This window comes from Rhinoraja longicauda, chromosome 13, assembly GCF_053455715.1.
Source record: "Rhinoraja longicauda isolate Sanriku21f chromosome 13, sRhiLon1.1, whole genome shotgun sequence".
NCBI lineage: Eukaryota > Metazoa > Chordata > Chondrichthyes > Rajiformes > Arhynchobatidae > Rhinoraja > Rhinoraja longicauda.
In genome coordinates this window covers 13,563,011-13,618,200 of record NC_135965.1, presented here as the reverse complement: position 1 = coordinate 13,618,200, position 55,190 = coordinate 13,563,011, and the positions used below count along the sequence as shown (strand labels likewise).

Genomic DNA, 55,190 nt, shown 5'->3' with positions numbered 1-55,190 from the left:
CCATTCATTAATAAAAGAAAGGTTTAATATTTATTGAAGCATTTAACTCCAATTTGCAGTATTTATAAAAGTAGCATACAGATTTCAGTCATTGGCTATACCTAAAGGCAAATACTTAATTTGTGCAAAGCAGTTGTGGATTTATTTTGTGGTACAATATGAAGCATATCGAACATAGATTCTTTATTTTCAAATATCATGTAATTTACATGATTGAAATTTTGTATTTATGTTATTTTCATCAGATATTAGGTCAGTGACTTGCCAATGAATTGAAATCCAGAAATTGTAAATGGGGCCTTGGGAATACTCAAAGGAATAAGCAGAGGCTGTGAATGCATTGTAGCATTAAGAGATAAGGACAAGTGCGGCTAGACTACAATCAGTAAAAATAGCAGGAACATATTGAATATTGAGTAACAGGCAATCACTGGAGTAATCAAAAGTGCAGTTCCATGATAAAGACATTATGATTAAAATTTCCTGAATATTTAGATGATTGGTAGAGGAGTGATATTGTTCATTAGTTCTTGGGTTACCACACGAGTAGATGCTAACTAGATGGAGAGAACCATAAAGCAGGGCTTTAGTAATCATATTAATACTGTCATATTAGTGGTAAGTTGGTGATGGGAAATAGGAACATGCTGAAATGGATATGGATTATGTTGTTTGTTTAGGATGGCAGATTAATTGGATGCTTCCATCAGTCTGTTCCAATAATTCTCGGTTTGTTAGGGAGGATCAAATGACCCTGTGCTAGGAAGGATCAAATCCTGTAGAAATGTTGGACATATTATGAACTAAGTGCATTGAACAGAGTGCGAACTTGATACTAAATAGCTGTCAACATCATAAACAGCTAGCTACTTCCTATATTTCTGGCACTAAGGAAGTACCCAAAAGGGGCAATGGATGTGATATAAAGCTTTGATGTATAAATAAATAGCAACGAATGTGGGATTCAAGATATATCAAAGGATATACAAAGCATCAGTTAATTGCTTCACACATCCGTGCACTGCTTATTTAGCTGAAGACTAACCCAAGAAGGCCAAGGATAAAAGTTGTGTTAGGATGAACTTAATAGTTCCTGATGCAGTTTACCAGGAAGTCAAGTTCCTGCATGCAACTAAAACATTTTTGACAGCTTCAATGGTGTATTTTTAAAACCGCTGTAAGCGTACCTCTTCTGAACATATCCAGAATTTGAAGTGGTAGAAATTATAAGATGTAATCAAACCCTGTCAGGTTTTGTTCTTTGCACTTTTGCTCTTCTTTCAAAATATCATAAGAACAATTCTTATTGGAATGACACTGGTTGAGATTTTAATATGACCATTGTAATGGGGTTGAGAGGGAAAATAGATCAGCTATGATTGAATGACAGAGTAGATTTGATGTGCTCAATGGTCTAATTCTGTTCCTATGACTTATGGTCATGTGGTCTGAGCCCTTGTCACAAATATTATGATAAACTAGACCAAGTGGACCCATTGGGCCCAAACCTCTACTGCATTGGTGCAGTCCCCCTCCTCCCCCTCCCTTCCCCCCCTCCACCCCTCCCCCTCCCCTTCCCTCCCCCCTCCCCTCCCTCCTTCCCCTTCCCCCCACTGCATCCCCCTCAACCCCGTTATCTTCCCCCCCTCCCTCCCCCCACCCTCCACCCCTCCCTCCCTAGGAGATAGATTTAAACTTTAAAATGTGAATAACTTAAAAAATATAACACCGATTTCAATGAAACTCCTTCCATTAGCACCAAAGGGACGATGGTGAGTAAGGTGGGCCTAAAATTGTTGCGCTATCGTGTACCGTTTTGGCTGTAGTTCAGGAACAAACAAACAAACAAACGAGAGTTTTAGTATATAGATGTGAGAATCTAAAATATATCAGCCTACAAATCCAATATTATTTACCAGGTTCAAAATGTATAGATATTATTTTATTCTAGTTAAATTATTACTGTTTTGAGAACATCCAATTTTAACATCTGAGCATTTCTAGCATTTAAATCATTAGAAACATAAAAATCATCATATAAAAATGAAACACTCTTCCCTCCAATAACCAAGTCACACCCAGATAGAAAAGCACATCTATGTATTGTCAAACATTTAGAAAATGCAGTGTCCATCCCTGTAAATGTACTGTACTCTCTTAATGTCAGAGATGTTTGCCACTTAATGTAAATGACAGAAAATTGCCTTACATCTTTCAAAGTACAGTGATTACATGAATTACTTTAAAATTACGGTGTACTCTAGTAATAACAATGCTAAAACAATGGTATCCAGTGGAAATATTTAAACAGTTGTAGATGTGGCTGTGGTACAACCATGGTGTGAACCTATCTTTACAGCAGACCGTGTTATAGACACACATATAAATCTATTTAATGTATAAACATCCATCATTATGCAGAAAAAACAGAAAGTAAAGCATTCTTAATAACTAAAATCACTGGTTTCCTTTGCTTTTTGTCTTACCATTTCATCAAAAAGAATGAATACATAAACAATCTGAGTTGATATTTGTGTTGGTTTATTTATTGTCATGGTGTGTAAGATACTGTGAAAAAATGAGTGCTGGAATTGTCAATGACTTTGTGTCTGTTACTTAAATCTTATTTATTGATAAATGCAATTTATCATTTCTAGATACCCACCTTGTCACAGTTGACCAGGTGCTCAGTCATCGAAATTCTGAATTTATGTCTAAAAGACTCAAGTTTGAGCTCTGATTTTGATATGTCCTGTATTCCAAGATGCACGAGTAAATCCCTTTCACCATATCCATCAGAGGGGAGGGAGTAAGCTTATTCTAGGGAATTAAGATCATTCCTCCACAACTCACCCCTGGGAAGAGTGAGAACCAAACCAAATTCAAAACCTAAAAACAAAAATCAAATTGTATTATTTTGAGTAATATTTCAAATACATAAACTGTTATAGACACAAAATGCTGGAGTAACTTAGTGGGACAGACAGCATCTCTGGGGGGGAATGGGTGATGTTTCGGGTCGAGACCCTTCTTCAGACTGAAAGTCAAGGGAAAGCTCGTTCCCCTTTACCGTGACTTCCAGTCTGAAGAACGGTGCAACCCAAAACGACACCCATTCCTCTCCAGAAATGCTGCCTGTCCCGCTGAGTTACTCCAACATTTTGTGGCTATCTTTGGTTTAAACCAGTATCTGCAGTTCCTTCCTACACATAAACTGTTCTTTTGGTTTTATTTATCAGTCACTGAAACTGGCAGCATGCATGCCCAGTGGAATAGTGTGCATGGCCGCCTCTGGTAAGTGCTACTTTTCATTAACTCTCAGCATTTTGACAGGTTGCTGCAATGGTACTTCAGAGAAAAAATAGCGTTGATTTGATTTTGCCTGGATAAAAATAAATGTGTAGTTTTTTATATGTTTCCATTTCTCCATAAAATTATGCTGGATGTTTAGTTACCACTAGACCAAGTGGACCCGTTGGGCCAAACCTCTGCATTGTTGCAGCACCCTCTCCTCCCCCCCCCTCTTCCCCTCCCCTCCTCCACCCCCTCCCCCTCCCTCCCTCATCCCCCTCCCTCCCCCTCCCCTTTCACGCCTCCCCTCTCTCTCTCTCCACCCCCCTCCCATTCACCTCCTCCTTCCCCTCCCCCTTCCCCTTCCCCTCCCCCCCTTCCCCTCCCCCCCCACTCCAACACCCTCAACCCCACTTATCCTCCCTCCTTCCCCCCTCCCTCCCTCCCTCCCTCCCTCCCTCCCTCCCTCCCTCCCTCCCTCCCTCCCTCCCTAGGAGATAGATTTAAACTTTAAAACGTGAATAACTTAAAAATATAACACCGATTTCAATGAAACTTCTTCCATTAGCACCAAAGGGACGACGGTGAGTAAGGTGGGCCTAAAATTGTCACGCTTTGGCTGTTGTTCAGGAACAAACAAACTATCAAACGAGAGTTTTAGTATATAGATGCAAGTCCTTTTCCATTGAAGATGCCCGTTGTGACCCAATGTCGGCTTACATATGCCCCTGGTGTGAGAGAGAAGCAAATTCTGATTTCTACTTACTGGCAATCTGCAAAGGGTGCAGTCCGAGCAAAATAATGATAGGATTGATGGAATATCCCCTTTTCACATAATTATGCAAACACTTGATTTCGTCTCTTCGGTGTCATTTTCCAACACTCCTGCCTTTGATGGCTTCCTGGTGGGACCATTGAGTTCATTGTAAAGGCCACATTCAATCATTTCTTCCTGCCAGGGGATGGTGACAGCACCTGTGACAAATTTCCTGTACAACTGCTTATCCTTGTCAGTAATGTCAATACTTTGGACCTTCGAGAAATCAGCAATGTCACCAAGATCCTTGCAGTACACAGTGCTGGGGTCTGGCACAAAAGGAGGCTCGATAAGTCCAGCTACTAATCGTTGGAAGTTGATGGATTTGAATAAAGGGTGTTTTCTAGGGACATCCTTTTCTTCCCTAAAGTGAGGAAAGAATGGGACTTGAGTGTATGATATAAAATTAACCCAAGTTTTTAGCCGGTGTTTTTCAGTGTAACCTCATTTTGTCAGTTTCAGGAAGGAATTAAGAAGTAATTTAATCGTAATTTAATCGTATGCTTTTAATCGTAATTGTAATCATAATTTTATTAGCCAAGTATGTTTTGCAACATACAATGAATTTGATTTGACATACCAAAAATAGCAACAAGACACACAACTACATAAAATTTAACATGAACATCCACCACAGCTGCTCCACCACATTCCCCACTATGATGGTAGGCAATAAATTCTTATCTTCTTTTCTCCTTTTCTCCCGCGGTCGGGGCAGTCGAACCATCTGCAGTTGGTGCGATCGAAGCTCCTGCAGCCGGCGATCGAAGCTCCCGCATCGGGGTGATCGAAGCTCCTGTGGCTTGGAGCTCCCGAAGTCGGTCGCTAACCAGGGACCGCGAGCTCCACAATGTTAAATCGGCAGGCTCCCGCGGTCGGAGCTCCCGAAGTCAATCCCTGACAAAGGGATCGCAAGCTCCAAGATGTTAAGTCCGCAGGCTCCCGTGGTTGGAGCTCCCGAGGTCGATCCCCAGCAAGAAGCCGCCAGCTCCACGACGTTAGGCCGCAGCGCGGACGGAGATACGACATGGAAAAAAGTTGCATCTCCGTTAGGGAAAGAGATTAAAAAAGTTTCCCCCACTCCCCACATAATACAAAACTAAAGGTACACTAAAACATACATTTAACAATAGACTAAAAACAACAAAGAAGGAAAAGGACGAGACAGATCGTTGGCAAGGCTACCATCGTTAGGCGCCACCTTTTATCAAGAAGCATTCACTTCCGTTATCACTGCAAAGGAAGAGATTGCCGATTTGACTGAGTAATAAAAATGTTATGGCAAGGAATGATTTTTTAAATCACCAAATCAATCATTTAGTCCAAAATAGCAAATTAAACGATGTGCAGTACAAAACACGTGCACAATGAAGCACAGCTAGTGTGCTGTCAGCATAACCAGTGTAGGAGACAAATTAATTACTTTAAATATTAGACAAATGTTCTATGAAACATACATGGACACCCATTGTCACTGTTTTTAATTATGTAACAGTCCCTGTGGAAGAAAACAATTATGCATTTCATTTTGCAATTCAATTTATCTACCTTATCTGAAGGTGATTGTACCAGACTTGTAAGAGCAAGGGTATTCACAAAGGGCCATATAACTACATATAATCGAAGCGCAGTCTTTATATTTTGGATAATTCAATATACTATAAATTAGGCACAATGACAGGCTGAGAAGAAGCATAATAACATTTTCAAAAATGAATAGCTTGCTCTGAACACAAAATAACTAAGTGGGTGAGGCAGCATATGTGGAGGACATGGACAGGGGACGTTTTGGGACAGGACCCTTCTTCGGATTGATTGCAGTAGGGGCAACAAAGCTGGAAAAGAGGTGGGGACGGGAGAAATCTTGGCAAGTGATAGGTGGATACAACTGTGGGGGGCTTTCTGATTGGCAGAGTGGTGGATCAAGGCGAGGGAGAAAAAGGAGAGAAAAAAAAGTGACAAAAGGAGACTAAGGAGTCAAAATGGAGAGAAGGAGACAAAGAAGTGTGAGAAACTGGGGTGGCAGTGTGGTGAAGCGGTAGAGTTGCTGCCTTTCAGCACCAGAGACCCAGGTTCAATCCTGACCACGGGTGCCGTCTCTACGGAGTTTGTACATTCTCCCTGTGACTGCGTGGACTTTCTCCAGGCGCTCCAGTTTCCTCCCACACTCCAAAGATGTACAGGTTTATAGGTTAATTGGCTCCAGTCTAATTGTAAAAAATGTCCCTAGTGTGTAGGACAGGGTTAGTGTAAGGGGTGGTTACTGGTTGGTACGGACTCAGTGGGCCGATGGGCCTGTTTCCGCTCTGTATTTCTAAAGTCCATAGTCTGAAATCATAAGGAGAGAAGAGGAGAGATCGTATAGTCAGATGCAAGGATGCAGGTGGAAGGGGAAGACAGGGTGGGGGGAAGGGGGCGAGATGGTGGAAGAAATGGGTGCCTACCGGGTGAGGGAGTGGTCATAGGAAAGAGAGGAGAGGGGGGTGTCAAGGATAAAAAAGAAAAAGGTTGGGGCGGGGTGATGTGACCTAAAATTGGTGAATTCAATGTTATATTGAATAATTTATTCACAAAATGCTGGAGTAACTCAGCAGGTCAGGCAGCATCTTGGGAGAGAAGGAATGGGTGACGTTTCGGGTCGAGACCCTTCTTCAGACTGAATAATTTATATTGAATAATATTTGTTATGCTATTTCAGAAAGTTAAGAGTCTATCACATTGTTATGGATCTGGAGTAATATGTAAAGTTAACTTGCATAAGGACATTGCATTTCCTTCTTTGAAGGACATTCGTGGAAATCATGTAGAAAAAAGGAATTACTGGTTTACAAAAACAAATGCAAAATGCTGGAGTAACTCAGCGGGTCAGGCAGCATCTCTGGAGAAAATGTATAGGTTATGAAGAAGGTCCAGACCCGAAAAGTCATCCAACCATGTTCTCCAAGATGGTGCCTGACCCACTGAGTTCCTCCAGAACTTTGTGTCCTTTTTTGGTGGAAATCATGTTGTTTTACAACAAAACACTAGTATCATGCTTACAATTACTGGTATCAGAATTAAATTTCAGATTATGGAATTAACTGAAATTAAATTTCCCAAGTACTTATTTGAACTGCTATCATCAATTTGGGTTTCTGGATGAGTAATCCACAATTTATACACTATCTGTCTGTTGCTGACCTAAGCACCAAATTTGAAGATGAGAAAGGCACAACCTGCAAAATCCTCTTCATAAACATCTGGAGATATCATAAGATCACATGATAGGAACAGAATTAGCCATTTGGCCCATCAAGTCTACTGTGCCATTCAATCGTGGCTGATCTATCTTTCCCCCTAACCCCATTTTCCTGCCTTCTCCCCATAATCTCTGACTCTTACTAATAATAATAATAATAATAATACATTTAATTTATATAGCGCTTTTCAAGAAACTCAAAGACGCTTTACAGAGCAAACAAGACATAAAAACAAACAAACAAACAGAAGATTTATCCAGACGGAGAAGCGGCGAACAAACAGCGCCAGCGTCCTCTCACGTCAGGGTCCGGCGTAAATGATTGACAATAAACAATAAACAGTAAATGGTTGACAGTAAACAATAAAGAACACAAGACACACAATTATAATTTAACACAGACAACCATCACAGTGATTGCTCCAGGCACACCCTCACTGTGATGGAAGGCAAAGAAAAGTCTTATCTCCTCCTCATTCTTCTCCCGCGGTCAGGCAGTCAAACTGCTGCCTCGAGGCGATCGAGGCTCCCGACTTTTGAAACCCCCGCCGGGCGATGGAAGGTCCCAGGGCCGAGCCGAGCAGGCCGATGAAGGTCCTAAGCCCCCACCGGGCGATGGAAAGTGCCGCGGCCGAGCCACGCAGGGCGATGAAGGTCCTGCGAGCGGGTCGATCGAGCCTCGCGATTCGGGGCGGTCAAAGCTGCTACGGCTGGAGCTCCCGAAAGCCGGTCGCCAGCCAGGGACCTGCGAGCTCCCGATGTTGCGGTCTACAGGGCCCGCGGCCGAAGCCTCCGAGATGGTAAGTCTAGGCCCTGCGACCGGAGTCTTCAAGGTCGATCCCAGCTGGAGGCCGCCGACTCCACAGTGTTAGGCTGTAGCGCGAACGGAGATACGACACGGTGAAGGTTGCATCTCCGTTGAGGAGGAGATTTAGGAAAAAGGTTTCCCCCACCACCCCCCACATATACACAGCGAAAAATAGGTCAATACATACATTTAAACGGTAACAATAGACAAAGACAGAAAAAAGACAGAGAGACTGCCGGTGAGCCGCAGCCGCAAGGCGCAGCCACGCCCCCTTCAAGAATCTATCTATCTCTGCCTTAAATATATCCACTGACGGCCTCCACAGCCATATGCCTATATTTTCATCACAATCCCTGGGCATATCCGTTTACCATTGAGAAATCAGATCTACCGAGGGTGGCAATCCACTGGCGAGGCCCCATGGCGTCAGGTCCAACGTATAGGAAAACTAAGTTGATTAAGTAACGATCAACAGAGAGTCGTGATGACACTTTGTTTTACCTACTGGAGGAAAGTGATAGCAGCATTCCTCATGAATCGCTGTTAGAATCATTACTTTAGTTTATATCAATAATTTAGGCCAGGGGGTGCAAACCCCAAATTCTAAATTGATGGAAGACATATAACTTTGCAGTATTGTGAACTGCCAACAGCATTATGCTAGAGTGCAGGGGGATCGGAACAGGCTTATGGAATGGTGAAATGCACAGCAGGTGGAATTTAATGCAGAGAAATATGAGATGACACAATTTGATGGGAAGAATGAGCAAAGGCAATATCGACTAAAGCATACAGTTCCAAAAGTGGTGCAGGAGCAGAGGGACCTGGAGGGATGCGTGCACAATGATCTCCCGAGATGCTGCCTGACCCGCTGAGTTACTCCAGCATTTTGTGTCTACCTTTGATTTAAACCAGCATCTGCAGTTTTTATTCCTATTAAAAATGGAATGGCTGGTTGAGAAAGTGGTCAATGAAACACACACAGAACTTTGGCCTTTTTCAATGAATGTGTCGAGTGGAAAACCAAGGAAGTTATGCTAAATCTTTATTAAACAACCTTTTCAGCGTCATCCGGTGTATTGGGTCAATTCTGTTCACCACATTATTGGAAGGATCTGAAGGCTTCTGAGAGGCCAGAAGTGATTTGTGAGAATGGTCTCTGTGAAGAGGGGATTCAGTTGGTGGAATCTGAAAAAGAGTCCCAACCCAAAATGTCACCTGTCCATTCCATCTACAGATGCTGCCTGACCCACTGAATTCCTCCAGCACTTTGTTTTTTTTTTTGCTTAATGAATCTGAGACTGTTTTCCTTGGCAAAGAAAAGGCTGAGAGGATATTTGATAGACGTGTACAAAATTATAAAGGGGTCTAGACATAGTTGCTAGCAGGAGTTTATTCTCTTGGGTGGAGCGGTGTTCACATATATAAAGTAAAGTGGAAGAGAATTAAAGATGACATGAGGAACAACCTTTTTCTCCCATGGTTAGAATCTAGAATGCTTTGGCGGTGGAGGTGATGAAGCTATTGTGGCCTTAAAGAGATGAGTCGATAAAAATACAGTGGAGAGAAATCTGTAAGGCCAGGGAGAGTTGCTCTGGTAGAGAACTGGTGCGGATAAGATGGGATGAATGACTTCCTTCTGTGCTGCCACATTTCTATGCTTCTCAGGATGGTGATGGACAATTAAACCAACCAAAAGAATAGAATCCATTCGCTTTTCTCTCCTCAATGACGCCAGTGTCGTGGATGTATTGGAAAGGGTAAATGAGGAGTTTAAAAGAATCCCCAGCGTGAATTGGGTGGATTCACTATTCAAGAAAAAGCAGACAATACTGTCGAGGCCTTGAGCTGCCACCAACATTTCAGCCGTGGTACTGAACATATATAATGTTCGAGACTAGCTGTATCTCTGGTTAAAAAAAGACACAAGTGCTGGAGTGACTCAGGCTGCATCTCTGGAGAATATTTCTGCAGAGCTTTATATCACTGAACCTTTTTGTTTATAATATTGTTTACAGAGTACTATGTTTACGTATTCTGTTGTGCTGCCGCAAGTAAGAATTCCATTGTTCTGTCTGGGACATATGATAATAAAGCACTTGACTCTTGACTGAAGAAGTTTGACATCATCCAGCAGCTTACTTGTCTGGCAACCCTTCCAGCACCTTAAATATATATATTTTTTAATTTTTTAATTTTTTAAATATCAAAAAATACTTTATTCAAGTAATAAATATCGCTTACAAAACATCTTCTTTTTTAACAAACCCATCCGATATTTCCGGAGGTTACACATTCGATACAGGCATTCACTTCCAAATTTACAGACATTTACTTACATTCACAGACATTAACCCAGTATCCCTTATGTGGAGGGGCGTCTCCACCACACCCTGCCCCCCATGTCCAGCAGCGGAAGGACCCTAGACTGTGGTCCTCCCCCACAGAGCCTTGGCGTTGGCTGCACTGAGCTTCAGTGCGTCCCCCAGCACGTATTATATGCTTTCTTTCTGCCACCCGCTTGCTATGGCTACAGTGCGTACCACCTACAAAATACACTGCTGTTATCCACTGACACCACATTAACACCACACTGTTATTCTCTGACACCACATCCCTTAATCCATGATCTGCACCAGCAAGCAGGATGAGGGTAGATGGGAACACCAGTGCCAACATGTTTCTCTCAAGTCACATCCTATCCTGGCTTGGAATTATATCATTGTTCTTTCATCATCACAGTGTAAATCATAGAATTCCCTTCTCAACAGCACTGTACGAATACCTTTACCAGCAGAATGACAGCACCACAGCAGCAGTTCAAGAAGGCAGCTCCCCACCTCGACCGTCTCTGGAGCAGTTGATGAAGGCCATAAGTTCATAAGTGGTAAGAGTAGCAGTAAGCTATTCGGCCCATCAAGTCCACTCCGCCATTCAATCATGGTTGATCTATCGCTCCCTCCTAACCCCATTCTCCTCATTTCTCCTCATCTCCTTCCTAAAAGAACGTCCTTTAATTCTGAGGCTATGACCTCTAGATAAATATTGGCAATTTCAGTATCAGATACATTCCCTGAAATGGATAAATATATAAAAATAGTTTAAATTAATATGGAACAGGATCAATAGGTTGAATAGTCTTATATTTCATTGGGCCTTAGCACTCATTCCATCGTAGCTGTGGCAGATGGAGAGTGTTTAGTGAGATCCAGATGCAGGTCTTTGAATGTGCAATCAATCGGCACCCATTTTTCAATATCAGGCAGGGATAACAAAGGATAATCGTATGAAAAAACAGGTGATGATGCCACATATAATTAAAAGTAATTTGTTTATAAAAATGAGAAGTGGATTGATCCCCAACCCCTAGAGACCGAGTTAAATTCCTTAATTTATAGTATCCACTTCAAAAAGAAATATTTTGAAATGATTGGATTTAAGTATTCTTTCAGATGTTAAAAAGACAGCTTCTCTGAAACACCATGTATCAGGTTATACCATCATATCATATCATCTATCATACTAATAATATTGTTGCAGTTCAACACAATGGAAAGTAAAATGTCTCGTAGAACCTGACAATGTGTTTCAAGATCCTTACCTGCAGCCCAAGCGTTCTTCTGAGTTTCTCGCCAAAAGCAGTCGACAGATATCCTTTGACACTTCTGAGAAATTATTTCTCTTCGTCTTCCAGTGTTCTCCTTTTCACTTCATCTGTAGTGACCTTCTCCTTATAACCCTTGAAAGGATTTTGTCCTGCAATCATCTCATAAACACTGCATCCTGGAGCAAACCAGTCCACAGAGAATGTGTACTTGTCCTCTTTTAAAATCTCTGGAGCCATATAACCATTAGTTCCAGCCTCAAGTAGTAAAATAAAACAAAAGACATTTTAATTACATCAATAATTGCAAAAACATCTTTGCACTTAACTTATTAAAATGTATTTGTGGTATAGTCTCAACTGAATCGCATCTCAACCAATAACTGGGTAATCTATGTGCATTGGAAGGGCATCAGTCATATACAGATATATTTTTGAGTTATGGTGTAATTATTGTCAGGCTGTGATTACAATGCAATAAAAATAAAAAGGTACGGAATGTGTCATTTAATGGATTAAGGCTGAAGGAGTTTGAAAATGTGAGATAATTCATAATAGGAGTGCAATTTTCACACCAGAACAATAAACATGAGTCATTGGTATAAGTAGCTGAAACATAAATCAGCCTACATTTTTTAAAAATGCTGTTATTACCTGGTAAAACAAAATGGACTAGCTGCAATATTCAAACGCAATTATGTTGCAAAGTTAATTTCACTTTTGAACAAATTATTATAGTCTGCAGAATTTTCACTTTTGCTACTATTGGTTTTCCATTGTGTGATTTTATTCAGCTTCCATTTATTCCCTTTCTCTAACTTGACTGTCATTTTCTCCATTGATCCTTTTCCTATGGCTGTTTATTCGGCAAGGGATAGGTCTACGGTCTTTCCCAAATGACCGTTCCTTCTATAAAGCATCCGATCTATGACCCTGTTACAATATCTGTACTGTTATAGCCTTGTTGGTTATTATGGTTCCTGAGACAGACATTCATCCCCTGCTTGTATTGAATGTGTTCTCATTTTGGAAGTTGACAAGTATTATCCCACAAATACTACTGGATCACATGTCTGCAGGCAAGTGACGCAAGCCAAATTTCTTCTCCCAGGTTTTCAGTTAGAACATTTTGATGATCTCTTAAAATTTTACCCAATGGCCTACAAATGAAGTATTAATGCCTATCTGGTTATTAAAATGGAACAGTTTTTCATCTAAAATTTATTTGTCCATTGTTCAGTATGTGTGTATGTGAAAGAAATAATGCTTCTACTCATACAGGTGAAGAAGTTTTAATGGAATTAAGAGAATTCTGTGTGGAACTGATAGATGAAACGGATTTATTCAAAATAATTAAGTGAATTGCGGTAATTTCTATTGAGATTAAAGTAAAGCAATGGTTCCAGCTATCAACAGCGGCCAATCAAATATGTATGTTCTCTCATTAATATTTAGCTTTATTGAGAAAGTCAGTCAAGATTAAACATTTCTGGTCTGTATTAAAATAGCATTCAATAGAATGGTGACTTAGTAATTTTCAAACTGTGAAATTGGTTGATAGTTTGAAAGACAATATTAATTGTATATATATGGTAATGGAAGGGCGGTTGGAGGAAATTAGTTTACATTGAAAATTAGAAACTGTTGCGTTTGTACAATTGGTAATCTTGATTTTATAGTCTTCGGCTTTCTAATGTTTATATAACAAGCCCACAGATGTTTTGTGGAGCAGCTTACAGTGAAAGAAGAGTCATTTCAATGTAGAGGGGACCAGGAACATGTGTGAGTAGAGCCAGCAATAGTCACCCTGCATTCAATCAGGTTGAAGAATCCTTATTGAGTCATGCAGAGGCTATACTGGAATATTAGCTGCAATGGTTATGACTAAAGTACAGAAAGAAAAATAACATTGAAAAGAAAAATGACAGAGAGAGAGAGAGAGAGAGAGAGAGAGAGAGAGAGAGAGAGAGAGAGAGAGAGAGAGAGAGAGAGAGAGAGAGAGAAAAGATTCATTTAGAAAACGTTAAATAAGTTGTTTTTTAAATTGCCAGCAATAATTACAATTTGAAAGACTGATCTTTATTATAAATTAAGCATTCATAGCCAAAGACAACTGATAAAAATTAGCTTATAGGACTGGAGAAGCCTTAGCTTTTTCTGGTGTATTTATTCAGAAAGGGATACATTGGAACTTTATGCCTTTGTGTTTTAATGCCAATGCATGTATGAGATTTAAACTCAGGAAGCTGTTTGCTAATTTATACCTTTTAGTTTGCATCAATAGTATGACAAGTTGCTGCCCAACTTGCCACTTTTCCTGCTGCACAATCTTAGCCTCTGGGCATTTTCCACAGGACTACATGAAGATCAATAATATGTTGAGTGAATTCCTCTTTATCTGCTGACATAACAACATAATAGAATATTTATTAGTATGCTTGTATCTGGATTTTACCTGATGCCATTATGAGGTTTAGAGATTTCTAAAACACAATAATTTTATAGTTGCATGATGTCAACATTGCATGTCCATACTTACTTTACTGTTAGTGGCTTTGCCATCCTTAATTCTAACTGCAGGCTCCAAATCTGAGAGTCTGCTGTTTCCATTGTCATCTAGTAATACATTTTCAGGCTTCATGTCACGGTACACAATATTCTGAGAATGCTGAGAAACGTGATTTTAAAAAAAAATGATTTAATTCACACAAATCAGGATTCATTATTTTCAGTAAAACTTAACATATCAGTAACGAAATTGAAATAACCCATGGTTTGGTTTTTAGAAACTTACACGCGGAAGTATTAATATAGTTATAAAGAAATGATGTGGAAAATAGTTATTTCCCAGTGTTATTTCAGTGGTTGCTAAATCCTTTGGGTCAATTTCTATGGAAGTTGCCAATTAAGATTGATAGTAATATCAGCATTCGTAAGAGAAGTATCAATTTGAACAAATTTATTTTACTGCAGTTAACTCATGGAATAAATATAAGGAATATGAATGAGACTAGCAGTATTATGAAAATATTTTAAATTACTCTTTGAAGAGAAGAAAATGTAATTCTGCTGTGGATGGCAACCATCATGGGCCTTCAAGTGTACAGACTGTGTCGAGGGTCTTTATTTCTGTGAGTTTTAAATAACGTTTATGAAATGCCTAGTTCCTTCAGTACTCTTTAAATGGATTTCTCATCATGATGGAATTCTATTCCATGCAATATAAGACCTACGTGTGTCTCATTTGAACCTGTCCATGTAACCTTACAAAATAAATACCCTTCCCACAGCTAACAAAATTGCAAGGTATGAGAGCACCAACACTATTTACTGGAGAAACTGTTCTTACAGCAAAGGGACCCAAACCAACCTTAGAAAAAGAACTATAATTAAAATCCACTATAGATTTAACATCAACTATTAATTAAGAAAAACAGAAAAAGTTGAAATATAAAAGAAGTAAAACCAGTTTTTAGCCATTTATAGTTCCATATTACTGGCATCACTCCGCTCTTTGTCCAAAATTCGCTGCTACTTTTTCAATTGAATAAATTAATTTATTATTCCATTACAATGACTGCCTTTACATCAGTGAGACCAAGTGTAGACTAGGCAACTGGTCGAATATTTGTGCTCTTTTCACCAAGGAGTGGATTTCCTGGTTGCTAACTCCATTTCCCACTCCCGTACTAACTTTTCTGTCCTGGGCCTCCTCCATTGGCAGAGTGAGGCCACATGCAAACTGGAGGAACAGCACCTTATAATCCGCATGGGTTTCTTACAACCAATAGTATGAACATTGAATTTTCCAACTTCAAGTCATACCCCTCCATTCCCCCTCTTTCTTTCCTTCCCTCCCCCATCCTGCTGTGCTTCCAATTCTCCCACCATCTCTCACCCCACCCTGTCACCCTGCTCCTTTCCCTTCCTTCGTGCACGTACTTCCCATGCCCGAGTCCCCTATTTTCCTTTTCCTCCCTATTTTCCCTTTTCCCCCTCTTTACCCTCTCCTTGTCCCTGTCCATCCATATCCCTCTCTCCGGCTTCACATTCCACTTCTCTCCTTATATGACACCCTTTTGTCTCCTTTTCACCTCTAACCTTTGTCACTTATTCCACCATACAGGCGCTGCCTCGCCTGTATCCACCTATCACTCGCCAGGCTTTGTTCCAACCCACCTCTTTTTTTCCAATTTTCTCCACCCAACTCAACTCAGTCTCAAGAAGGGTCCTGAACTGAAACATCGCCTGTCCATTTCCTCCAGCCCAACCCGCTGAGTTCTTCCAGCACTTTGTGTTTTGCTCAAGATTAAAGTATGTGCAGTTTCTTGTGTCTTCATTCGTTATTGGTTTACTCCTCATAAGCAAATGATTTTTGAACACGTGTAATAGTTTTCCGTGGTTTGCAATATTTAAAAATTATTAGACTTATTTCTCAATACATTGAAAGCGCACCCTCTCAACTTCCCTTGTGAAATGTACTCCCACTTTCTCTGTCTAATGCTTTGCAGAGTCCTATGGCTGTGGCGGGCACTCTGCCCATTGGTGTACAGCCAGCGTGGGGCTTGAATGACTGTTTGGGCATAGCCAAAAGTATCCCGTGATTACACACACTACAATTTGCTCTCCTTTATTCTGAGGAACTACCTTTTCTCTTACTGGCATTTCCTCTTGACATCATGACCAAAATTCTCAAGTGTGGAATTATTGGCACTGAACCATTCATTCTATTCATGTTGAAGTTACAATGTCTGACTTTTTTTTTCCGTATTCCTACAATCAAAGAATATTAAGTCACAAATTGAAAAAAAAAAAAATCTGCAATCCATTTTAAACGGTTGGCACAGTTAGTAGAGCTACTGCCTCAAGTGTTGGAAACCAGGGTTCAATTAGAAACTTGGGCATTATCTGTGTGGAGTTTGCTCAATCTTGGGTGCTCAGACTTCCTCCGAAAGATGTGCGGGTTGGTAGGTTAAATGGACACTGTAAATTGCTTCCAATGTGAAGGGGAGTGCTAGAATCTGGGGGGAGTTGATGTGAACATGATGGGAATAAAAATGGGATTAATGTGAATGGATGGTCGATGTGAACTTGGTGGGTTAAAGGTCCTTTTTCTATGCTCTATCTATGATTCTCTGAAAATCTCCTTCCTCTAATGCTCAAAGCAACTGACCAGAGAGTCCCATAGTTCGGAAAATTGCTCAATTATATGTCAGATATCAACCGTTTGCTCTTCACGTTCATTTTTCACATAATATACAAATTTCAGTAAAATTTATTCAAACTTGTTTTTCATTTTAGTAACAAGTTGGGCATTGAAACTTAAGCCTTGCTTGTAGCTTAGCAGGAAATTGCTGTCTCTATTTTATACTTCCCAATGACAGGAACCCATAGTGGCTCTTCGCTCTTTATTCCAATGAAACAGTTTGTTTGTGTGTATGTCTGTGTGCACATGTGTGTATGTCCATGTGTTTGTCGTACAATCTTGGAACTTGTAACAGGTGAATTTGAAGGGTCGGTGGATAATGACTTTGGGCAATGGAAAACCATCCTCACACCTCTTTCGTACCAAGTCGAAGCAGTTGCGGTCCATAAGATTGCTGGAACCTACTCTGTTCCAGATCTAAGATCATTGGTGGATCTGTGTTTCAGGTTTACCTTCCTGCTCTGTCCTAACATCATTGATGCCCAGAAATCTATCAAATGCAATCTTGAATATACTCAATGATGCACCATTCTTAATTTACTATAGTACAGAATTCTAAACAATCATGCTCATCTCTGTAAACAAAATTCCCCTTGCATGTCCCAAGGCCAAAGCCAACTCCTGATATCAAGACTCTTTCCTAGTTATAAACTCTGTGACCGGTTAAAACACTTCTCTGCATCTTCCTTGCCAGCCCTTTTCTTAAATGTACATGTATCCTTAAGTTTACCTCTCATTCATCCGAATTCCAGTAAAGATTAGTCAATCTTGCTGCAATATTTTCTTAATCTTATGCTCTAACTAACTGGACCGCAGGCATCATAATCCTTCGGGACAGTAAACCCAACTGTATATTTTAAGCAACCAAGCAGTAAATTTGTTGTGGCGATACTATTATTAATGCATAGATTTAAAAAACTGCAGAGGTTGAAAATCTGAAATAAGAGAAATAAGAGCAGGTTTGAAAATCTGAAATAAGAGCAGGATAGAAGATAGATGAGGTCTTCTATCTACGTCATTGAAGACCTTTGGACTATCTTTAATTGGACTTTACTGGACTTTATCTTGCACTAAATGTTATTCTCTTTATCATGTATCTGTATACTGTGGACTGCTCGATTGTAATCGTAGATACTCTTTCCGCTGACTGGTTAACATACAACTAAAAGCTTTTCACTATACCTCAGTACAACAAACTAAACTATACTAAATTAAGGTCAGGCATATCCGTGGAAAGAGCAACAGAGTTGATATTCCATTTTAAAGAAGCTTTATTGGAATTGGGATGGAAAGAAAACAAATGAGATTTAAGTTGCAGAGAAGGTGAGGAAGGGATGGATAGTACGAAGGGAATATATCTGACGTGGTGAGGTTGGGGCTGTCATGGGATAAGTTGCAGATAAAGGGCTAATGAGGATGAATAGAAAAAGAGGAAATAAACAAAAGCTATAAAATGTCAGCAGTAGTAAATCAAGAACACTATGTAACGTATAATTTGTAAAGAGTAGAAAACGTTTTTTAAATGATGTAAAACGAATAAATATTGATGAATGATCTTAGTGTGCTGATGCAAGATAGTGCAGTGATCATGCAAATATTGCTCATAGTTAGGAAGACAAATAGATTGTTGGTCTTTACTTCAAGAATGAAGGTGGACAGAATCTCTTGCCGAGAATAGGGGAACCGAGGGCCAGAGGACATAGGTTCAAGGTGAAGGGGAAAAGATTTAATAGGAATCGGAGAGACACCTTTTTCACACCAAGGGTGGTGGGTATATGGAACAAGCTGCCAGAGGAGATCGTTGAGGCTGGGACTATCCCAATGTTTCAGAAACAATTAGGTACATGGAGACGACAAGTTTGGAGGGATATGAACTAAGCACAGGCAGGTAGGACTACTGTAGCTGGGACATGTTGGCCTGTGGGCCAATGTGGGCATGTTGGGCTGAAGGGCCTGTTTCCTCACTGCATCATTCTATGACTATGACTCTAAAATGAAGCCCTACTATGATTGTACAGGCCTTCAGTTTACTGAATGCAATTGTGGTCTCACACCCAATGAGAAATATTTTCATCCTGGATTCAATGGTTTAAACTAAAATCCATTTAAAATGGAAATGGGTACATATTTTAAAATGACACAAAGGATAAGACAGCTCTCTCTGAATTGCTTCATGGTCTCTCATCCAGAATAGGATGAGAAGACATTTTCCTCAGCTTCATATCAAAGCTGATGTCTTTGGTCCTGATGATATTTTGTTTTCTAAGCAATCAATCTACTGTTCTCCCTGGCATCTGTCTGAGACGAAACAAGACTTCTACTCACCATGGTCTAATATTTAACCTGTGAACTGAGCTTTGGGCCACATATCTATGTCAACACCAAGACTGCACACAGCTATCTGTAATATTGCTCTATTTCAACCTGACTCAACTCATCTGCTGTTGAAACCCTCATTGGCACCTCTTTTATTCACTAGAACATGGCCATTTCATTGAACTCCTGCCCACACTCTGATAGATCTGCTGGTCATGTCCTAACTTGCACCGAGTCTGCTTTATTGCCTTCTAGTTAAGCAGCACCTTGATTTTAAATTCTCTTGTTTACAAATCTCTCTGTGCAATTGAGCCTCCCTCTCTCTAATATTTTTTCTGCTTTTATAATGTTCATCCACTTCTGGCCTCCTGATCATTCTTGAACTGAATTTCTCCACCTGTGATGGCCTTGTTTATTAATTACTTAAAATTACATTTACATTCTCCTCACTGAGAGCCTGTAAATATTCTGCTTCCCCTCCACCCATCTTCCACCATTAACCTTAGTGTAACCCCAAAATGTAGATCAACATCTTTCACAGATTGCCATCGTTACCCAATTGCACCCATTATGTGAATGTCCTCTTATGATCTTCCTTTTATTGTGAAAACAGATGTTCACATTCATAGATAACTGAGAGTTTCCTATTTTGATGTGACATCTTCATATTGTTAATTAGCTTTCATAAGACATTACAGTTTTTCTAAATGTGTTGGTCTAAATTTACCAACATAGATTGAAAAATTCATTCATTAAATAATAGTCATTTATTTTTGAATTGGGTGTTTATTAAACAAAGGATAAACATTTTCTTAAAGAACATGCACCATATATTACCAGCCTTATGATTTATTTTAATTGATGGTCCAACCAAGACATACTTAGTTTCATCTCATAATAACTGCGTTACTGCCCTCCTTAGTATGTCTAATCTTTGCGTGAAAATTGCTGTCAGTTCAAGAAAAACAATACCATAAGATGCTTATTTATTAGGAAAATAAAACATGCCCAAACTCACAAAGCCTTAATTGTGCACCGGAACTAGCTGCCAACCCTTAGAGAATGTTTTGCTCTGAGGAGTTTATATAAAGGAACTGTCAGAAACAGAGTGCAAGGTGCTTGAGACGAAATTAGATTATGTTGAAAGGATAATCCTGTAAAACCTTAGATCCATACCACTGTGTAAGGCATTTTTAATTTGAAGTTACAACTGAAAATTATTTTGCAAATAATATCCTGTATATGATGTGTAGGAAAATAATTGCAGATGCTGGTTTAAATCGAAGGTAGACGCAAAATGCTGGAGTAACTCAGCGGGTCAGGCAGCATCTCAGGAGAGAAGGAATGGGGAAACCCTTCGGTCTCGACCCGAAACATCACCCATTCCTTCTCTCCTGAGATGCTGCCTGACCCGCTGAGTTACACCAGCATTTTGTGTCCACCTCCTGTCTATGATTGTCAAGGAACATCAAATTAGTATGAGACATGGTTCTGTCAGGAGAACTTCTCACTACCATGGTGTTGCATTCATTTGCAATTAATCAAGCTGATGGAATTTAAGGGTTGCAAATTAGGTTATTACCATTGAAATGCAACCCGTGAGCATGTACAGAAGATGAGCTGTCACTGAATTAAAGGAGTGTGCTTTTTGCAAATTTCAGATGGTTGTGTGTAATTTCTCAGGCTTGGTGGTGACAACTAGTCCCACAGATGGTGCTGCTGGTTTTTTAATCAAGCTGATTCATCCTACCCTCTCTCTAGAGACAACATTCTAGGAACACTGTAGTGCTGCAAAATTGAAAATGTCATTTTACAGTTGTGATGTCAAATTGAAGCTCCACTTTTAGTTTTAGATTTAGAGATACAGCACGGAAACAGGCCCTCCTGCCCACCGCGTGTACGCCAACCAGTGACCACCAGTACACTAGTTCTATCCTACACACGAATGACAACTTATAGAAGCCAATTAACCTACAAACCTGTATGTCTCTGGGATGTGGGAGGAAACCGGAGCACCCGGCCTCTGCCTCTGCTAAATCCTCCAAATCCAGTAACAAAATGTGAATAAAGATCAGTGTAATTAGATATATGAGCAGGATTAGGCCATTTGGCCCATTGAATCTGCTCCGTCATTCGATCATGTCTAATCTATTTTTCTTTCAGTTCCATTTTCCTGCCTTCTCCCCGTAACCTTTGATGCCCTTACTAATTAAGAACTTATCAATCTCCGCTTGAAAACACCCAATAACTTGCCTCCACCACCATCTGTGGCAATGAGTACACAGATTCACCACCCTCTGGCTAAAAATTCCTCATCACCTCCATTCTGAAGGTACGTCCTTTTATTCGGAGGCTGTGCTAGACTCTCACAACTGCATCAACTGTATCTAAGCCTTTCATTATTCAGTAGGTTTCAATGAGATCTCCCCTCATCCTTTGAAACTCTGGCGAGTACAGGCCCAGAGCCATCAAAAGCTCCTCGTATGTTAGCCCAATCATTCTTGGGATCATTTTTGTAAATCTCCGCTGGCCCCTTCTATATCAACGTCCCTGGGCTCAGATTCGCAGACTCTGCCAAACATGGACAAGGGTGCTGATAGGAGGGTGTGGGTGGTATCGGAGGTGGTCTACGCCTTCCACTGTTGTTGCTTGTTTTCTGCGTACTCTTTATGGAGAGGTTTTCAGTGCTTGGATGCTGTTTCTCCATTTTGGTGATATACAAGTGCTTCACATGAGTTGGAGAGGGTGTTACATACTTTTTTACTGAGGGACTTGGAGGATATCATTGATGTGCTTCCTTTGTCTTTAATCATTTTGTTCTCTTCCTCTGGCCTTTTGAAGTGGAAGCAGAGTTTGTAACCTTGATTTTATTTGATCCCAAACCAAGCTCACATATTTTCTTCCACAGCACTCCCTACTTCAACATCCACAGCAATGTTCGTCTTCACCCCCCTTCAAGTACTGCTGGAACTCAACTAAACCTTACTTGTCTCTGTATTTCCCTGTGCTATGTATTTATATCTTTACATTCAATATCCCATCTACCCATCACTCTTATGCTCACTGACCTGCCTTGCCTTCTGATCTGGCAACTATTTCAAATGTTCTCTCTGGCTTCTCTAACGTTTTACATTTTCCCCAAGTTCTTTCCAAAACTGTCATCTTCGACAACCCCAACGTTGTTCTTGTGTTGATGACTGAGTGCTGCCCAGATTTTGAAATTCTGTCTCAAATCTTTCCGCTATTCCACCTCTCTCTCTTTAAGAAGTTCTTTAAAACTTGCATTTTTATTTACCACTGCCATTATCTCCTGATGCAGCAAACCTTACTTCACGGCTCTCAGGCAAAGTTCTTTGGGATTATTTTTAGTTGGTTAAATTTGCTCTACAATATCAGATTGTTGTGATCTTTAAGAGGAGTCTTTATGAGAACTCATATTTCTGAGCAGCATTACCACAGTTCATGCATATTTAGAGCACTGAACAAATAAATCTGCAGATGGAATCATCTGGACTTACTAGTTATTACATTACATTATGCTATACAATCATCCAATAAGATTAATGTCTCGGACAACAGCACATATAAAGACTTAGTTTAGTGATACAGTATGGAAATAGGGCCTTCAGCCCACCGAATCCACGTCGACCAACAATCACCTGTACATTAGTTCTATCCCTCATACTAAGGACAATTTACAGAAGCCAATTAACCTCCAAACCAGCACATCTTTGGAATGTGGGAGGAGACCAGAGCAGCCGGAGAAAACCCACGCGTTCCCAGAGAGAACATACAAACTCCGTACAGACAGCACCCATAGTCAGGATTAAACCCGGGTGTCTGGTGCTGTAAGACAGCAACTCTATCGCCACGCCACTTCACTTCATTAAATCTATTGAAATTAGAAGATAAAATATTTTTCTTTGTCAGCTGCTCAGATGTTTACCTGACCACCTGGACTTACCGGGGATGATAAGTCTTTGATGAGAGTGCTGAATGATAACCAGAGTAGTTAAAGTGATCAGAAGCACAATAGATATAAATGTTTACATTTCAAATTGACACAGTAGAAAGAATAATTATGATAATAAAGTTAATGAATATGAGTGGAAGAATAGAAATGCGTGTATGTTGTACAGATTACGTGAAACAAGCTGCCCACGGTAGGATGATATTATAATGTTTCGGAATTGCTGTTCTGTCTAAAATAACATAACATTTCACAATTGTAATCATTGTTGTAATGTGATCCTTTGGAACTTTACACATAAGGTTGCTCATCTGGAACCTACTTCTTAAATGTTCATTCTTTATATTTAGCCCATGAGAGGTTTCAAACTAAATAAAATATTTTAGTTTGAAGAGATGATGCAAAAAATGAATCTGGAAAATAACTTGTAAGAAAGTACAAAGGCAACAGTAAAGAAACATGCATAGAACTGTCAAAATCTAGAATGGGCAATAAGTAATTTTCCATTTCTGTGCCTCTGCATGGGAAATGTCTGCCTTAGAGTAGAGAAAAAAAGGCAATGAAATCTGAAGTTAAGACAATCATATCATCATATCATATCATCATATCATTTAATTTAATCTAATTTAATGCAAGTATGAAAATAATGATGAAAAACAAATGACATTAAAAGGTTCTCTGAAATCTGAAGGCCACCCAAGTGTATGAAAATCAAAGCAGATGAAAAATATCAAAAGCATTACTTTATCTCAGAATTTTTTTTAGGTCTTTAGGTTTTAAAATTGTATCTCTTGATTAGGAAAATGCAAAATCACATTTTATTTAAAAATTGGATAGAAACTACAAAACCATAATTAATTGGTTTAAAATCCAGTTGAGGATAGATTATTGAAATCTGTTATTAGGTGGGTTCTTTTAACATTTTTAACACTGCTATTGTTGTACTATTAATAGGTAAAGATACCATTACAGGTCAACGGAGGTTAAGTATGGATCAACCATGGCGCAATTGAATAATGGATCAGACTCAAGGGGTGAATGGTAGGTCTTATCTCAGGTGCCCAATATGCAAAGGTCATGTCAATTGTTCACCTTCCACAAATAGAAGTTTAATTATCCACAGCAATATATCGGCCCACCCAGAGCTGACGTAGCTCAGATTTTCATCTCGTAAGTAGGGTATGTTTTCCTCAATTTGGATTATGTTACACGTCATTAAAGACCACATTTTGCAGGTAAGTATTTGGACATTTTTTGCATTAGTACCACTAAGAATGGTTGGAATCGCCAACCAAGGTCATGGTGCAGGCATGGAATTCCATCTTGCTGTTGTTTATCAGCGGCTTTCCCCTGAACATTTGCCAACGCTGTACTTGTTGTAGAGAGAAGTAGCAGCAATCTCTTTGCGCTTTCACTGGAGAATCTCTACTGAACTTGTCCCAGGTTAGATCTTGTGCAGGACCAGCAATTCCATTTATTTGAGTGGAGAGGAATTTTTACCTTCAAAACTGTATTTGTAATAATTTAAAAGAGGTTTTAAGCTCTTTCTATTATTCACAAACTTAAAAACAATTTGCTAAAGCCAAACATTCAAAAACTTTTGAGATGTTTGAAAGGCGCCTAAATTGGAATATATGCTGAGCCATCTATCAGCTTCTTTCATCCGTTTCATAAGCAGGACTAGTTTGGCATCTCCTTTCCCCTTTTCCAGTCACATGAAGATGCACTGCTACTATGCAAGGCCTCATCGTCGAAAGAGGGTCATGCACTCAGCAATTGATGCAGGAAGGTGTACACCAGGTAAGTTAAAACTTTATGTGTAGGAAGAAACTGCAGATGCTGTTTTAAACCGAAGATAGACATAAAAAGCTTATCATGTATTTATACACTGTAAATGGATCGATTGTAATCATGTATCTAAAAACTGGAGCGACTAGGCTTGTATACACTGGAATTTAGAAGGATGAGAGGGGATCTTATCGAAACGTATAAGATTATTAAGGGGTTGGACACTGTAATGTATTCATGCATATTCATGTGCCATGTTAATGAGTGGGTGTTCCTTTAGCCGAGAACGCTGGGTAAATAAAGGCTGGCGCTGTAGCGACCATAGAGAATGGTCCAGGTAGTCGAACCCTCGGATTGGCCAGCGAGGTCACGTGGGAACGCGACCATGGGGATTGGTCCAGGAAACGACATCGCTGATTGGCCAGCGATGTCAGGTGCGCGTTTGGCGCCCGTTTTAGCCAGTTCGGCGAAGTCTTCAAGGAAGACAGTAAGTTTATATTGGTTGTCCTGTAACTTGTTGTTTTGACTCTGTATTCGTGTATTGCGGCTGCAATAAACTTCGTCTACAACTAGCAAGTTTCGGACTCGCCATATTGGTGACCCCGAACGTGATCTGGACGATCACCAACTGAACAGGAATCAACGCCTCGTTGACGATGACCGAGCAGGGCGCACCGGAGTCAAGCGCGGGAGGCGTGCATCTTCCGTTATTTTGGACGTACGCACCGCAAGCTTGGTTTATCCACGCCGAGGCTCAATTCCACATAAAGAAGGTGTCGGACGATGCAACGAAGTACTTCTACCTCGTCAGCGCTCTATCGCCGGACACAACCAAGCGCATGATGCGGTTTATCATAACTTCACCTGCGGAAGACAAATATGAAACCATGAAGAAGGCATTACTGCGAACCTTCGGGTTAAATAAGCATGGTGGTGCGGCAAAACTTCTGCACCTACCGGAGCTTGGAGACCAACTGCCTTCCGTCCGCATGGCCGAAATGATGGTGCTAGCCGGTGAGCACACGGATTGCCCGATGTTTGAACAGGCATTCCGCGAGAAACTTCCCGAGGATGTCCGACTGCTGCTTACGGATTGTTCTTTTAAGGACCCCGAAGCATATGCAGCGAAAGCGGACGCGCTCATAGCGGGAAAAAACAAGGCAGGGGATTCCATCAACAAAGTCTCGACATCGGTGACCACGCCACAGCGACGGCAAGATGGCGCCACGTCTCCCGCCAATTCTCCGAAAGCCCGCCAAAAAGATCCGCACAAGCGCGGCTGGTGCTACTATCACCTACGATGGGGTAACGAATCCCGCAACTGTCGTTTGCCTTGTACCTTCGCGGGAAATGCCTCGGCCGATCGTACATAGGGGCAGTTACGATTGGCCAGAACCGGCGCCTCTATGTCCATGATCGATTCACGGACACAGAATTTTTGGTAGACACCGGAGCCATCGTCAGCATAGTGCCGCCGACCGACCTCGAAACCAGATCGGGTAAGACAGGTCCCACCCTCATCGCGGTTAATGGCAGCCCTATTCGCACTTTCGGCACACGGAAGATGTCCCTTGCGTTAGGCCTCCGCACGTACGAATGGCCATTCATCATAGCCGACGTCAAACAAGCGATCCTGGGCGCAGATTTTCTCTGGGCTTTTTCACTGGTTCCTGATGTCCGCGGTAACGACCTCCGACCCGCTGCTGAAGACGAGCACGTCGCTCCGGCAATCGCCTCCTCGCCCAGCCCTACTGTCCAGGCCGTCGTCGCGGCCCCCGACTCGTATGCTGCGATTCTGGCAGAGTTCCCAGAGCTGCTCGTCCAACGTTTTGACGCACCTTCAGCTAAGCACGGTGTGGTCCACAACATCCGCACCGAAGGCCCTCCCGTTTTCGCTCGGGCCAGGAGACTACCGCCAGACAAACTGGTGGTGGCAAGGGCGGAGTTCAGGAAGATGGAGGAAATGGGAATTGTTCGTCAGTCTGACAGCCCGTGGGCCTCGCCGTTACACATGGTCTCCAAGGCATCTGGGGGGTGGAGGCCATGTGGCGATTATCGGCGTCTCAATGCTGTCACCACGGCTGATCGCTACCCCATACCGCACCTACAGGACTTTTCATCTGGACTGGAAGGAGCGGTAGTGTTTTCCAAAATCGATTTGGTGCGAGGATACCATCAGATTCCGGTGCGACCGGAGGACATACAAAAAACTGCAACTATTACTCCGTTCGGGTTGTTTGAATGGTTGCGTATGCCTTTCGGTTTAAAGAACGCGGCACAGGCTTTCCAGCGACTGATGGACCGCGTGGGCAGGGGTTTACCCTTTGTGTTTATTTATTTAGACGACATCCTGGTAGCCAGCCCCTCAGTGCAGGAACACCAGGCCCATTTGCGGACCGTGTTCCAGCGGCTCCAAGACCACGGGCTCATTATTCAACCCTCCAAATGTCAATTCGGCCTGCCTGCTCTCGATTTTCTAGGACATAGAATTACCCCTGCCGGCGCTGTCCCTTTGCCAGAGAAGGTGGAGGCTATCCGGGCTTTCCCCAGGCCTACCACAGTAAAAGGGCTGCAGGAGTTCGTTGGCATGGTTAATTTCTACCATAGATTCGTTCCGGCAGCGGCGCGAGTCCTGCGCCCGCTTTTCCAATGCCTTGCAGGTAATCCGGTAGAGTTGTTGTGGTCCCCGGCCGCAGAGTCGGCTTTTACGGCAGCTAAGGCAGCCTTGGCAGACGCCACCATGTTGGTCCATCCGAGCCCCTCCGCCCCCACGGCCCTGACGGTTGACGCCTCTGACGTGGCGGTGGGTGGAGTTCTGGAGCAGCAGGTTGGTGGCCGTTGGCAGCCTTTAGCGTTTTTCAGCCGGCAACTAAATTCGGCCGAGCTGAAATATAGCGCATTTGACCGAGAGCTTCTAGCTCTCCATTTAGCTGTCCGTCATTTCAGGTATTTCCTCGAGGGCCGCCATTTGTGGCATTTACGGACCACAAGCCATTAACATTTGCTTTTTTGAAATTGTCTGACCCATGGTCGGCCCGCCAGCAGCGGCACCTGACTGCTATCTCAGAATTTACCACAGATGTCCGTCATATCGCGGGTAAGCTGAATGCCGTTGCTGACGCCCTGTCTAGACCTGCTTTTCCCCCTATTTCGGCGGTGGACTGCGAAGTGGATCCCCAGGAGCTTGCGGAGGCACAGCTCCTGGCGGATACCGTTTCGACGTACCAGTCCACCACTTCGGGATTGAAGTTGGCCCAGGTAGCTTGTGGGTCGGAGGGCACGAAAGTCTGGTGCGATGTTTCTCTTCCTCGCCCCAGGCCGGTAGTACCGCCCTCCCTTCAGCGCCGGGTTTTCGATGCCATTCATGGGCTGGCGCACCCGTCCATCCGCTCCACCTCTGCCTTGGTGGCAGCGAGGTTTGTCTGGCATGGCCTGCGGAAACAGGTAGCGGGGTGGGCACGTTCCTGCGTGCCCTGTCAGACCGCTAAGGTCCAGCGCCACGTCCAGCCCCCCGTACAGGATTTCGAAGTCCCGGCTTTTCGTTTTTTCCACATCCACGTGGATTTGGTCGGGCCTTTGCCTTCCTCCCGGGGCTACACCCACCTCCTCACGGTGGTAGATCGGTTCACCCGGTGGCCAGAGGCTTTCCCATTGTTTGACATCTCGTCAGCGTCTTGTGCTAGGACTTTGGCCCTTCATTGGGTAGCTCGTTTCGGGGTCCCGGCAGTTATTACAACGGACAGAGGACCACAGTTCACTTCGTCCCTCTGGGCCGCGCTGGCGGAACTGTACGGGTCCAAATTACGACCCACAACTGCATATCACCCCCAGGCAAATGGTCTCGTAGAGAGGTTCCACCGCCAACTTAAGGCGTCCCTCAGTGCAAGGCTTGAAGGCCCGGACTGGGTAGACCAACTCCCTTGGGTTCTTTTGGGCATCCGGACGGCTCCTAAGCCAGATCTCGGTGCGTCGTCCGCAGAGCTGGTATATGGCTCGACCCTTCGAGTACCTGGAGATCTGTTTCCGGACACTTCAGCACTGCTCCCTACAGTCCCAGCAGCGTTAGCAGCTCTCCGGGAACGGGTGGGTTCCCTGGCTCCAGTGCCGACTTCACGTCATGGGTGTCCCATGGTACATGAACCGTCTTCCCTGAAGGACTGTGAGTTTGTTTTTTTGCGTAAAGATGCCCATCGCGCCCCGTTGCAGAGGGTCTATCAAGGGCCGTTTCGGGTTTTACGTAAGGGAACGGCTACTTTCACCTTAGACATGGGCGGCAAGAGTGAACTCGTCTCGGTGTCCCGGCTCAAACCTGCCCATTTGGACCCGGATCAACCAGTCCTGGTCGGTCAAACCCCTAGAAGAGGCCGACCTCCGTTAGTTCCGCCCAGTCCACAAACCCCCATTCCGACAGTTCCTCCGGGACCCCCAGTTTCGGCAGTTCCCCTAGGACCCCCCGTTTCGGCAGTTCCTCCAGGACCCCCCGTTCCGGTAGTTCCTCCAGAACCTCCCGTTCCGGCTGTTCCACCAAGTCCGGAACCTCCGGCTCCTGTGGTTCAGGCTGTCCCTCTCCGTACTCGTTATGGTCGCGAAATCCGGCTCCCTGCTAGGTTCCGCACCTCGGGTTCTGGGGGGGGGTCATGTAGCGACCATAGAGAATGGTCCAGGTAGTCGAACCCTCGGATTGGCCAGCGAGGTCACGTGGGAACGCGACCATGGGGATTGGTCCAGGAAACGACATCGCTGATTGGCCAGCGATGTCAGGTGCGCGTTTGGCGCCCGTTTTAGCCAGTTCGGCGAAGTCTTCAAGGAAGACAGTAAGTTTATATTGGTTGTCCTGTAACTTGTTGTTTTGACTCTGTATTCGTGTATTGCGGCTGCAATAAACTTCGTCTACAACTAGCAAGTTTCGGACTCGCCATAGCGCGATTCAGGCAACGAACGTGTGAGTGTACTTTATCTTTATGCCGTGCTGAACATAACAAAATTGGCGACGAGGACGGGATTGTGGAGGAGACAGTTTGTTTTGCGTAGCTAGCATAGCTTTTGTACTGCTAAGTTTTAGGTGCTTTGCTACACCAGAACAGGCAGGAAATCTGAGCTTGTGCAAAGAAAAAAACCTCTCCTCATTCCTTTGTTTAAAAAAAAAGATAAGGACAAAATGGCCGCGTCCACGGGCTACATTGGAAGCCTGGGCATCTTTGACAAAAGTAGAGAGCCGTTCAGCTCCTATATAGAAAGAGCAAACATGTTCTTCATGGCAAACAACATCACGGAGACCAGTGGTGAAGGAGAGGTAGTGGCTGCAACAAACAAGGCCGTTCGTGAACGCATGAAAGCGATTCTGCTCACAGAGATCGGACCTGAAGTGTACGGCACACTCGTGAATATCCTTGCGCCCATAAAGGCAAAAGATGTGCCTTTCAGTGACATTATAAAGAAGTTGGAGGAGCACTTCAACCCAAAGCCTCTGGAAATTGCACGGTAGCGCAGCGGTAGAGTTGCCGCTTTACAGCGAATGCAGCGCCGGAGACTCAGGTTCGATCCTGACTACGGGTGCTGCACTGTAAGGAGTTTGTACGTTCTCCCCGTGACCTGCGTGGGTTTTCTCCGAGATCTTCGGTTTCCTCCCACACTCCAAAGACGTACAGGTATGTAGGTTAATTGGCTGGGTAAATGTAAAAATTGTCCCTAGTGGGTGTAGGATAGTGTTAATGTGCGGGGATCGCTGGGCGGCACGGACTTGGTGGGCCGAAAAGGCCTGTTTCCGGCTGTATATATATGATATGATATGATATGATATGAAAGCTACAAATTCGGCACGAGAAACCAGAAGCAAAACGAGACAATTAGTGAGTACATTGTTGCCTTGAAAAAGTTAACGTTGCACTGTAACTTTGGAACCTTTCTTGAACGCGCACTATGCGACAGATTTGTTTGTGGTCTAGTGGACGAACGAATTCAGTCCAGACTCATGAGCACTCCTGATCTTACGTTTGAGATAGCATGCAAGATTGCTACTACAATGGAGATGGCATCAAAGAATGCTCGCGAGTTTCGTTCACCACATACTGCAGTGGCCGTGTACACACACAAAGCAGCGCCTATGGCCAAACCAAAAGGGGCCAAACTGAAACCGAAATATGGCGGGGAGCCGAGTGTAGCCAGTTGTTATCGTTGCAATGGTAATCACCCATCCCAATCCTGTCAGTTCAAAACAGCTAAGTGCTATAACTGCCAGAAGAAAGGCCATATCGCCTCAGCATGTCGGGCCAAGCTTACAGTGGGAAACACACGACAACACCAGAAAAGAGTTCACAACTTAGAGATGAACCCGGATGATAATGAACTTGGGTTGTACATCATTCATGCAACTGATGTCAATAAGCCTACAACCAGCCAAGACAAGGACTTTCGAATTAAACTATTGGTTAATGAACAGTTAATTGATATGTGCATTGACACGGCAGCAGACTGTTCGGTCATGAGTAAAGACCTGTACGAAACAAAGTTCTCACAGACACCATTGTCCGAGAGTAAGGTCAAGCTGAGAACCTACTCGGGTGAAGCCTTGGAGACGTGCGGACAAATGAATTGTAAAGTTCAGTGTAATGGACAGTCAGTAACACTGCCCATCATAGTGGCCAGCTACAGAAATAAACCAACCCTCCTTGGAAAGGATTGGCTGAGTAAAATAAAATTAGACTGGAAGAACATTTTCAGCATCGATGCGTCCAGATCACGTCTTGAAAATGTCATAAGCAAACATGCTGAAATATTTGCTGATAGTTACACGGGAATAACAGGGTACTCTGCACACTGAAGCAAGATGTGAGACCTGTGTATTGTCGACCAAGACCAGTACCATATGCGCTAAAGCAACAAGTGGAGGAAGAACTCAACAGGTTGGAGCGGAATGGAGTACTCGTGAAGACAGACCAGAGCAACTGGGCAACGCCAATTGTGGCCGTGCTCAAGGCTGACAAAACTGTTCGACTATGCGGTGACTACAAAGTCACAATCAACCAAGCTGTTGACGACGAACAGTATCCTTTGCCAACCTCGCAGGATCTGTATGCAGAACTTAGCGGAGCAAGAGTCTTCACTAAGCTGGATTTGTCTCACGCTTATGCCCAACTCAATGTTGACAAAGAAAGTCAGCAGTGCCTGACCGTCAACACACATAAGGGCTTGTATTCATACACAAAGCTGCCCTATGGTGTGAAATCTTCCCCGAAAATCTTTCAGTCCGTCATGGACAAAATGTTGCAAGGCATTCCACACTGTGTGTGCAACCAGGATGATCTACTGATATTCACAGTGGGCATGGAAGAACATCTGGAGATACTCGAGCAAGTTCTCACACGACTGAACTGCCACAACGTCAAACTGCGAAAGAGCAAATGTGCATTTGCACAATCAGAGGTGGTCTACCTTGGACTCAAAGTAGATTCCAACGGACTGCGCCCTGTGTAGGCGAAAATTGAAGCAATTGTGAATGCTCCAACGCCCAACAATGTGTCAGAGCTACGATCATTCCTTGGGATGGTGCAGTTCTATGCACGATTCCTTCCAGATTTAGCAACCGTGCTAAAGCCACTACATCATCTGTTACAAAAGGATGAGAATTGGATGTGGGGAAAGGAACAACAACATGCATACGACATCTACAAGAAAAACCTGACAAGTGACAAACTCCTTGTTCACTACGACACGACGCGCGAGATGAAACTTGCTTGTGATGCTTCAAGTTATGGTGTAGGTGCAGTGATTTGCCACGTAATGCATGACGGACAGGAAAAGCCTATTGCTTTTGCCTCCCGCACCCTATCACCAAGTGAGCGTAACTATGCACAGATAGAAAAGGAAGCACTCAGCATTGTGTTCGGAATCAAGAAATTCCACCAGTTTCTTCTTGGCAGACCATTCACCCTTGTGACTGATCACAAACCACTACTCACGATACTGGGTCCCAAGTCAGCTATACCTTCCATGGCGGCATCAAGGATGCAGCGCTGGGCAATTCTGTTGTCCCAGTATGACTACAAGGTGGAGTACAGAAGCTCCAAATGCAACGCAGTCGCAGATGCGTTGTCCCGATTGCCACATGAGAACTCTGATGTGGGAAGCGAGAACTCAATCTACACAATGCAAGTCGTAGATGAAGACTTTCCAGTGACTGCAACAGAAATTGCAGCTGAAACAGAGAAGGACACTGTGCTGAAGAGTGTCTATGAACAGACATTGAATGGTTGGACTGAAATCGAGAGTGGATCAAACTCGGAACTGAAGCCTTTCTATAATCGACGACATGAATTATCATGTGAGCAGGGATGCATAAAGTGGGGTTACAGAGTGGTTGTACCAGAGTCTTTAAGAAACAAGATTATGTACGAACTTCATGCCGAACATCCTGGCATAGTTAGCATGAAGTCAATTGCTAGAAGTTTTGTATATTGGCCTGGTATAGACAGTGACATTGAGTCACTGGTGAGCAAATGTAGCGTGTGTCAAAATTGCCGCAGTAAACCACCAAAAACACCACTGCAACCCTGGTCATGGCCAAGTAGACCGTTCCAGAGAGTTCATGTAGACTTTTGTGAAAAGGGTAATGATAATTTTCTGGTACTAGTAGATAGTCATTCCAAATGGATTGAGGCTAAGCATATGGGATCAAGCACGACTGCTGAGCGTACCATAGACGAGTTGAGATCGATTTTTGCGTGTCATGGTTTACCAGAAGAACTTGTTTCTGATAACGGACCACAGTTTCGTTCAGAACAGTTCAAAGAGTTCATGCAGCGTAACGGGGTAAAACACACACTTGTTCCTCCATACCATCCAGCCTCCAATGGGGCAGCGGAAAGGTCTGTTAGAGTAGTCAAAGAGGCTCTCAAGAAACAGGTTTTGCAGGGTAGTTCAAAGCTCAGCATGAAACATCGTTGGGCTAGTTTCTTGCTGAAGTACAGAACCACACCACACACAACTACGGGTTATTCACCTGCAGAACTGTTGATGGAGGCTAAGAATACGCCTAAGTCTAGTTCAACCCAATTTGGCCTCGAGAGTTGAGCAAAAACAGTTAAGTCAAAAACACCACTTTGACTTCCACAAAAAGGAGAGGAACTTCAAGCCAGATGAGCAAGTTCGTGTGCTCAGTCCTCCCAACAAGTCCAGTCGAGACAAATGGGATGTTGGGAAAATAGTGGAAGTGTGTGGGACAAAAAGATACTTAGTGGATGTTGGAGACAAGATCAAAAGTGTTCATGTGGATCAAATGATTCCAGCCAAAGATGAACCAAAAACTGAGCATGAATTCCTAATCCCTGAGTATTCATCTGAAAGTAAGTTAGAAAAGACTATTGTGGTTGATACACAAAATCCAGTGAGTACAGTTAAAGAAACAGACTTGTCTAGTCAAGGTCAGTGTACTAACATAGAGCCAAACAAGCAAACAGTTGAGTCTACACGTACATCTGTTACGCCTGTTGCACCTGTTACTGTTAGACGATCAGGCAGGAACCGCAAACCAGTAATTAGGTTAAATTTGTAAGTTAGACAACTCACTCTACAACTAAAACGAAAATGTGTGAATATGTAAAATAAATGTATTATTTTTAGCATTTGAAATTTTGTGAATATGGTTAAAGGTATTGGTTTAAATCAAGTATCACAACATCAAAATTGTAACTGAGTACTTGGATTTAATACTTAAAAAAAGGAGAGCAGTGTAATGTATTCATGCATATTCATGTGCCATGTTAATGAGTGGGTGTTCCTTTAGCCGAGAACGCTGGGTAAATAAAGGCTGGCGCGATTCAGGCAACGAACGTGTGAGTGTACTTTATCTTTATGCCGTGCTGAACATAACAGACACGTTAGAGGCAGGAAACATGTTCCCAATGTTGGGGGAGTTCAGAACAAGGGGCCACAGTTTAAGAATAAGGGGAAGGCCATTTAGAACGGAGATGAGGAAAAACCTTTTCAGTCAGAGTTGTGAATCTGTGGAATTCTCTGCCTCAGAAGGCAGTGGAGGCCAATTCTCTGAATGCATTCAGGAGAGAGCTAGATAGAGCTCTTAAGGATAGCGGAGTCAGGGGGTATGGGGAGAAGGCAGGAACAGGGTACTGATTGAGAATGATCAGCCATGATCACATTGAATGGCGGTGCTGGCTCTAAGGGCCGAATGGCCTACTCCTGCACCTATTGTCTATTGTATTGTCTTTCTGCTGACTGGTTAGCACGCAACAAAAAGCTTTTCACTGTACGTCGGTGCACGTGACAATAAACTAAACTGAAAAAAAACTGAAAAGCTGGTGTAACTCAGCGGGTCGGACAGCATCTCTGGAGAAAAGAAATAGGTGATGTCACCCATTCCTTATCTCCAGTGATGCTGTCTGATCTGCTGAGTTACTCCAGCTTTTTGTGTCTATCTTCAAGTTGAAACTTTACTTGTGGGTCAGCAGCAGACAGCAATTTAATGCTTGCATGCTCACCCGGTATTTTATTCAGCTTTATAATTTGTAGAGCTCTGAAGTTGTCTTGACGTTACATATCAATTAAAAGGTGTTGTGAGAAGTACATTGTGGCGTTAATCTTGATGCCATCATTAAATCAAAATAACCTTACTGGATGAGGAAACAGAGTTGCACAGCTTAACGTGCTTTTATTGTGACATTAAACCAGAACAAGATATTTATTGAATTCTTAGTTCCAGAATCTTACAAATGTGTTACAGAATAACAGAAGCTCATGCAGCTAATTAATTCATGTAGCAGATTATTCACTTACACTACCTGATGTCCTGCAGAGGCAGATTAGGTGGAGAGTAATACCTTATCCTGCTTGAGCATCGACAATTGGAATCCTATTAACAGACACCAGCTGCTTAATATATATGTCTTGTGAACTGATGAGAAAAATGTTTGTTGGAGACACAACTTGTCCGTTGGAACAGTTTTATATTCTAAACTATCAATTTAATCAGTAGATTGAGAGATAGATAAATGGACAAATTTATTGATCAAAGACAGAAACTAGGAAAAAAAATTAGCAGCAGCTGCTTTTATGTTTGGCTGATTTTAGTAGCAGTCATTGTAGGAACAAAGGCAGGACCTATGAGACACCACAAATGTTGTGATGAGATTCTACAGATTGCTTTAAATAACTATGTTATGAACCATGCGATGTTGCTGTATGACGAAGGTGCTAATAGCAGCTAAACATTTCCTTTTATTTGATTACCCATATTTAAGTGACTGTGTTTAATGTTTACTACCTTAAAAGTGAGGAGGTGTTCCCTGTCATCTACGTACTAAAACTCCTGTTTGTGTGTTTGTTCCTGAACTACAGCCAAAACGGTACACGATAGCGCGACAATTTTAGGCCCGCCTTTGTCACCATCGTCCTGTGGTGGTATGGAGGGAGGGGGAGGAGAGAGGGGGATAACGGGAGTTGAGGAGGATGGAGTGGGTGAGTAGGGGGAGGAGGAAGGTGGGAGGGAGGGAGGGGAGGAGTGGGGGGAGGTGGAGGGAGGATGGGGGAAAGGGGGTGAGGGGAGGGAGGGAGAGGCGGGAGTGGGGGGGAGAGAGGAGTGGGGGGGACAGGGGAGTGGGGGAGGAGAGGGTGCTGCACCAATGCAGGAGAGGTTTGGGCTCAACGGGTCCACTTGGTCTAGTAATTTCTAATTGTCAATGCAGTTATTGAAATGTTGGGGAAGATTAGGTGAAGGTGTGGTGGCTGGGGTTGAGGGGAGTCTGATCTATGGAAATATATTCAGCCTGGAAGGTCCAATGTTATATCTAAATGACTCCATAATGCAAATTGCTTCGATCCCAAAAATTGGTATTTTAAAATGTGATGTAGTTAAGACAGAAACAAAGTAACAGGTTATCTGTCTGATGTTTTGCCTCTGAAGGTTTCATAGTTAACCTGGGTTGAGAAACCTCTGCAAAGTGTGAGTAAAATGGCATTTATTGTTCTTAAACTGTGCAAAGTTTTAGTATGCTACTAGACCAAGTGGACCCATTGGGCCCAAACGTCTCCTGCATTGGTGCTGCACGCTCTCCTCTCCCTCTCTGTGAGTAAGGTGGGCCTAAAATTGACGCATTATCGTGTACTGTTTTGGCTGAAGTTCAGGAACAAACAACATTTTTAGTATATAGATGAGAGAATTTCTTACACCCATTAGAAATGGTAATTGTGAGTTGAAGTAATCTTTGGAAGAAATTCTCAATAATTAGCCATATCTAGGAAAGTTGAAACCATCCTTACAGGGATGAAGTTTTATTTGAATTGTAATAGTCAACCTGGCTTTGGACACAGGTTTGAAAGGGAAGAAAAAGCCTTTAAGAGTTAACTCCAGGAGTTCACAACAGACCCACTAGCATTTGCAAAAGCAACAATATAATTGGGATTTGTATGGCATCTTTGGTGTAGCGACTGCATAAGAGCATTATTAAATAAAACCAGTGAATGAGCCACAAGGTGGTGTGAAGTTACATTAAGAATTTGGTTTAAGCAGTTTTAAATAACAATCAGTCGGAAAAAGACAAAAAGTTTAGAACTTTGACTAATGGACCAGCCCTGTCCTTACCTATAACTATTTAAAATCTGTGGAATTCTCTGCCTCAGAGGGCAGTGGAGGCCAATTCTCTGAATACATTCAAGAGAGAGCTAGATAGAGCTCTTAAGGATAGCGGCGTCAGGGGGTATGGGGAGAAAGCAGGAACGGGGTACTGATTGAGAATGATCAGCCATGATCACATTGAATGGCGGTGCTGGCTCGAAGGGCCGAATGGCCTACTCCTGCACCTATTGTCTATTGTCTATTGTTCCATGGAATTGGGTGAGTGCCGGGTATGGAGATGCTGCTGGAGGACAAGTAATGTGCTTACCTAAAATTTGGATTCTCCGTAGTCTTATCTGCCAGATCGTATGCTCCCTTTTTGTCCTTATGAATGCCTTAATTATGCTCAATTCTCTATACTTCTCCAGGGATGCACTTGATCCCAGCTGCCTATACCTGACCTATAACTCCTTCTTTTCCCTGACCAGAGCCTCAATGTCTCTCATCATCCAGGAGTTCTTTACTCCCCACCTTGTCCATAACTTGAACAAGAACACGCATACATTGAACTCTTACTGTCACACTTTTAAAAGCTTTCCACTTTCCAGGCATCCCTTTGCCTGCAAACAATTACACGTTCCTGTCTAATATCAAGTTGGCCTTGTCCAAATTTAGAACTTTGACTAATGGACCAGCCCTGTCCTTACCTATAACTATTTAAAATTTAATAGAACAGTGGTTATGCTTAGAACATGCTGTCAGTTGATAAAACTGTCGAGGTTTGGACATTATATATTAAATTTTGTGATCCAGTAATAAAATGTTGCTTGAACTCCAACTTCTCTTAACCATTAGTAAACATCATTAAACTCCTATTTCTTATCTCATGGCCACATTCTGCAGACTCCAGAGCTTTTACCGCTGGCCTGCCTTTTCTCTGGCTGAGGGGCTTTACAATTTGTGCCAATTATTCTGTGGAGCTGGATGGGAATGTTGTACAAGAGTAATTAAAGAAGATCTGTAATCTGTGAGACTACCTTTTTCCTCATGAGTAAAGGGTACAATATTTACCCATTAAAGTCACCTTCTACAGGCATTACAATTCCGATTGGGAACCTAACGCATAGACTGTCAATTTATTCACAAAATGCTGGAGTAACTCAGCAAGTCAGGCAGCATCTCGGGAGAGAAGGAATGGGTGACGTTTCGGGTCGAGACCCTTCTTCAAACTGATGCATAGACTGTCAATGTTACAAGTAACATTCTTTTCATGACATTTCAAATTGAAAAGCACATTAACTGTTTCTAATGTGAAAAATCAAATCAAATGCTATAAACATTTTGATGGGAGAGATTATCTGTAACCCACGCAAATGTAAGTCATAGTGACACTCTGATATACAAAACACAGGAAGCCTTGTATTACTCTCCAACATTTTAATAAATATATACAAGTCATACCCAGTGGCATACGAGTTATTTAATACAGGCAGATCATTGTGAAAAGGCTGAGGGGAAGGAGGGGCCACTGTTAAAATGTTCCCTTTACAATAGAAACTGAACCACCATATTGAACATGTCGATCTGCGCCCATAAAGTGGCGGCGAAAGGGTCCGCACTATTTTCCGATTCTCTGCACCACCCAGTCCTGCTGGCAAAGAGGGCAGCGATTGTTCTGTTTTACCCACAGCGACATGCAGCAGTTGTGGAAGGAGTGGTTACATTCTCCCCAAACCACTGTAAGACAAACAAAAATTATTTTATTTAGTTTTACCGTAGAAAATGCGATTCCCTTCCAAACGCAGAAATATTTATGGTTCATATCCTTCAAGAACACAAAATGATTGTGATAATCACTGACCATCTGATAAAAAGTGCTCGAGGGGTTAACAGCTAACAGGTAGAAGTCTCTCAATATAATATGAACATCTGGATCCATGAATGGGCATCAACGATTACAGGGGGAAGGCAAAACGGGGTTGAGATGGAAAAATAAATCAGCCTTGATCAAATGGGATGGCACTGTGGCGCAGTACTAGAGTTGCTGCCTACAGCGCTAGAGACCCAGGTTCAATCTTGACTACGGGTGCTGTCTGTACGGAGTTTGTACATTCTCCCCGTGGCCTGCATGGGTTTTCTCCAAGATTTTCAGTTTCCTCCCACACTCCAAAGACGTACAAGTTTGTAGGTTAATTGGCTTGGAATAAAATGTAAATTGTCCCGTGTGCGTAGGGTAGTGTTAATGTGCGTGGATCACTAGACGGTGCGGACTCGGTGGCCCGAAGTGCCTGTTTCCACGCCGTAAGTCTAAACTAAACTAAACAAATGGCGGAGCATATTTGATGAGTCAAATGGCATAATTCTGCTCCAATGTCTGATGGTCCTATGTTCTGTCCTCATACCATTATTAATTTAAATTTCACTTGATTAGTTTACAGTAACCTTCTCCATATTATTTATTCTTTGGCACATGCTGGTTGTGATCAGTATTATAAAGAGCTAATCCTATCCTCAATAGATGACAATTTCTGTGTGACATTGAGTTTTCTCCATTTAATAAACCAAACTTGCAAAATGGAAGGCAATCAACGAGACTGCAGGAAGGGAAAGAACACAAGGGAAGAGCTCACCAACACAATCCTCTTGTTTGTTTTCAGCTTGACATCGAAGACATGCGTCTAAACAAAGAAACAACTAGTTTAACAGTACAGTGGAAATTAAAGATCTAAAAATCAAATCATTTTTGCGATAGTGTCGAAAATACAGTAGCCCAGATGTTTTTTTGGTGCAAGCGATGTGAATCTTAGATGTTGTAGGGATGTTCTTTTACAGGGCGGCACAGTGGCACGGCAGTGGAGCTCCTGCCTTACAGTGCCAGAGACCTAGGTTCAATCCTGACTACACGTGTGGTCTGTGTGGAGTGTGTACGTTCCCCCTATGACGTGGGTTTCTCTACGTGCTCCAGTTTCTTCCCACATTCCAAAGACATGCAGGTTAATAGGTCAATTGGCTTCTGTAACATTGTCTCTAGTGCGTAGGATAGAGTTAGTGTACGGGAGATCGTTGGTCGGTGATTGTTGGTCGGTGGGCCATAGGGCCTGTTTCTACGCTGTATATCTAAACTAATCTAATCTCCGAGGCCCGGAGTCTCCTCATAGGGATTAGATGTAGAACCTTGATGACATTGTGACCAGGTCTCCAACAGCAAACTTCATTCTCAATCTTGGGGGGGGGCACTTCGAACAGTGACACTTCGAACTGATGTTAGTTGAAACTTTAATTTTTTATCAGTTTTCCAGCTAATCACTTTGAACATTTTGCCATCTTCATTCTGCTCTGTATCCACCTCTTCTGAAAGACCATCTATCAAAAATCTGCTTTGCGGTCCAACACTGGAATGACATTTCTGCCTATGTGGTGAATTAAGCCTAATTGTTTTTTGATCTGGGATTATATTTGCCCTTATTTGGAACATCAACAAAACCAAGGAACTTATCATGACTTTGGAAAGGGGAAGTGGGGAAAGTGCTAGTTTACATTGGTGGGTGGACAAGTGGAGAGGTTCAAATTACTGGCTGTTAACATCATGGATGACTTTTATCCTGGGCCCAGCACATAGATGTAATCACGAAGAAGGCACACCAGTGCCTCCACTTTCTAAGGAGTTTGAAAGAGATTCAGCACATCACCAAATACTCTAACCTCTACAGATGCACTGTAGAAAGTATCCAGATTGCACGGTTGCATCACTGAGCAGTTCCAATACACAGGAATGGAAGTAGCCGCATAGAATAGTGGACTCAGCCCAATCGATCAACAGCACAGCCATCAAAGACATCTACACGAAGCGTTGCATCAAGAAGGCAGCATCTATCATCAAGGGTCCCCACCAACCGGCCCCTCCTCTCGCTGCTTCCATCGGGAAGGAGGTACAGAAGCTGAGGTTCCACACCACCACCAGGTTCAGTGACAGCTAGTTTCCTATAACCTTCAGCCCACCTGAACAGCCCTAAAACTGTCTCAGCAGCAGGAGGCCAAGGACCATCTCTTGCACTACCATTGACTCGTTTACTAACTGAGTTTTTTCATTTATGTCTTTTTTTTTGCAGTCCTTTCTCTTTGCATAATTCACGTGTGTTTGTCTAAGCCTATGTGCCTCTGATGCCGTTGAAAGCAAGATTTTTATTATATCTGTACCTCACTGTATGTGCATTTGACAATAAATATCAGACTTGACTTGAAACTTTCTGCTTAGATACACATTAAAATGAGAAGTCCTTACATGGTACCACTCCATTTCCACCAATTACTTCCATTACTTCCCCAAGCCTCCTCAAAAACCACAAATGCATTTATGGTCCTCTTTCTAAGACTTTTGTTAAAATCATCTTCAGTATTTCACTACTGGTAGTCTTCACGTTACTCATTTGACTCCATCCATACGGGGCGGCACAGTGGTTCTGTGGCCTTATAACACCAGGGACTCGGGTTTTAATCTTGGCCTCAGCTGTTATTCGTGGGGGTTTGTATGTTCTCCCTGAGACAGCGTAGAGTTTCTTCTGGTATTCTTCCATATCCTAAATATACTGGGCTTGATAGGTTAACAGGACTCTGAAAATGTGTAGACGAGTGATAAAGTCGGGGGTGGGGGGTTGATAGTAATGTGTGAGAATGAAAAGCTTTTTGTTGTGAACTATCCAGTCAGCGGACTATGATTACCATCCAGTGTATAGATACAGGATAAAGGGAAGAACGTACAGTGCAGGATAAAGTCCAGTAAAGTCTGATTAAAGATAATCCAAGGGTCTCCAATGAGGTAGATGGTAGCTCAGGACCGTTTTCTAGTTGGTGATAGGATGGTTCAGTTGCCTGATTGCAGCTGGGAAGAATCTGTCCCTGAATGTGGAGGTATGTGTTTTGAAACTTATGTACCTCTTGCCTGATGGGAGAAGTGGGAGTGACTGAAGTGGGACTGGCCCTTGATAATGTTGGTGACCTTGCCAAGGCCGTGTGAAGTGTAGATGGAGTCAATGGAAGGGAGGTTGGTTTGTGTGATGGTGAGGGCTGCATCCATAATTCTCTGTATTCTGGTATATCACTTCTGCATTCACTCCAAAGCCTGCACATCCTTATAATGGGTGACTAGAGCAGTAAGCAAAACTCCACGTGGTCTCCATTTCAAGCCATGCATGCTCCCTTCCAGTTCGATCCTCACTCACTGCAAAGCACCCACATCCCCACTGCTTACCCACAGCCATGCACCCCTACCCCACCCACACTCCCTAACCCCACATATTCTCACCCATGCACCCATCCCAACTCACTTCTCACCCCCCCGCCACGCATCCCTACCCACACACCCTAACCCTCACCCACACTCCCTAAACACACTTCCCCCACCCCTTACACACCCATGCACCACACACTCCCATCCCCACACACACCCATGCACCACACACTCCCATCCCCACACACTCCCATCCCCACACTTACCCCTGACCACACACTGCTTCCCATATCCACAATCCCTAATCCTCAACACTCCCTAATCCCACATACTCTCCCTATCCCATATTCCCACCCAGGCACCTACACACCCCCACTTCTTACCCCCTGCCATGCACCCCACCCCCCACTACCCCCTGCCATGCCCCCCACACCCGTCCCCCCTCATACACCCACAACCTGTGGGGTTTGGCCACATTCAGCACTGGTCGTGCCACTCACTGCAGGATGTGGCTTTGGAGAAGCCGCAGGGTTTAGCAGAGAGGCCGTCTCCCAGACCCTCCCCCCTCCACCCAACCTCCTCCCTCTACCCCCCCCCCCTCCATCCAACCCCCCTCTCCCCCCCGCAGCGTCCTGTCGCCTCCACCACATTGTGAAGGTGCTCTCCCCGCAGCCCCGGCCCAGCCCCAGCCCCCCGGTCCCCCGGTCCCCAGCCCCCCGGTCCCCAGCCCCCCGGTCCCCAGCCCCCCGGTCCCCAGCCCCCCGGCCCCCAGCGCCCCGGCCCCCAGCCCCAGCCCCAGCCCCCCGGTCCCCCGGTCCCCAACCCCCCGGTCCCCCGGTCCCCCGGTCCCCCGGTCCCCCGGCCCCCGGTCCCCCGGTCCCCAACCCCCCGGTCCCCCGGTCCCCGGCCCCCAGCCCCCCGGTCCCCCGGTCCCCAACCCCCCGGTCCCCCGGCCCCCAGCCCCCAGGCCCCCGGTCCCCAGTCCCCCGGTCCCCAGCCCCCGGTCCCCCGGCCCCCAGCCCCCCGGCCCCCAGCCCCGGTCCCCCGGCCCCCAGGCCCCCGGTCCCCCGGTCCCGGTCCCCCGGTCCCCCGGGCCCCCAGCCCCGGTCCCCCGGCCCCCCGGCCCCCGGTCCCGGTCCCCCGGCCCCCAGCCCCCAGCCCCGGTCCCCCGGCCCCCAGCCCCGGCCCCCCGGCCCCCAGCCCCGGTCCCCCGGCCCCCGGCCCCCAGCCCCGGCCCCCAGCCCCCAGCCCCGGCCCCCCGGCCCCGAGCCCCCGGCCCCGGCCCCCGGCCCCCAGCCCCCGGCCCCCGGCCCCCAGCCCCCGGCCCCCGGTCACCCGGCCCCAGGTCACCCGGCCCCCGGCCCCAGGTCACCCGGCCCCCGGCCCCGGCCCCCAGCCCCAGGTCACCCGGGCCCCGGCCCCCAGCCCCCAGCCCCCGGCCCCCAGCCCCGGCCCCCAGGCCCCGGCCCCCGGCCCCAGGTCACCCGGCCCCCGGCCCCGGCCCCCAGCCCCCAGCCCCCGGCCCCGGGCCCCGGCCCCCGGTCACCCGGCCCCCGGCCCCAGCCCCCAGCCCCCCGGTCCCCCGGCCCCCCGGTCACCCGGCCCCCGGCCCCAGCCCCCAGCCCCCCGGTCCCCCGGCCCCCCGGTCCCCCGGCCCCCGGCCCCCGGCCCCAGTCCCAGTCCCAGCCCCGGCCCCAGCCCCCAGCCCCAGTCCCCGGCCGCGGCTCCTCACCCATCACCTGCACCCGGCAAATGGCGCAGGTGTCGCACTCCACGTCCCAGCTCCACATGGCCACGGCGTTCCACTTCTTCAGCGTGAACATCTTGTCTCCGGACCTGCCGCCCGTCGCCACCACATTGTGAACACAAGCGGTTTCCTTCTGGTCCGCCATTAGCCCCGGTAAAAGCGGCTCCCTGCAACGCCCCACCCCGACCGCCAGAGGGTGCAGTGGTCCCTGCAATGTCCCACCGCGGCCGCCAGAGGGCGCCGCGCTCACTGCAATGTCCCACCGCGGCCGCCAGAGGGCACAGTGGTCCCTGCAACGTCCCACCCCGGCCGCCAGAGGGCGCCGCGCTCCCTGCAATGTCCCACCGCGGCCGCCAGAGGGCACAGTGGTCCCTGCAACGTCCCACCCCGGCCACCAGAGGGCGCCGCGCTCCCTGCAACGCCCCACCGCGACAGCCAGAGGGCGCCGCGCTCCCTGCAACGCCCCACCGCGGCCACCAGAGAGCGCCGCGCTCCCTGCTACATATAACATATAACATATAACAACTACAGCATGGAAACAGGCCTGTCCGGCCCTACCAGTCCACGCCGACCATTCTCCCTGACCTAGTCTCATCTACCTGCACTCAGACCATAACCCTCCAATCCAACGTCCCACAGTGGCGGCCAGTGGGGGCAACGCTCCCTGCAACGCCCCACCCCGGCTGCCAGAGGGCGCGGCGCCCCCTGCAATGCCCAACCGCGGCCACCAGAGGAACCGCACTCCCTGCCACGCCCCACCGCGGCCACCAGAGGGCACCGCGCTCCCTGCCACGCCCCACTACGGCTGCCAGAGGGAGCCCTGCAATGCCCCACCCCGGCTGCCAGAGGGCGCCACGCCACGCTCCCTGCCACGCCCCACCGCGGCTGCCAGAGGGAGCAACGACCTCGCGTAACGCCATCGTGTAACGCCCGACCTCCGTACAGGCGAGGACATTCTGGGTGTACGGCGCCACTGGTTTGGGATGTTGCCTCATTCAACCCAGGAGTCCAAAAACGTGTCCCGACTCGATACATCACCTATCCATGTTCTCCAGAGATGCTGCCTGACCTGCCGTGTTACTCTAGCACTTTATGCCTTGAATTGGTCCCAGTTAATGCCCATTTTGTGAGTCCTTTCCAGAGACAGAGCGCCCCAACTGTGCAGCTGGTAGAGCCGCTGCCTCACTGCGCCAGAGACCCGGGTTCGATCCTGATCTGTGTAGAGTTTGTACATTCTCCTTGCGACCGTGTCCATTTTCTCCGGTTTTCTCCCACACTCCAAAGACGTAAAGGTTTGTAGGTGAATTGGCTTCTGTCTTCTTCGTTCGTGTTCATCATTCAAATGTTGCATCACTGTCATCGTCCGTTCTGAAAAGGGCGCAAGCTTCCGGCGACAATCAGGGGGAGCCATTACTTGTACAGTAGACGATGATGGTAGCAGAATTAGCTCAGGACACGTCCAGTTTCCAGCCCCGCGACATGGACACTTCTGCTATGGGGCCAAGTCTTCTTGGGTATGACGCCACAAGCTTGGAACACCTGTATTTGGGTAATTTCTCCCATTCTTCTCTGCAGATTCTCTCAAGCTCTGTCAGGTTGGATGGGGAGCGTCAATGCACAGCTATTTTCAGGTCCCTCCAGAGATGTTCGATTGGGTTCAAGTCCGGGCTCTGGCTGGGCCACTCAAGGACATTCACAGACTTGTCATGAAGCCACCCGTGCGTTGTCTTGGCTGTGTGCTTAGGGTCGTTATCCTGTTGGAAGGTGAACCTCCGCCCCAGTCTAAGGACCAGAATGCTCTGGAGCAGGTGTTCATCAAGGATCTCTCTGTACTTTGCTCTGTTCATCTTTCCCTCGATCCAGACTAGTTTCCCAGTTCCTGCCGCTGAACTACATCCCCACAGCATGATACTGCCACCACCATGCTTCATCGTAGGTATGGTATTGGCCAAGTGATGAGCTGTGCCTGGTTTCTTCCAGAAGTGACGCTTGGCATTCAGGCCAAAGAGTTCAATCTTGGTTTCATCAGACCAGAGAATCTTGTTTCTCATGGTCTGAGAGTCCTTTAGGTGCCTTTTGGCAAACTCCAAGTGGGCTGTCATGTGCCTTTTACTGAGGAGTGGCTTCCGTCTGGCCACTCTACCATAAAGGCCTGATTGATGGATTGCTGCAGATATAGTTGTCCTTCTGGAAGTTTCTCCCATCTTCACAGAGGAACTCTGGAGCTCTGTCAGAGTGACCATCGGGTTCTGGTCACCTCCCTGACCAAGGCCCTTCTCCCCTGATTGCTCAGTTTGGCCGGGCGGCCAGCTCTATGAAGAGTCCTGGTGGTTCCAAAGTTCTTCCATTTAAGAATGACGGAGGTCACTGTGCTCTTCGGGACGTGCAATGCTGCAAAAATTGTTTTATACCCTTCCCCAGATCGGTTTCGGAGGTCTACGGACAATTCCTTCGTATTTATTGCTTGGGTTTTGCTCTGACATGCACTGTCAACCGTGGGACATTAGATAGATGGGTGTGTGCCTTTCAAAATCATGTTCAATCAATTTAATTTACCACTGGTGGACTCCAATTAAGTTGTAGAAACACCTCAAGGATAATCAATGGAAACAGGATGAACATAAGCTCAATTTTGAGCGTGATAGCAAAGGGTCTGAATACTTGTGATATTTCATTTATTTCTTTTTAATTACTTTGCAAAAATTTCTAAACACCTGTTTTCGCTTCTTCATTCTGGGGTGTTATGTGTACTTTGATGATTAAAAAATGAATTTAATCCATTTTAAAATAAGGCTGTAACGTAACAAAATGTGGAGAAAGCGAAGGGGTCTGAATACTTTCTGAATGCACTGTATATATATATATATATATATATGTACTGTATATACACACACATACGTACACACAAAAAAGATATACTAGCTGTAATCAATGGCTTTATATGAATATCTGGTATATGATAATTACAACGTTGATAATTACAATATTTTGTGATAAAAGAATATGTTAGGAAAGCAAAAAGACAAACTCCGGAGTCCACTTCAACATCAAGATCTTACAGTGCATTCAGCAGACAGTAATGCTGAAGTACAGGTCCACCACCGAGTTGTCACCCCCCCTTGGTTCCAGAGCCTTGCTGAATTATCCGTTCTGCTGGACCAACAGAGGTCACGGCTCATGGGGCCAAGACACCAGCCTGCAAAGTTGTCCGTGGAAGTCGGCAATGGGAACGGATCTGCCAGCTCTGGCTGGGCCGGAGTTCCAGAGCTCAGGCCGCAGGGAAACAATTCAACCCGCCGATTGCCGCAGAAGCTGCGATTGGGTCAAGATTGGCTGCCTCACCACCACTTTATCAGGGAGGTTCCAGGGAGGGAATTCAAACACGCTCTTGCAATTTTATCCGGATTAAAGGACCACCAGTTGCTGGAATATCGGTGGTGGACCTTTACTACATTTGACCAGCAGAGGGTGCTGCGATGCCTTGTGGTGACAGTCTACAACAAGGTTTAATTTCCACCAGTTGCAAAGGTCAGACTTGAACTAGGCTGGACTGGAAACCTCTGAATACGGCATGCCTCCCCTCCACGCTCTCAGTATTGATAATAGACAATAGACAATAGACAATAGGTGCAGGAGTAGGCCATTCAGCCCTTCGAGCCAGCACCGCCATTCAATGCGATCATGGCTGATCACTCTCAATCAGTACCCCGTTCCTGCCTTCTCCCCATACCCCCTCACTCCGCTATCCTTAAGAGCTCTATCCAGCTCTCTCTTGAAAGCATCCAACGAACTGGCCTCCACTGCCTTCTGAGGCAGAGAATTCCACACCTTCACCACCCTCTGACTGAAAAAGTTCTTCCTCATCTCCGTTCTAAATGGCCTACCCCTTATTCTTAAACTGTGGCCCCTTGTTCTGGACTCCCCCAACATTGGGAACATGTTATCTGCCTCTAATGTGTCCAATCCCCTAATTATCTTATATGTTTCAATAAGATCCCCCCTCATCCTTCTAAATTCCAGTGTATACAAGCCCAATCGCTCCAGCCTTTCAACATACGACAGCCCCGCCATTCCGGGAATTAACCTTGTGAACCTACGCTGCACGCCCTCCATAGCAAGAATATCCTTCCTCAAATTTGGAGACCAAAACTGCACACAGTACTCCAGGTGCGGTCTCACCAGGGCCCGGTACAACTGTAGAAGGACCTCTTTGCTCCTATACTCAACTCCTCTTGTTACGAAGGCCAACATTCCATTGGCTTTCTTCACTGCCTGGGTCTCAATGTGAAACGTTGTTTTCTCTTGAACGCCGGAGGTTGCTGGGAGATCTGGTAGAAGTATGTGCAATTATGATTGGCATAGAAAAGTTGGACAGTCAGAACCTTTTTCCCAGGATGAAAAAATCAAACACTAGAGGGCAGAGCTTTAAGGTGAGAGGGGAAAAGTTTATAGGAGATGTACAGGAACCTTTCTTCAGACTGAAAGTAGAGGTGGGGAGGGGTGGAATAAATAGGTGAGAAAGCAACCCCCACCTCTACTTTCAGTCTGAAGTAGAGTTCTGACCCGAAACCTCACCTAGTCTCTTTCTCCAGGGATGCTGCCTGTTCAGCATTTTGTGTCTATCCTCAGTATAAACCAGCTTGTTAGATTCCTTGCTACACAAATGAATGATACAGAGTTGGATTTTGCCATCTTATCGTGGAAGGTGCAGCTGTGGCTGTAGATGGTGACCCCACTGCTTGTTATCTAGTCACAACTTCCCCCGTAAGATGGAATGCACTAATCATCGTGTAACATTTATAAAACCGCATCTGCAACCAGCATCAATATTGAACACGTAAAACAATACGATATGTCTCAATCAATGGCTTCACATCTGTTTCATGAGCAGGCTGGTTTCCCGTGAGGTAGAAACAAAGAGCTGCAGATGCTAGTTTATACCAAAGATATACACAAAGGTGCTGGGGTAACAGTAACAGGATCAGTCCAAGTCAGCATTGATTTACGAAGGGGAAATCATGCTTGACAAATCTTCTGGAATTTTTTGAGGTTGTAATAAGAAAAATGGACAAGTGAGAGGCAGGTTGTAGTGTACCTGGACTTTCAGAAAGCCTTTGATAAGGTCCCACACAGGAGATTAGTGGGCAATATTAGAGCACATGGTATGGGGGGTAGGGTATTGACACAGATAGAAAATTAGTTGGCAGATAGGAAACAAAGAATAGGGATTAACGGGTCCCTTTCAGAATGGCAGGCAGTGACTAGTGGGGTACCGCAAGGCTCGGTGCTGGGACCGCAGCTATTTACAATATACATTAATGACTTAGATGAAGGAATTAAAAGTAACATTAGCAAATTTGCAGATGACACAAAGCTGGGTGGCAGTGTGAACTGTGAGGAAGATGCTATGAGGATGCAGGGTGACTTGGACAGGTTGTGTGAGTGGGCGGATGCTTGGCAGATGCAGTTTAATGTGGATAAATGTGATGGCAAGAATGCGAAGGCAGATTATAATCTGAATGGTGTCAAGTTAGGAAAAGGGGACGTACAACGCGATCTGGGTGTCCTAGTGCATCAGTCACTGAAAGTAAGCATGCAGGTACAGCAGGCAGTGAAGAAAGCTAATGGCATGTTGGCCTTCATAACGAGAGGAGTTGAGTATAGGAGCTTTAGAGGTCCTTCTGCAGTTGTACAGGGGCGAGGTGAGACCGCACCTGGAGTATTGTGTGCAGTTTTGGTCTCCTAATTTGAGGAAGGACATTCTTGCTATTGAGGGAGTGCGGCGTGGGTTCACGAGGCTAATTCCCGGGATGGCGGGACTGTCGTATGATGAAAGGTTGGAGCGACTAGGCTTGTATTCACTGGAATTTATTAGGATGAGAGGGGATCTTATAGAAACATAAATTTATTAAGGGATTGGGTATGCTAGATGCAGGAAACATGTTCCCGATGTCGGAGGACAGTCCAGAACCAGGGGGCACATAACTGAGATGAGGAAAAACATTTTCACACAGAGAGCTGTGAATTTGTGGAATTCTCTGCCTCAGAAGGCTGTGGAGGCTGATTCACTGGATGCTTTCAAGAGAGAGTCAGATAGAGCTCTTAGGGCTAGCGGAATCAAGGGGTATGGGGAGAAGGCAGGAACGGGGTACTGATTGTGGATGATCAGCCATGATCACACTGAATGGCAGTGCTTGCTCGAAGGGCCGAATGGCCTACTCCTACACCTCTTGTCTATGTATCTATGTATCTATGTATCTATGTAACTCAGTGGTCAGGCAGCATCTCCGGAGAAAAAGTTTCGGGTCGGGACCCGAGTCTTTGGTTTCCCATAAACACTGATCTTTCTTCTTGCAAATAAAAGGTAGGTTGTGAGGGTGACTAGAGAGAGCCAGGCATTCCTTACAGACATTGACTTCTTGCTTATTTGAGATGGGGTCTTTATCTGAAAGATTATGCCATCTCTTGCATAGGAAGGAACTGCAGATGCTGGTTGACACCGAAGATAAACACAAAATGCTGGAGTAACTCAGTGGAACAGGCATCATCTGTGGAGAGAAGGAATGGGTGACGTGTCGGGTCGAGACCGTTCTTCAGACAATCTCTCGTGTGGTCTCAGCAGGGTAGTCTGGTCTGTGAAGAGACAATTCGTTGCCAGTCGTTGCCTGGTTGCTGGCTGCAGCTAAGGATGATGCTCTGAGGAAGTGCACAGCCTCACTTTGCTGGTCCAAACATCCAAATGGTTTTCTCGTTGGTGCCCGGAAGTAAGCAGTGCAATAGGAATGGAGCAGGGTGAACCTTTTACTTGCTCTGGGACGACCATGCAGAGGGAGTCCAGCGGCAGAAGATTAATTGTGTACTGTGCGGTGAATAGATCATGGAATGTAGACCTGCACAGCAAAGAAACAGCCTCACAACATCTGTGCCAAACACAAGGCCAAGTTAATCTCCATTCCCTGCTTGTACGTATGCCTATCGAAAAGCCTCTTAAATGCCACTATCGTATCTGCTTCCTCCACCACCCCTGGCAGCATGTTGCTGGCACACACCACTCCTTACAGCTTCTTCTTCTTGTGTTTGAGGCAGAAGAAGTTATGTAACGCCCTCCAGGCGCTGTAGCCAGTGCAATGTGCTGTTGTCGAGGGCCGTGAGGTCTACCCCTCCACCAGGGGGACGGAGGACAGCGCAGTCGAAAATGACGTGCTGCGCTGTTTGCTGGTCTTCTCCACACACATAGGCTGCTGATGAACGCAACCCCCACAGATGCATGTTGGCGTTGAACCGGCCGACCCCTGTGCGGAGCCGGTTCAGGGCGACCCACTCTTTGCGGGGCATGTCCAAGCAGGGTGGGGCTGTGGTGTTTGGTGCGACAGTGAATTGAGGAGGTGGCGATGTCTGTTCCCAGCTGGTTCTTAAATTTCCCCGGTGTGGAACAAATAAAGGAATATATTATTATTGTTCTCCATGCTCCTTGTACATTGAAACCGGAGCCACAGAGGGTCGCTGCGAGACGGGAGAAGGGGTGATGAGATGACAGGCGTTGAGGTCCCAGTTGCTGTGAATCCTGGGCAAGGTGGTGCAAAGGATGTTTGGCGTCCGATGGGGCCTTGCACACCAGCCTATGAGTGAAGAACTCTCTGCGAAGCTTGGCGGGTGCGATACCTGCGAGCACCGGCAGGAGATCCGTCGGAGTAGGGCGTAGGCAGCCAGTGATGATCCGCATGGTGTCGTTGAGGGTGGCGTCTAGCTTGCTAGTATGAGCGCTGCGGCACCATGCTGGGGTGGCGTACTCAGCGGCGCTGTACACGAGTGCAAGTGCACTGGTTTGGAGAGTAGATGTCCTGGCGCCCCATGACGATCCGGCCAAGCAATGCAGGAGGTTGATCCATTGTTCCTTACAGCTAATACCCTCTAATCCAGGCAAACAGTTCTGCACCCTTCCACAGCCTTCACATCCTTCCTGCAATGAGGCAACCAGGTCTGTACGCACTCTGTGGCCTCCACTTGCTGGAGATTAGAAGGTTGAGGGGGGACCTGATTGAAACTTACAGAATAATGAAAGGCATAGATGGAGTGGATGTGGAAAGGATGTTTCCACTGGTGGGAGAGTCTAGGACCAGAGGTCATAGCCTCAGAATTAAAGGGCGCTCTTTTAGGGTGGCACGGTGGCGCAGCGGTAGAGTTGCTGGCTTGTAGCGCTGGAGACCCGGGTTCGATCCCGACTATGGGTGCTGTCTGTACAGATTTTGTACGTTCTCCCCGTGACTGCATGGGTTTTCTCTGAGATCTTGGGTTTCCTCCCACACTCCAAAGACGTACCGGTATATAGGTAAATTGGCTTGGTAAATGTAAAAAGTGTCCCTAGTGTGTGTAGGATAGTGTTAATATGTGGGAATTGCTGTTCGGCGCGGACTCGGTGGACCGATGGGCCTGTTTCCGCACTGTATCTCTTAACTAAACTAAACTAAACAAAAATAAAAGGTGAGGAGGAACTACTTTAGTCAGAGGGTAGTTAATCTGTGGAACACATTGCCACAGAGGGCTGTGGAGGCCACGTCAGTGGATATTTTTAAAGCAAAGATAGGCATATTCTTGATTAGAACGGGTGTCAAGGGTTATGGGGAGAAGGCAGGAAAATGGGATTAAGAGGCAGAGATCAGCCATGATTGAATGGCAGAGTAAACTCGATGGGCTGAATGGCCTAATTGCCACTCCTATAACTTGTGAACTAACCAAAGTTTTATAGAGGACTTCCATTATCATCAGGACTTACATTATTTTTCAAACTGATGCTGACAGCTACCTTCATTATTTCAATATCAGCTCAACTTTGAACCTTATCCTTCCTCTAGTTTCCCTCTCCCCTGACTCAGTCTGAAGAAGGGTCTTGACCCAAAATGTCACCTATTCCTTTTCTCCAGAGATGTTGCCTGACCCGCTGAGTTATTCCAGCATTTTGTGTCTATCTTCTGGAAAATTTGAAATAGTTGCTCTCTAAATTTCTTATGAATTTACAAAGAATATAGAATATTGTTGAATGTAATGAATTTGAATGAATATACAATAGAATATACAATAGAAACAATGCATTTACCATAGAAGTAGGGAGGTTGCAGTTGTATAAGACCTTGGAGAGGCTACATTTAGAGTATTGAGTTCAGTTTTGGTAACCATGTTATAGGAAAGATGATGTCAAGCTGGAAAGGGTTCAGAGAAGATTTATGAGGATGTTGCTAGGACTGGAGGGCCTGAGCTATAGGGAGAGGTTGAGCAAGCTAGGACTCTATTCTTTGGAGCACGGGAGGATGAGGCGTGATCTTATAGAGGTGCATAAAATTATGAGAAGAATAGATTGAGTAAAGCCACAGAATCTTTTGCCCAGAGTTGGGGAATCGAAAACCAGAGGTTTACGGTGAGGGGGGAAAGATTTAATAGGAATCTGAGGGGTAACGTTTTACACAAACGGTAGTGGGTGTATGGAACAAGCTACCGGAGGAGGTAGTTGAGGCAGGTAGTATCACAACTGTTAAGAAACATTCAGATAAGTACATGGATAGGATAAGTTTAGGAGGGATATGGGTCAAACGTAGGCAGGCGGGACTAATGTTGATGGGGCATTTTGGTCGGCGTGGGCAAATTGGGCTGAAGGGACTGTTCCCATGCTATGTTACTCTATGACCAGAAACATATCAGGTCTCTGCATTAATGTGTGTTGGAAATGTTTTAATACTAGGAACAAAATCTGAAAAACAAAAAATATCAACAAATATTAATCCAGAAGATGGCAACCGCTGATGTAATATGTGCCAATGTACTAAGCCAATTATAGTACTAAGTGCTGCAAGCCAATTCATTTGGCTTTATTCAGGACAATTTTCAATGCAGTTTATGCTTGGATGTTGTTTATGGTAATTAGAGCAGCAGACAGAAACCGCAAAAAAGCTTTTAAAAAGTACTTGATTATGCACTTGAGGAGCTGTGACCTGCAGGGTGATGGATCAAACTTGATAAGGGATGTGAGAGTTAGACTGGATAGACACGATGGGCCGATTAGCCTCAGTCTGTGTCGTAAATGTTATAAAGTTAGTTATAGAGAGATATAACATGGAAACAGCCCTTCGGCCCACCTAGTCTGCTCTGACTATCAACCAGCCATTTGCACGAATGTTACGTTAAACCACTTTTTATTCTCATCAATTCCCTCAGATTCTACCACCCACCTACACAAGAGGGGCAATATCCAGTGGCTAATTAATCTGATAACCGAACTGGTCTTTATGATGTGGGAGGAAACCAGAGCCTCTGGAAGAAACCCAGGAAACGGGAAGAATTGGCAAACTCCGCACAATCAGAATGGAACCTCCAGTTTAAATTCCATTTGGAATATTTTGGAGGACCAAGAAGCAAGAACCAAGAACCCGGGTGTCTGGTGCGGTGAAACTGGTTCCGCCATGGTGCTGCCTGCAATGATTGTTCTATGATCATGTGGCTCCTTTTTCTCCTGTGTCTGACTTCAGTGTGCTGGAAAAACACAAAATGCTGGAGTAACAGCGAGCCAAGCAGCATCCATGGAGAAGATGGATAGGTGATGATTCGGGTCGGGACCCTTCTTC

The 55,190-nt window shown here is 45.0% G+C and overlaps 2 protein-coding genes across 2 annotated transcripts; both read right to left on the bottom strand.

The window, feature by feature from the left end:
- Window positions 1-4,120: 4,120 nt before the first annotated feature.
- LOC144599363 (rhodopsin kinase GRK7-like) lies at window positions 4,121-24,252 on the bottom strand. The gene is given in 6 exon segments (XM_078410154.1): window positions 4,121-4,472; window positions 11,756-11,830; window positions 11,832-12,016; window positions 14,298-14,426; window positions 23,245-23,272; window positions 24,221-24,252. Coding segments are annotated over 6 exon segments (801 nt in total).
- Window positions 24,253-39,034: 14,782 nt separating this feature from the next.
- Window positions 39,035-44,753, bottom strand: rnf7 (ring finger protein 7). The gene is made up of 3 exons (XM_078409882.1): window positions 44,563-44,753; window positions 40,234-40,281; window positions 39,035-39,340 (listed from the first exon to the last, which is right to left on the bottom strand). Exons 1-3 carry the CDS (start codon window positions 44,720-44,722, stop codon window positions 39,222-39,224), a joined length of 327 nt encoding a protein of 108 aa, XP_078266008.1. The 5' UTR covers window positions 44,723-44,753; the 3' UTR covers window positions 39,035-39,221.
- Between the last annotated feature and the right edge of the window lie 10,437 nt (window positions 44,754-55,190).

Excerpts from the sequence above, each read along its gene's own strand:
- rnf7 (XM_078409882.1), bottom strand. The coding sequence starts at position 44,722 with ATGGCGGACCAGAAGGAAACCGCTTGTGTTCACAATGTGGTGGCGACG. Across the intron at positions 40,282-44,562 it reads TTGCCGGGTGCAGGTGATGG|ACGCATGTCTTCGATGTCAA; the intron begins GTGAGGAGCCGC and ends TTCTTTGTTTAG. Across the intron at positions 39,341-40,233 it reads CAAACAAGAGGATTGTGTTG|TGGTTTGGGGAGAATGTAAC; the intron begins GTGAGCTCTTCC and ends TTTGTCTTACAG.